This window comes from Limanda limanda, chromosome 14, assembly GCF_963576545.1.
Source record: "Limanda limanda chromosome 14, fLimLim1.1, whole genome shotgun sequence".
NCBI classification, from domain to species: Eukaryota; Metazoa; Chordata; class Actinopteri; order Pleuronectiformes; family Pleuronectidae; genus Limanda; species Limanda limanda.
The window spans coordinates 26,783,722-26,855,810 of NC_083649.1; the positions used below are offsets into that span (position 1 = coordinate 26,783,722).

A 72,089-nucleotide genomic window follows, 5' to 3' on the forward strand; every position below is an offset into this window, starting at 1 on the left:
TATCCCTATCTCATTTAATGTCCTGGGTTTAAATAGACCTTAACATATTCTTAGTAAATATCTATGTCTGAATACTTAATTGTTTTGTAAATAGTTTTTCTTGTTGGGGGACCATACTTTGCACCAATTCGGTAGAATGGCCGATATAGCTTTTTGTCTTTCATTGCTGATACTTATTCCCTTCTTTGTTCATTATATTTATATAGGTTCATTATATTATATTTATATTCATATTATATTTCCAGTTCGGTGCTTGCTAATGTGTATAATTTAATTTTGTGTGACCAATTCTCAGAGAGGTAACGACTTTCTCTCATCTGCTCCTATCACCAGTGCCTACATGTGTGTGTGATTTAAAATCACTGCACCATACTACTCTGCCTTCGAACATTGCACTTGTCAGTCGATTATAATAGTTCTCTATGTCTTTGCTGTCTGTTCCTGTCCGTACTATTGATTCTTGTTCTGTCCTTGTCTTAATAACATAGTACCTCATCCAACACCTCACGAAAGTTGCAACCCCTCAACCGTGTCCAGCTTTCCTATCATACCTGATTGTTGTATATACAGTGCTGTGAAAAAATATTTGTCCCCTTCCTTATTTTTTTGCATATTTGTCACACTTAAATGTTGAAGATCATCAAACAAATTTTTATATTAGACAAAAATAACCCGAGTTAATACAAGATGCAGTTTTTAAATGATGATTTCATTTAGTAAGGGAAAAAAGCTATCGAAACCTATCTGGCCCTATATGAACAAGTAATTGCCCCCCCTTGATAATTCATGAATGAACTGTGATTAACCACATTTTTGGTAAAGCTGAATTCAATTTCACTAGCCACACCCAGGCCTGATTACTGCCAGACCTGTTGAATCAAGCAGTCATTTGAATAGAACCTGTCTGACAAAGTGAAGTAGGCTAAAAGATCTCAAAAAGCAACACATCATTAAATTCTAAAACATGAGAAACAAAGAAATTGACATGTATCAGTCTGGAAAAGGTTACAGCCTTTGGGATTTGGAACTTAAGCAAACCACGGTGAGAGCCATTATCCACAAACTTGGAACCTTCCCAGGAGTGGCCGGCCTACCAAAATTACTCCAAGAGCTCATCAACGACTCATCCAGGAGGTCATAAAAGACCCCAGAACAACATCTGAAGAGCTGCAGGCCTCACTTGCCTCAGGTAAGGTCAGTGTTCATGATTCAACAATAAGAAAGAGACTGGGCAAAAATGGCATCCATGGAAGAGTTCCAAGGCAAAAGCCACTGCTAACCAAAAATAATGCAAATGCTTATCTCACGCAAGTCCACCTCTGAATGGCTCAAAAAAAAAAAATGAAGGTTTTGGAGTGGCCTAGTCAAAGTCCGGACTTAAATCCGATTGAGATGCTGTGGCATGACCTAAAACAAGCTGTTTATGCTCGAAAACCACCCAATGTGACTGAATTAAAACAGTTCTGCAAAGAAGAGTGGGCCAAAGTTCCTCCACAGTGATGTGAAAGACTCATTGCCTGTTATCGCAAATGCTTGATTTCCCTTAATAAATGTAATCATCATTTAAAAACTGTATTTATTTACTTGTTGGAGTCTTCGGGGGAGGCTGAGTATAAAGCTGCATTTCTATTTTTGAATATGTGTAAACTTTCCGTCCGAATTTGTACTCGTAGATACTATCGGCCTTGCACTCGGTCACACCAATACCGTAACCTTTCCTTTCTTATTTATCCCACCCGTTCCACACATACCCAACACCTTGTCACAGGGGGCCTGTGGAACTGCCAGTCCGCTACCCCCGAGGCAGACTTCATCTCTGGCTTTGCTACACAGCAATCGGTTGACTTCCTTGCTCTCACTGAGACCTGGATCACACCGGACAACACCTCCACCCCAGCTGCTCTCTCCTCTGCCTTCTCTTTCACCCACACACCCAGACCCACTGGTAAAGGTGGTGGCACAGGTTTACTCATTTCCCGCAAATGGAGTTTTTCTCTCTACTCGCTTCCACTTTTTACCCCAACGTCTTTTGGATTTCATGCTGTGACAGTTACTCATCCGGTACAATTAACTATTGTTGTTCTCTACCGTCCACCAGGTTCTTTGGGAGACTTCTTGGAGGTATTAGACGTCCTCCTGTCAAACATCCCAGAAAATGGCCCTGCACTTATCCTTCTGGGTGACTTTAACATCCAGACAGACAAGTCATCTGACCTTTTACTTTTACTGTCTTCTTTTGCTCTCTCACTCAGTCCTCCCCTCCTACTCACAAAGCCGGTAAACACCTTGACTATATTTTCACCAGAAAATGCTCAACATCTAACCTCACTGTAACCCCACTTCATGTCTCCGACCACTTCTTTATCTCTTACTCTCTCCCACTATCTCAAAATGACAACCCTACCACATCAACAGAGTCTGTACCTGTCCGTCGCACCTGTCGTTCCCTCTCTCCTGCCTCTCTAGCATCCTGTGTTTTATCTGCCCTACCTTCCACTGACTCTTTCTCACTCATGCATCCTAACTCTGCCACAGACATTATCCTCTCTACTCTGTCCTCCTCTCTTGACTCTCTCTGTCCTCTTACGTCACGACAGCTCCGCCAGTCCTCCCCAGCTCCGTGGTTGTCTGACTCGGTGCGTGCTGACAGAGCCACTATGCGAGCATCAGAAAGGAAATGGCAGAAATCTAAACACCTGGACGACCTGCTCGCTTATCAGTCTCTTCTCTCCTCTTTTTCTGCCTCTATTTCCACAGCCAAAAGCACTTTTTACCAAACTACTATTAAATCCTCATTTTCTATCCCAAAAAACTCTTCTCCATCTTTTCCAACCTCCTCGACCCCCCAGTCCCCTTCCTCCTTCCTCCCTTCTACCACACTTCCATCATCTTCATCCCCTTCGCTCTCCTCTTTCACCCCTGTGTCTCCCAATCAAGTTCTTACCTTGGTAACCTCCGCCCGCCCGACCACCTGCCCCCTTGATCCCATCCCTTCTCACATTCTCCAGTCTATTGCTCCTGACCTTCCTCCTTTTCTTACTCATCTTATCAACACTTCCCTCTCAAATGGCTGTTTCCCTAATTCTCTAAAGAAACCCACCCTCGACCCGTCTGCAGTAAATACTTACAGACCTGTCTCTCTTCTTCCCTTTGTTTCCAAAACTCTCGAGCGAGGGATCTTTAATCCACTCTCCTCCTATCTGAACCACAATAATCTTCTTCACCCTCGCCAGTCTGGTTTCAAGGCAGGTCACTCAAATGAGACTGCCCTCCTTGCTGTCTCTGAGCAACTTATCCTTCTTATCCTTCTAGACCTCTCTGCTGCATTTGACACGGTGAACCACCAGATCCTGATCTCATCCCTTCAGGACCTGGGTATCTCAGGCTCTGCTCTCTCCCTGCTCTCTTCCTACCTCAATGAACGCATTTATCGGGTAACTTGGAGAGGATCTGTTTCTAAACCTTGTCCTCTCACTACTGGGGTCCCTCAAGGTTCTGTCCTGGGTCCTCTCCTCTTTCTTTGTACACCATATCTCTCGGCTCTGTTATTCACTCGCATGGTTTTTCCTACCATAGCTATGCTGATGACACCCAACTTATCCTCTCTTTTCCCCGATCAGAAACACAGGTAGCAGCACGAATCTCTGCCTGTCTGACTGACATCTCTCAGTGGATGACCGCACACCACCTGAAGATTAACCTTGACAAGACTGAACTACTTTTCCTTCCAGGGACAAACTCTCCCACCCACGACCTGATTATTAACTTTGACAACTCCGTGCTGACCCCCACTCACACTGCTAGGAACCTGGGTGTGACCCTCGATAGCCAACTCTCCCTGACTGCCAACTTTACTGCAACATCACGGTCCTTTAGATTCATGCATCAGGAGAATACGTCCCCTTCTCACTCAGAAGGCGATGCAGGTTCTGGTCCAGGCCCTGGTCATCTCACGCCTAGACTACTGTAACTCCCTCCTGGCAGATCTACCTGCTACTGCCATCCGACCTTTGCAGCTCATCTAGAATGCAGCAGCTCGACTGATTTTTAACCAACTTAAATTCACTCACACTACTCCGCTCCTCCGCTCCCTACACTGGCTACCAGTGGCTGCCCGCATCCGGTTCAAAACACTAGTTCCTGCGTACCATGCTGTGAACAGATCAGATCCAGTTTACATCCAGGACATGGTCAAACATTACACACCAGCACGTTCACTCCGCTCTGCTTCGGCTAATCGGCTTGTTGCTCCTTCACTGCGAGCTAAACACTCATCAAAATCACGACTGTTTGCTGTCCTAGCTCCCAAATGGTGGAATGAGCTCCCAATCGACATCTGGACATCTGAAAGTTTACACATCTTCCGCAGAAAACTAAAAACACACCTCTTCCGACTGTACCTTGAATAAAAAAAATAAAATAAAAAAAAAAACACTAACCACTTTTGAAACTAACACTTTGGTAGCACTAAAATGGCACTTACCAATAGCACTTTGTAGTTTTGCTTTATTTCGAAGAAATTGTACTGTCTTGATTCTTGTTGTTCTGGGTTTGTTCCCTCGGGGTTGAATGCACTTATTGTGAGTTGGTTTGGATAAAAGCGTCAGCTAAATGGAATGTAATGTAAAATATGCACAAAAAAAATCAGGAAGGGGGCAAATACTTTTTCACAGCATTGACATGTATAACAAAATCCGTTGTGGCTTCAAACATGTCTCTTGTATGCGTATTATGTGGTTTGTCTAATCATTTTGACTCAAACTTATAAATAAATAAAAAATATTTTAGAGTTTGGCAATTAGGCTTTTAGCATGCCTGAGAGTTTCCCCCACTTAACTTTCTTTCTACTGCTTCCCTAGTTCTTTCTTTTCAAGGTATTTCTCGGCTTCCTTTACAATGATCTTGCTTTTCTCTGTTTTCTTACTTGATAGGTTTATCACCTCTACCATAACAAAGTCACTTTTGCCCACAACGAGCGTGTTTTTTTTAGCAGCAGGAATTTCCCATCTCCCTAAAGGCTCCAGTATGCTACCCCGACTCCGTGACGACCGGAGGGACGCACGGATCCCACGGACTATTTTTGAGTCCCGTCCCATATAATATAATGCAAGCAAACGCACAATAAAATCCCAAGACAAGTACATGTGTGTGTGGGGGGGTCCGTTGCGTTTCGCGGTCCCTTTTATTTTGAATGGCACACCAAACCCGCGGACCACTTTCTGAATCAGTCACGTGGTTAGGCCGGCTCGCGAGGCTTCGAACGTCATCACATACGTCATCAACACAAGCCTCGATACGCGCTTCACAAAAATCATCCTGGATTACTTGACAAACGCTTCGAAGCCTCGACACGGGAGGACACATCACTGGAAGTGCCGTCCGAGCAGAGTCTGCACCGGAAGCGACCTCCACAGGTCTGCAGTCAGACTCTTGGAGACACATTTAGTTAAACGCATCTACAGTCTGTGATTTTGCCAGCTAGGCGCTTCATCTTTGCCACCATCTTAAAATCAGGTTTCCGGTTCCTTCAGTAAACCGACGGCAGCAACGGCGCTCACACGGAACTGTCTCCAGTCCAGGCTGAAAACTACTCATCATGGAGACAACAGTTGATAAGCTTGAGGCGATGGTGAGCGATGTGGAAATAACTCCATGTTCTGTTTTCTGAACTTGATCGTATCCTTGTTAATTGATGAAAGAGGAAACCAGCTGCTTTTTAGTCATCGTAGAGTACAGGACACACATCACGAAAGTCATATGATCTTCTCTGTGTAACGTTATCAACACACACCTCAAACTGCACAGCGCCATTCAGCAGGCCCATGGTGCCTGAAGAGAATACACCAGTTGTTCCAACCTCCTTTATAACGCTTCAGTTGTCAGGACAGTTCACTCCGTTTATAGCGAGCTTCCTACGGTCCTCAGCTTTAAAATTAACTTCATTAAACACGTACATGGCTGTGATTTGCCTGTAATGTAGCATCATATCAATATTAGTTCTGCATGTGGATCAACGACGGTATGAGAGGTCAGAGATTAGTTGCCAGAAAGCTCAAATGTATTTCCTTGCTGTTGTAGCCTTTAAAAAAAAAAGTATCAGTGAACTGTTGTCCAAGACACAGTCTAATCAAATATACCGTAGCTGTACTCCTTGTTGGAACCAGAAGCGAGCTGCTTTAGATACTATTAGCGTAATGTATCTGCTGGTTTGTAGATAGAGGAGCAGGTAGACATTCTTATCCTCAGGTACACTCAAAAGCTTTTTCAACAGTATCCCACTAACTGTCTGAGATGTGTATGGGTGATTCTAAGTAGAGTTTTAGTACTGTGTTGACACTAGAAAAGTTTAAATGTGATCTTTATTTAAGTCTGCTTTTGATGCGCTGTTCTCTGACATGTAATGCACAAAGAAAATGGAGGAGTTACTCAGAGATGTAAATGTAAAGTATATTATTGGTGGTGGTAAAACGGCTACAAACAATACAAGATGTTCATGTCTGTTTGCTGCAGGGGTGGAATTGAATTATGTTTGCGTAAAAAGTGAACAGAATGTGCAGTTCACTTAAATATTCGCTTAGAAATGTAGACTGTAACCTAAACCTAGACAAGGTCAACTGTGTCTCCAATGCCCCACTACATTGTACCACTCTTGGCCCTGCTACAAAACCATTGAAGTGGTCAGAAGTTTAAAGCACAGGAAAAGTTTTCAGCTATTTGCAGGTGCTCTGACTTTGTTGCACTACTGTATCAGACAGCTAGCAGTGCAATAGTATTGTCAAAGCATCTGAAAACAGCAGTGACCAGCTGCACTAACTACATGGTAGGATCTGACAGGATGTGTGACACCGTGCTTGGGCTCAGTAGTTTAATCTAGTAGTTGAAAATGGATAGTGCACAAATGTAGTCACTAATTACAAAGACATGCATCAGTGTGCTGGCTACTTACCTACTCTGTTTTCCTGCGCTTGTATGGTAAGACAATCAGATTTGTTACAAACTTCTTAAAACAATAATTATTCAATAACCATTGTGAAGGACATTCCGGACAGCTTACGAAAGTAGGCCTGGTTTAACCCCCGAAGAAATTATTTAGCATATCATATTGGCTGGGTTAATGCATAGGGCTTGACATTTTCGAAAAGTGTGTATTTTTTCTGAAATTCAAATTTTATGATTTGGCTTTTTTTAACTGAATATTAAAAATACTACATTTTGGCACCTTTTTGGCAAAAAACTGCCCCATTGAAACCCATTCTAACTTGTTATCTTGACCCCACTGCCATTATAGAACATAGAATCATGCATTACTGGTTTGAATGCTTTCATTCTGAGGTCCTGGCTTCAGTTTTATATTTTTTAATATTTACAATCATATTGACCCATTTCCTATATATGTCATATAGGTGAAATACATACTATTGAATACATGCTATTTCCTGGCCTCCTGTGGTGGCACTGTACTTGAACCCCAAATTGCTTCTTCTCATAGAGAAAGTGCTGCACATGAATCTTAAAAGGTTAAATTAATGAAAATGAATACATATTTTGTATTCGGGACAGATGTTGGTAAAAAAATGAAAGCCATTAATGGTGGAAAAAACTATTAACATATATTGTATTACAGTAGTTTTAGAGAGTGGACATTTTCGTCCACGGCGGCGCTGAGAGGGTAGTGTTTTTTGAATGTGACACTACACAAAATATAATAATGCATACAAATCATGTTGTTGCTTACCAATGACATATGCCAGGCTGTATTAACCCTCCAATTTCTTTTGTTTTATAATTTTTTTTGTAAAAAACTGGAATCACAATTTCAAGACTGTCATTTAAAGGATTAAAATACTTAAAATTAATGAATATCTGGTAATTATGATCAGTAGCCCTACGGGTTAACAGCTAAATCTCAATATCACTTTTAACTACCCTCTATAGAGTTTAATCCAAGCCGCCAGTCTCCTAAAACACCACTGTAAACAATGGCAATAGTTGGCACCTTCGCCTGTATTAAAGATTGAGCCATTTTACCCATGGATTCTCTGATAACTTATATTGTGTTTTTAATACTCTGGTTCACAACATAGCACATAGAACAAATAACATCTCCTGTATGTTTCAGGAAGGATGGCATTATTTTCTTTGTGCTATTTACTTTAACAAACAGTATTTTAGGTTTAGATACATTTTGTGTGCATGAGCTGCATTTATGAGTCATACGGGGTATTTATTCCTCTATATTTATTTTGAGCGAAAATAAATGTTTTTAAGACTTTATTAAAAGTATGTATTAGGTTTAAATATGCTTTATGGAATAATTAAACTGTATTTTAAAACATAATTTTAAATCATTTAATTGAGGCTGCATTTACAGTGTTATATACTGATTCTCTAATCGGATAGTTCCTGATTTTTATGACACATATTTAGACAGAGATTGATATAGACACAGAGAGGAGCAGTAAACTACTGACCGAGCCGGTAAAAAACATAAAACATACCTTTCCTGTCCAGGTTTGAATGAAAAGACCCCAAATGACAACTGTAAGCGGACTAGTTGATCACTAGAACCAAATTATTTAAACAGAATTTGTAAAGGAACAATTCTGTCCCAAGCTTTTTGATCGATATATAAGCAGTTCATAACTATTTGTGATTACTAAATCCGGGTTCCACTGTACTAGTAAAAAGTCCAGCACTGCTTTAGCATATTGAATTATGTAAAGCTGAATGTCTTTGCAGTTTCTGAGGTCAGAGGCTGACCTGGAATACATTGAGAAACGGCTGAAGCTGGACTTCATCAACAGAACTGCAGAAAATGGATCTTCTGCTGAGGTAAATATTCAATAACCACTTACATTGATTATTCATGGACAATATTTATTGGCCAGTATTTGACTGCCATTGATATAGTCATGCAAACTAACAGTCACAAGTAATTCCGGCAGGTTTACATGTTAACATTAGTCACTTCCCTTTTCCCTCCCTAATCAAAAGTTTTAATTGAGTTTTTCAAATCATTATTAAACACAATGCAGCACACACGCAAAATATTCCAGTAAATAAATGAAGAACAGGAACTAATAAAAAGACAACATGACAAATTACGGAGGCGCATTGCATTCACTTGAAGAAAAAAAAAGAGCGTATTAAGTTTTTACGGAGGCGTATTAGCGCCATGACGTATAGCGTCGTTTAAAAATATCAGACTCTCCTTCTGTATAAATAACAGTGAACTACAAAAGACTACTGTAGCCGAGCGTTTTGTTCTCTTATACTGTCAGGTCTCAGCCGAAAAAGGACACAAGAGATGGTTATTGAATCGGGACATCACACCCGTTTACTTTCTTTCACACTTCAGAACTTCTCTATTGACAGAACCCTCTTTCGTTAGAACCCCTTTCAAAACAAGAGTCCCAACCAACACCCTGCTTATAACAGGAACTGCACATCAACCTTCCATAATAAAGCCTCTAGATAAAATAGCATACACTAACAAACGAAATATTTGAATTATGGACAAAAATGAAAACTGTCCTTTATCTATCTGTAGCATATCCCCCAAAAGAGGGTCGAGACTTCCAACTGATGTTTTCAGGTTTATTTGAAACTTCCCTAAAAAACACCGTAAGAGCTTTAGCCTCTTCGGACGGTAGCTAAAACATAAAACGTTTCCTTTGTGAAGTTACAGATTCATAACAGTAAGTCTGCGTCTGTACAGGAACTTCACTTTCAAAATAAAAGCATGTAAAAAAACTGAAATTTAACTTTTTTTTTCAAGTGAATGCGATACACTTCCGTAACAAATAATATATATTACAAGGAAAACAAGTCAAAATTCTTGTTCGGATATAGGTGTCTTCATCACTATCAATACTGGTTTTGCCATATTTTCCAACTTCTCTAAATTTCAGCTCAAACACACTTGTTTTTGACCACAATTCTGATATATCAAAGCAGCTGAGGCTGGATGCTATAGCAGTCAGTCTGTACAGGCTATTGATTGATCCTGATCCTGCAGGAGAACCCGGCATTGATGCTGGAGAACCTGAGGGCCCTCAAGGCCAAACACACAGCGTTGTGCTCTGAGGTGAAGGAGATCACAACTGCACAGAAAGAATCTATGGACTCCATCAAAAACAATCTTGGCAATGTCATGAAGCTGATCCAACATTTACAACAGACCACTGATGTGAAGGTACCCACACAAACAGCACATTCAATGTTCAAACAAAAACCTTATGTTCATAGGTGAAACACTGTTCCAGTTAAGAAAATGTGTAAAAATTTAAATGCAAGTCACAATCTTGTCTTTTTTATTTTTTAACTCCGCTTGGGATCTGACAGATTTTAGTTAAACACGCCTCCACAACAGCAACACAGTTTTCAGTTCCGACTTAAACACATCATGGTGGTATGGACCGGCCCGGATGTGTGACGTCATGAGCGCGACCAGGAACGCTGTGTTTATCAGACGTCTTATCGGCTATACTTTCCGTTTTCTGATAAATAAATATTAATAGGAAATTCCCATTATTAATATATATATTTTGCATCCCTAATTATATTTTCTTAAAGATGTGTTTAGGGCAGGATCTTTATCAAACATTAGAAGTTTGAAAGTGATGGATACGTCCACTGATGAAAACTCACAGGTCTCATTGTATGGCATCACCAACTCCTATACACAATTACACATGCATCGGTAAACAGGCTAGCCCAGGATGCCAAAATTTAAAACATGACAGGATAGTTACAGATAGGGATCGCCCTAAAATTATTATCAAATATTATCATATCAATCTGTTCAGGGCAGGACTTAAGTTTGAGGCAGATTGGACAATTTACATGGACGTTATCAGAACTGGCTAAATGTAAAAATGGTCAACTACTCAGCTGACAGCTTTCTCCAAAATGTATTGTTACTATACCATGCTATGAATTTTATTATTCAATATTTTATTTTTATTATTGTCTTGTTCTGCTTACTGTCTGCCTCTCTTCTCATTTTTATGCAAACGCCTGCACCCAGTTCAACCCCCGGCTTTAGAGATGCTGTCATGTTAGAGCAGGTCATAAAGAAACAAATGGTGGCTTCATTGCTGCTCTAAATAACTTGAATTTTTTTCTTTTTACATCATTTGGATATATATATATATATAATAAAGGGCAAACTATTTCAAGAGAGACTTGTAGAATAAAGTGATTTTGATGACATATCACAATTTCCAACTTATAATATACTGGCACAAGCCTATGTCACATATCAGGGACATGCGGATACATTTTGGGGGGCAGGGGCTCAAGTGAGACACTCACACACACATTAGACTGCATCCGGTTACTGTTGACTGTGTCCTTGTTAATGTGCTGCAGGTTGAGCCACTGACGAAGTCAGAGCAGGATGCGGCAGAGAACCTGGCTTCAGCTTTAAGTCAGACCACTACAGAAGTAAGTATGGAAAAGTCTTTATCAGTGCAAAACATCTGTGCACCCTTGACAATGGATTTTGTACTTGTAGAAAGGATTTTGTAGATGTAAAAAATAGTCACACTTGTAAATTCGTATACACAGACAAAAATGCAAAAATACATTGCCCGCAAATACAACACATTGTCAAATTTGTCATTACAGGTTAACAAATCACATATTAAGAAACTCCTTCTCTCACATGTTTTGCTACAGTTGCTGCAGATATGGTGCTAAACATTCACACACATGTGACAAAGATTGTGAAGTCGTGGACAAAATGTACACATCTTCAAATCAGTATGTCAATGAAAGTTGCACACCCGTAGAATATTTTTGACAAGGATTTTTTTTTTTCTCTTTTCCAGCAGAAGTTCACCGTGCCTTCACTTTTTCACCAAGGTTCTCTGTGAAGGTGGAACAAACTGATTTGTTTATCTGTAGAGCCTGGAGGAGGCTTTTTCGATTTGTAGATTACACATTAAATTAAATCTCAATACAAAAGTGTTTTTTTGAGTTTTAAAAGTGGTTGGCAAACCAGCTTCTCCAGAAATGATCCAAAGCCGATGTATGTGAAATTACACATTTTCAGATTTTCTTCTAACAGCCCCCTGGTAAAATGGCCGTGGAATGTCCAAGTAAGCCCATGTGAGAAAACAGCCAGATGGTCAGAAAAATTCACAGCAAGCAAGTGGGCATTACATCCTAAAACACGACAGACGCAAGCCTGAAAAATATAAACCAAAAAGAATACAAATGGAGACCTGTTGAATGTGCTCCAAAAAAACAGGTGAAATATAAAGTAGCAATCAGAAATATTCAATCCCCCAAAGATTTTAAGGATTTATCAATTAAAGTTTTTCAAAGAGCAAGATTCTGCTACGGATGACTTCTTTATAAGATGGGTGATACATAAAATCAACACAGAAAAAGCATGATGTAATATTTGTGGGTAACAGTATATTTTGTTAGTCAGAACAACTAAGAAAACCCCCTGTGTGACTACAAGACCCCTACAGGATGAAGGCTGTTACAAGTGCTTCAGTTGCAACTATAAGGGCGGCTGTGGCTGAGGGGTAGAGTGGTCGTCCTCCAACCTGAAGGTCGGCAGTTCGATCCCCAGTCTGACCCATCTGCATGCCGAAGTGTCCTTGGGCAAGATGCTGAACCCTGAATGCCCCCCCCATAGAATAACAAAGTGCTGCGGATAGATGCACTGTATGAATGTGTGTGAATGGGTGAATGCAAAACTGTACTGTAAAGCGCTTTGAGTGGTCATCAAGACTAGAAAAGCGTTATGTAAATACAAAATCATTTACCATAAGACGTGCATGGCGGGATTTGGATAAGACTACAGAGTTTTGGGTGACAGTTCTATGGACTGATGAAACCAAACTGGAGCTGTTTGAACATATGGCCTAGGGGGTAGAGTGGGCGTTCTCCAACAAGAAGGTTGCTGGTTCTTTCCCCATCTGCATGCCGGAGTGTCCTTGGCAAGATACTGAACCCCTAAATGGCCCCTCATAAATGTTGAGTGTACAAGAAATGACAGTCGCTTTGGATAAAAGCGTTAGCTAAATAACATGTAATGTATTGTAATATGGACCAGTGGTGTATGGCGTGCGAAAGGCCAGGCTTATGACCAGAAGAACACTATCCCCATGGTCAAGCATGGAGGTGGGTCATTGATGATGTTGGACTTTTTTTCTGCGGCAAGAACTGGCAATCTTGATCGTGTACCTGGCATCATGGATTCCCAGAAATACCAGGCCATTTTAAAGAGGAATGTGATGCCTTCTGTTGACAAATTAAACCTTGGTGATCATTGGACTTTCCAGCCAGACAATGATCCCAAGCACACCTCTAAATCAACCAAAGCTTGGTTGAGCAAAAGATACTGGAACGTGCTGGAGAGGTGTAAAAAGCTTGTCAGCACGAAAAACGTTTGTTAGAAATTACAAAAGCTAAAGGATGCACCACAAAGTACTGAGCCTAGGGGTTGAATAATACTGCACATGCACATGTGTTAAAAGAGTTACATGTTTCATTTGAACTTCAAAGTTAAGTCAACTTCTGTTGTCAAAATAACTCATATGTATCAATAAATATCTTTTGTTTAATGAGTTTTTGTCAGTCATTATCTTTCATCCACAACACTATAATGTCTTTTGAGGTGAGAGGGTTGAATATTTCTGATTGCAACTGTACACTCACAGGCCACTTTATTAAACACACCTGTTAAATTTCTTGTTAACACAAACCGCTAATCAGCCAGTCACATGGCAGCAACTCAATGCATTTAGGCATCTAGACGTGGTGAAGGCAACTTGCTGAAGATGAAACCGAGAATCAGAATGGGGAAGAAAGGGGATTTAAGTGACTTTGAAAGTGGCATGTTTGTTGGTGCCAGACGGGCTGGTCTGAGTATTTCAAAAACTGCTGATCTACTGGGATTTTCACACACAACTATCACTAAGAAAATGCCTTGTTGATGTCAGAGGTCAGAGGAGAATGGGCATAGTGGTTAGAGATGATAGAAAGTCAACAGTAACTCAAATAACCACTACAGCAGCAGAAGACCACACCGGTTGCCACTCCTGTCAGCTAAAAACAGGAAACTGAGTCTACAATTCGCACAGGCTCACCGAAATTGGACAACAGAAGATTGGAAGGATGTTGCCTGGTCTGATGAGTCTCGATTTTCATTCCCTTTGAAATGCTGGTGGGCTTCAGGCAAGAACCATTCATACAAACCATTTTGTTCTCAAGTTTCACCTACAAGGTTGCCGCGTATATATCACCTGGTAGAGCTGCCGCCCCATTGAGGATAGGCCTCAACCGTAGCAGCCCGGGGTCAGGTCCGACCCGCGGCCCTGTGCTGCATGTCTTCCCCCATTATCTGTCTGCCCCCCCTTCACAGCTTACTCTCTCTCTTTCCTCTCCCCATGATATAATACAAATACATATATAAATACAAAAAAATGAAAGGAAAAAGAAAATGTGTACATACAAGCAAATTAAAATAACTTGTCACAACCACCAATTTTCTAATTTTTATTTTATTTTATTAAAGGTATGAACAGGAATCAGACATCTGCTCTATATAAATTACATCTCATTATTCTGACATTATTCTGTTCAACTCTGCAAATTTGTATATAATATAATTTGTCATTTATTAATGTAGCCTACTTGCTAAATGTTGCAATGTTCATGTAATTGTTGCCATGTGTATTTTCAAATCATTTACTTCAAATTCACTATTGTGAGTGTTCAGACAAGAAGCATCATATGCAAACACCTACCATGGCACAGTTGGTGTTGTGAAGGTGGATGAGCTTTGACGCAGCTAGTGGCTGTTCTACATGCCAGAGACGGCATGTCGTATTGTTTTAATATGGTGTATATATAACATTACAATTGATAAGGGTGTTTATTTGCCCGATCCAGCACTAGCAGAAAACATGCCAGTGCAAAATCACCTCTGAGCCGGTAACAGACAGTGGCTGGAGGAATTAAGTTTTCGTTGTCTGTCTGTTGTCTGTCTGAATGTGAAATCTCAACAATGCGCTGAGGTAATATTTCCAAATTCTGTACAAAAATTCAGTTGGACTAAAAGATTACCGGAATAGGATTTGGTGGTCTAGGTCGAAGGTCACTGTTGCCCCACAAAGCAAATATTTTGCCTTGTGAATGCAATATCTCCGGTATGCCTTGAGGGAATTCTTTCACATTTGGCACAAACATTCACTTTAACTTGGTTTTCATTATGGTAAAGGGGCAAAGGTCAACATTATGGTGGCCTCGCAAAGTATGTTTTATGTTATTCTTGAACCTATATTATATGAACAAGTATGTACCTGGAAACTGCACTGGTTGGCGGAGGCATCCAACTGCGGTGGGGTAATTATAATTTCATCCACATTATTGACCATTTTTACCATGACCTCCGGCCATCGATCACTGTGGCAAGACACTCTTTTAGACCATCGAACAATTTCTTCTTTATTTCAGCAACAGTGTGACTCACAGGTAACACAGCATTAACATCACTACACATGTGTCGGCATGTACATACTACACTTTCTCAGAAATTGACTTTTACCCACATTTTACTGAATTTGAGCCAAATTTTTAAGCTACAGATCTGAATTATTGATGTTTTTAATAATAACCTTAAACTGGATTTGGAATTTCAGTTGACCAGACTACGATTTTAGCTGCTTTAAAAGCTATCATCGACTTCCATAATGGCAGTGTGTGAGAACTTATCTTGTTCAAGTTGAAAAGCAAAATTTCTAGTCTGGAGGATGAAATCAAACTGAAGGATAATGTGATTCTGGACTTCTCAACTGTTGCTGGTGTTCAGGCCAAACATTTTTATTCCTGGCATGCCCATTTTGCAAGGGACTTGACCAGCTCAGTCCTTCCCCCAACTTCTCAGCTCCAGTACCGGCAGATAATGACACCACCATTCCGTGGTCCTGCTTCGTCACCACTTAAGCTCCGGGGGCCGCCCCTGGTCACCTTATTGTGACATTCATATTTCCCTGGGGAGGAATTGGGATCCTCTGACCTTCATCTAGCTCCAAATTAAGACCAACACTTAAATTTACCTAACATTTTTGTCATCATCAAAACAAATCACATTGTTTTTGTGGTTTAGCAGTTTGCTGTTACCATAGAGGAACAAAGATAGTTTGCAGTTGGTGCACCACCATTGCCCCCCCCGGCCTTTTTTTATATATGTGAAAACTATGAGCATACTTGAATTATAGTCTACACATGCACTCGATTTCTGAAATTGACTCACTCACTGATAATGAATTAAGAATTTCTCCCCAAAGCACTTGGCCATTAGATTGTCTGTGTAGGTGATGTGTTTAGTATTTACTAGTTCTAACAATTATAAAACATAAATGAAATAAACCACACACACAACCAAATGAATAAATAAAATAGACTCTCTGGGTCTGGGATAGTAACCCAGACCCAGAAAGTGGTTGGTCCACTTTGTAGCATCGCACTACTGATAGACAGTTTTCCGTAATGTTCTGCTTCGCCTCGCTGGTTTAATAGTTATACAGACCATCTCCTCCGACCCCTCTTTCTTTCTTTTCTGGGTTGCTTTTCTTTAAGAAAACATTCCATCTTTTTCATGTTGTTTTGACTTCATCTCATTCTGTGTATAAGTGTAAACTCTGCATCGCTCCCAGACACAGAAGATTCTCTCCTTAAGCGGCAACTCGCTTAATGTTGGTGACATTCTAAAGTGAAAAAAAAACAAAAACACAATGGCCAATATATATCGAGGTCAGCAAAATTAATAAAAATATGTGTACGTATCGTACGATACATTGATATTGTAATTATAATGGCCTTAACATTCTATCAATTGATCTGTATGAATACTGCTCATCATTTCAGTTTGTCTAAATTGCTGAGTCACAGTTAATGTTACAGGATCTATTTGCTCTAAATAACCACTTTCCTCAAAGCATAGCTTCTCTTACAAATGTGTGAATACATTTTCATTGGGTTTACACATTTGTACTCCCTCTTTCAAAACAGTTAACTCAGATTTCATAAAAAGACCCACATTTCAATTGATTTAATTGTGTTAAACGAAAGAAAAATATCTTGAGTTGCATATTACATAATACATGGTTCATAGGTATGAACCATAGACTGTAGGTATGAACTGGTGAAGTGGTTAGAGTCAAATGGCTCAACAGTGCCATCTACTGGAAATATGAAGTAGTCATTCTGGTTCAATGGTCATAGGATTAACTGAATTTTTCATGGCCAACTCCAGACCTTGTAGCTTAATCAACACTTAGTCTGTAATGTTTAAATTGTATGGGTGAGAGAATTCAGCTGAGTCCGTGTCTAACCCTAACCCTAACCCTACTATGTGCAAGTTAAGCAATAGTCTGTTTTCCAGAAACATCTATGGCTTATGCTTAGGCCACACTGGTTGCAGTTGCGCCACGGGATGGCTAGTTTTTTCATTTCTAAACACATTTTAATAATTACAATAGAGCTGCTATCCTAGCTGCGGTTCAGCTGCAGCGAGAAGAGCTCACTGCAGAATAGTTAGACAAAATTATCTGCCAGCACAGTTTCAATGCTTCATTGTCCCTTCCTGTATAATACCTGTTTCAATATGAAAGCACTCCAGCGATTCTGTTGACTGAATCCATTCATTTGTTTTTAAAAGGTTTTTAATGTGAAACATTTGCAGGAGCGGAAGATGCACAGCTTCAAACTGTATAGTGTTGGTCCTTACTTGAGTACACAGGACTACTTTATAAAAGTAAAATACAGTAGCCGTACCAGAAACATCAGACAAATAAAATGAAAGGAATTAAATAAATAAAATCAAATGCAAAGATCCCCACTCAGTACATATGAGGTTTCAGAGGTTACTGCTTAATATGATGTGCTTTAGCCCCACAGCTGAATATGGGCCATGGGAAGATTTTTCTTGTAATATCAAATACCCTTTCTAGACAGAAAGTCAGAGCTGAAAAATGAAATAAAGGCCTAAAAGGAAGCAGTCCACCAAGCATTGCCTATCTTATCCACAAAGCTTGACTTGGTCAAGCATCAGACTCTACAGCCTATACAATGCTGAGGAGCAGTTAGTCCAACATTACATGATGACAGGGTGGTTCAATATGCAGTTACTACTTCACCTACTACATCTCCAGACATTACCACAGAATGTCAGAACAACTGATGTTGTGCAATGACAGAATAGTAGTGCCAGAAAAGATGAGGCCTGAAACATTGCAGGGCACAAAGTATGTATTGAGTATTGTGAAGTGCAGAAAACTTGCTAGGTGTAGTATGTGACATGAGATATACTGAGACATTCAACAAATACCCAGTAAATGAACTGAATAAAAAACACCACTTGATCGTTTTTGAAGGTATTAAAGAAATGGCCTACCTCAGAGATGTGTCAGGTGAAACCACTAGAGGTAAACTGAAGAACATCTTTACCAGATGGGGTTTGCTCAAAGGAATACTAATGCCTTTCTTGTACTTTTTGTGTGCTTAAGCAATTTTCACATTTGCCATTCTGTTTTGTCTATCTGATAGAAGGTCATCCCTGGGATCCTTCTTTTCGGTTCAGTCCCTAGCAGTCACCAATTCTTGGGCAGAGCTTTCATCCAAATTTCGCAGGAGTATGATTTCAGACATCACAAACAGCCCTCATGCTCAAGCCCATTGAGAGAGAAAGAGAGCTGTCCAGACAGCCAGAATCGTCAGAGCCGTCCCGATAAGGCTACACGCCTCTGCAGTGACCCAAGTTGGATTCCGCATGTTGTCCCCAACTCTCTTTTCCCCACTTTCACCACTTGCTCTCTCTGTCCTATCAAAATAAAGGTCCAAAGCCCCAAAAATATAATTTAACAAAAAAGAGATGTGGGCATGCCTATAACAGCAGGCATTATATCGGAACCTCTGCCAGAACTGAAGTCTGGAATCAGCGTTGCTGTGATGCTAGCCAACAAACGAGGATGGACAAAAACTGCTACTGTCATTAAAGATTGAGACTCATCAAGGTCATACTTACTGTTGTCCAGAGGGATGGAGGAGAACTATGCAAGAATCATCGCCATCTGAGATCCCTCCTGGATGTTCCAGAGGCCTCTGAGACAAGTGGAGAGGGACACTTTGAGTGTGATGGAGAGTTGAACCCACCTGCTCCTATATCCACTTCCTGTTAAACTTTCAGTTACTGCGCCACAGACTCTGACTCCAGTACATATGACCTCCACAGGCAGGCTTTTAAAGCCACTGGACAAATATGGAGAGGATGCGAAGTAGTTAGGATGGTTGTTTAATAAATGTATGTTTATGGACAAAGCTCTCTCTGATAAATTTACAGCAACTTGCGCATGATGTTTTGCCTAATTATTTCATTGATCGCCTACAGCTTGAAGAAAATTCAGCAGCCAGGGTTTTAACGAGACAGAGCGAAAAAAAACACATTACTCCCGTTTAAGTGTCTTTACACTGGCTTCCAGTATCGCTGAGGATTAATTTAAAAATGATTTTACTTGTTTATAAGTCTCTTAATGGTACACCGCCCTCATACATCGCTGACTGTTTATCGTAATATGTTCCAAACTGTTCCCTCAACTGCGGGCTTGCTCAAAATCCCAAACATTAACATTAAAAGTTTGGGGAAGCAGCTTTCTGTGGCTATGCACCAAAGGTTTGGAACAAACTACCACCACACAGACAAGCTAATTCTGTTGATTGTTTTAAGAAACAACTTAACACCTATTTCTATGATCTTGATTTGAATTAATTTTATCTTATTTTTTCCAACACCATTGTCTTTATTTATTTTTTGTATACATATTTTATACCTTTTTCTAGTTTTATGATATGATTTTATTGTAAGTCTTTGTTTTATTACTAACGTGTTCTCATTGGTCTCTTATTTCATGTCTTTGATTTAGATTTTGTAGTACGCATAGTAATATATACTGTATATATATATATATATATACACATCAAAGGGTTGTCATGATCTTTGCTGCCTCTGGTCCTATCCTCTGTCCTGGTGCTGGTGCTGGTGCTGGCAATTGCGTTAGGGTCGCTGTCACCTAGCTCTCTCCCTGGATCTGACCCTTTCACCATTCTGAACAGTCTGTTTCCTAGAATATAAATTAGGTGTTTTCCATATTGATAACTACACAGTTCAAAACAACAACAATACCAATGTCTTTACTTTTTACATGTTTAAATACGAGAGGGCTTAACATCATAACTCTGAGACAAAAACTAACAATTTTACCTGAGACTGTCCCTGCCTGTCTGCTCAGCTACTCTCTCTGAGTTGCTTTTGTCTGATGACACATTCGTGAAACATTTCCAGAAGCACCTTATTACTTCTTATATCAACGTGCATTGATACTACTGGGGTCCTTATACTTACTTGTTGTTTTGGTGCAATGATGTTTTTGTTTTTTTACAGTAGCAGTATATTGGACTAGCAGTAGAGATGCAGCACCCATTAACTGCGCTAAAGCATATATTATGCCTGATTATATTTTGTTTTCCTGAAAAAGCTGATCTCTGATACTTGGCTGTCAATGTATAAGAGTCCACAACATTATGAAAGCCTTCCAGACACTGAACATATGTCCCTGTCCCCCGTGAAATCCGCCCCTGGCTGCAGAGTTACAAGTGTCTACTGGAACTCATAAAAGACATTTGTTATTTTTCATCTTTTTCTGAGTTGATGGCTGTGACACAAGGGCTCAAAACAACGACCAATTTGTGATGATAATATAACTAATCCAGTGCTCAAACGTATTAATAGTTTGCCGATGTATTGGTAACTTCCATGGGCTAGTTTTGTTCATCATAAGTACGTTTGTGAGTTTAAAAGCGAGGAAGATTAGAGAAGGGATTTCTCCGATGCATTTTTTCCCCTCCAGTTGCGTTAGCTTGAGGAAGAGGAGGGGGGGGGAGGGGGAAGAGCGGTGGGGACATTCTTCTCATACTGCAGACCAGGCAGGGGGAACTTCCTGCCGTTTCTCCCACACCGCTTCCTCTATACAGTGTAGCATGAAACTTGCGGGGAAGGACGAAGTCTTTGTGGCAGCGAGGAGGTTCCCTCTCCGGGACAAAAGGATTCGAACACGCAGCGAAAGCCAAAAGTGAGCAGCAGCAGAGAATTGGGTTGATGTAAAAGGAGGTTCAGTGCAGCCGATGAAGTCGCTTCAGTTCGCGTCTGAGTAAATAAGAGTAAACGATGTTTCCTTGAGCTGACTGACCAAGAAAGTGAACGGAAGGGGCTCTGCAGAAAGGTAAAACTGCGTTTATGGAGTAAAAAAGATAGAAAGTTGATTAAACTGTGTCTTTTCCCCCACTTTTGCTCGTTCAAGTTTTATAGTGAACCAGTTAAAGGATTACAAATGGCTGTCAGATAGAATCCGTTGAAAACCTGGTCATTTTTTCTTTGTTGATCATGAAGGCAGTCAAACGTCTGTTATAGACCCAGAGAGGGTTTCCATCTGTTATTTTATTTCCACTCTCTCACTCTCTGTTTAACTCCCTTCTATGATTCTTGACATTGAAGTATTTCCTGCTAATGGCCTCCCAGTAAGTGAAGCTTGAATATTGTGTAGTGTGTGTGGTTGTATCTTTACCTGCATCCCTGCCTGTGTTACCACAACTCCTTGCGTTAGCTGCCTCTCAGCCTCAGCTTTATATTTTCAAGTGAGGGGCCACACAAGGGGCCCTTGTTGTGGTTCAAGGTGCTCCTCAAGGACATGGAAAAACATAGATGTTGTTCCGTCAATGGTGCTGCATACACAATATTGTACTGAGAGCATTCACGTGCATGCTATAATCTGCTTATCTTGAGATTTGTATCGAAGTTCACGCACTTCCCAGTAATATAATTTTGTCCCAAAGGCGGGTTAACAAAGCTGCGATCTGTAGGCACTGCAGCTTGGCTTATTAATGTGACATGCAGGATACTTCATCTGGTGACCTTTGACCTGTAAAAACATCCATATCGATGGTAGCATAGAGTGTTTATTGATATTATTCAGGGTTATAATAGAACTGTTATATTGCTATACATATTAAGTTTATAACATGTGTAGATTGTATATTGCATTTAACCTTCGGCCATGTGACATTACAGGGATATCTCCAGCGGTCATCTTATCTTATCTTATTTTTTAGGCACTTTCTAGACACAGAAAAATTTAATGCTTATTTTGAAGAACAGGCTTTGGGTATTTCAGGTAACTTTATGAGATTGATTTGTAATACCTGGATATATTTTGACCATTGTGCCATTGCGAGCCTGTGTCATCTTGACCAAGCTCCGTTATGTTCCAGTCCTTAATTAGTCAGATTCAAAAACTGTAAATGCTTATTCCTCATAATTGGTGACATTTGGTAGCCTGACGTTGTCATACTCATAATTCTAGTCAGAATATGAGTCTGAGACCGCTCCATTGGGCTGTGATTATGGGGCGTGTTTCAACCGAACCAGGAAAAAAAAATCCTCTTCGCTCAATTGGATAGACCTACAACCAATCAGAGCAATGTAGTATGTGACGTATGTTAAGCGACATTATGAGTTATTTACCAGGTCAGACGGTCAAGACTTTCTCTTACCAGTTACCAGGGATGTCAAGCTACCAAAAATTCAGTAGTTGGTGCCAATACCAGTAAAATAACACGATGCCAATTTCGATACCACGGTAAAAAAAAAAAAAAAAACACAGCGTGTTTCCTCATTGAGATCTTAATTACAAGATAAACAACTCTTGTGGCAGTTAAACGGAATCCGTTCAATGGTTACACTTGTAAATAAGCGCTGCTGTACTACTAAGCCCCGCTGAGATAGCAGCTAGCCGCTGAGAGCTAGCTCGATTTGACGGCTCTCCACCTCTCAGTCCGGTTGTTGTCACGCCCTCACTCCCGGAACCCCTCACCCAGACACGAAGCAGCTTCTGTTCGGAGATAATTTCTCCCCAACGGAGCGACTCCAGACCGAACTTCCCGACCGAAAATGTTGTGGGCGGGGCTAAGTTCGTCTGGCACCCAGGCTAGACATTTGGTACACTTCACCTTCATCTGCAGATATTATAGCCCTAAAACCTGGCATATCAAAGAAAATACTGTAAACTGATAGCCAGATCACATCATCATTGTTTGATGTTTCTCAAAAATTGTGTTGTAACTACAGACTGTTGTATTTGAGATTCCTACATGCTTTAATTGGTTTACTTTAGTTGTAAATAATTGTGTCCTGATCACCTACCTGAAGTATAAGTCAAGAGAAATTACAGAAGGTTAGCTCAGTGACAACTTCGGCTGTTGCTGTGAGGTCACCAGTGCACCTCAAGAATCTGCCATTTTCATGTAGGAAATATTTGCCTGTGAATGAAAACCTCAAATATAAACACTTCTTGTTCTACTTCTACCACTTTTTTCCAGCCACTGCCCCTTCCCTGTTGTTTTCTGCTCCCTTTCCATTTCTTTAACTTCCTGTTATGTGCACTGCACATTTGACTTTTTTTCTTCAAAGTCCTAGGTTGCTGACGACTAAATCTCACCATGTACTCAAAACTTCTGAAATCCTCTCCCAGTGTGTATGGGGTTGTAGAAATTTAATAATATGGACTTTTAGAGAGTTTCAGGTATTTTATAAAAAGGTAGAAAATACCAAATAACAGGAATTTTTTACCAAAAGATCACCTTGAAGAATTAAACCAGGAAGCACTACTACGGGTGTCTTGTGGTTTTCGTTGTACTTTGATTTCTCCAATTTAAAAGACCATAACGGGGCATAGGGTTGCAACTAACGATTCTTTTGATAATCGATTCATCTGTAAATTACTTTTTGAGGAATCGATTATTAACCGAATAAAAAGGCAAAAGCTACATTTGACCCTTTTAAGCTGTTTATTCAAAAAGCAACTTCATCTTCTCGTACAATGCTGGTTTTATATCTATTACAGATATCTGCAATGTAATTATGATGATAATTGCAAATTAATTTATCTACAAATTAGTTTTGACTATTCATAATTCAAGTTCAGGATATCTACAACACCATTCTCAGAAGTTCAAACTTAATTTAAGGTATCTTAAATTTAGGCTAATTAAAAAGTTGTAGATTGCTATAATGACAAATCACACACACATAAATAACAAAAGTAGTTTGAGTCTTTCAATGTAATTGCAGATGTTGAAAGTATTTAAAAATAAATTAATGATTGTTTTGTCAAGTCAGAAAATGTTATTTATATCCTATACAAAAATGATTTTGTCTATACTATTAAGTTAATTCTGTCAGATCGTCAAACTTGGTTAAGTAAAGTTAAAACGGCTTGTCCTGATAAATGTGTCTGTGTGACTGTTGGTGTGTCGGTCACTTACAGAGTCGCTGTCACTAACAGCACACCAGCTGCACTGGGCAGAATTCATAAACAAATTAGCAATGAAACATCCTCCAGCAGGTTTGTTTTTGTGCTTTGTAACCAAACCGATGTGACACAAATTATAATTTGTATTTTTGGTTCAATGCTTTGTGTTCATTTTCAGTGCTCCCTCTCTTTATTCAGCCCATAAGTCTCTCGACTAGGGTTGGGTATCGTTTGAATTTGATGGCACTTTCTGACAGAAAATACAGTTTTATTATCTATATGAGAAGATCAAGTTGATGGTGTATTTACATAGTACGACATGACATTGATGTTATGTTACTTGCATTTTATTAACAAATTGCCTGTAAAATGTACATGATGCACTAAATAGCTGTATTGTAAAAGGGTCAAATTAAGGAAATGAACTAAGGAATGCTTACTCAGGATTTGTAGCTTCTCCCAGAGCACAGGCTTTGCCATGGATGACCTCTTCATCCAGACAACAATGTCCCTGATCTTGGCTGTCCATTTTGCCACCGAATGCACACTTTATGCCCCAAGATTAAGTGTGTGCAAAACAGCCTATGAAGTGTAGCCTTTTTATCGCCACATCCAAGTTTGTGGCATTGTCAACAGTGACAGCCCCTATTTTATCGATTATGCAAAATGTGTACACTGGTTTTGTTTTGAGTACTTTCTGTCTCATCTTTCCCTCAATTAAATGGTGTGCTGTCACTGTAAGATAATGGTCTTGAGAAATGCTTATCTAACTGGTTAAGGGAACTTTGCTAACATCAGTGAGCTCAGAAATAATGTTTGACTTTTCCACCTTGTACCAGGCAGGAATTAGTTGATTGGTCAAACTATCTCTGGAGGGAGGTGTGTCCTTTGGATTTAGGGCCTTGGTCATCTCCCTACATTTTGAGATTTTATTTTGGGGCTGTGCACCCGTCGTCTCCGCTTCAACTCGTCCACACTGGGCCCGCAGCTTTACTTTCTAACGCACTCATCCTCTCGTTCAGGGAAACAGTGTCCTGTCGACTTCAGCGGGTTTTTTAGACCGAAAACAGAGTCACTCGTCGGACCACGCAAAACACGAGCCGGAAGTTTCATGTCGCCGGGAGACAGACGCTTCATTTTACAAGGTTGTGATTGGACGAGCCCTCTACCGTGTCGACGTTAATGACAGATGTGACGTTTTCAGAGTAAAACTTCGCAAATGTCCTGTTCACTTTTGAAGCAGCGGTTATAACAGTTTTTAAATTGTACTTTTATATAAGATGAGTATGTGAGTATATTATAATATGAGTATATTCCGCGCTGCAAAGTAAGTAGTACAGTATTCAGTTCCCCCCCCAACAATTCGTATGGAAATAAATCAGCATATCACTAACTTTGCCGCCCCCTGTGAGAACTTATCGGAGAACACCCAGTGTGTTGGTGAGGATTGATGTTTGGACTGTATATGAGGAACTTATTCTTTTTAGCCGGTTCTGATTTCCAGCTCCGCTCCAGGTGTGTCTGCTAAAACACGGCTCAGACGACTTCTCTCTCTTAATGCTCTTTAATTTGGCAACAGCACAATACAGCCGTGGCCAAAAGTTTTGAGAAATACAAATATACATTTTCACAAAGTCTGCTGCGTCAGTTTTTATAATGGCAATTTGCATATACTCAAGAATGTTATGAAGAGTGATCAGATGAATTGCAATTAATTGCAAAGTCCCTCTTTGCCACAAAAATGAACTTAATCCCCAAAAAAACCATTTCCACTGCATTTCAGCCCTGCCACAGAAGGACCAGCTGACATCATGTCAGTGATTCTCTTGTTAACACAGGGGAGAGTGTTGATGGGGACAAGTCTGGAGATCACTCTGTCATGCTGATTTAGACAGAACAGCAGACTGGAAGCTTTAAAAGGAGGGTGGTGCTTGAAATCATTGGTCTTCCTCTGTTAACCATGGTTACCTGCAAGGAAACACATGCAGTCATCATTGCTTTGCACAAAAAGGGTTTTCGAGGCCAGGATATTGCTGCCAGTAAGATTGCACCTGAAATTACCATTTATCGGATCATCAAGAACTTCAAGGAGAGAGGTTCAATTATTGTTAAAAAGGCTTCAGGGCGCCAGGACCGTCTCCTAAGGTTGATTCAACTGCAGGATTGGGGCACCACTAGTGCAGAGGTTCGTCAGGAATGGCAGCAGGCAGGTGTGAGTGCATCTGCACGCACAGTGAGGCGAAGACTTTTGGATGATGGCCTGGTGTCTAGAAGGGCAGCAAAGAATCCATTTATCTCCAGGAAAAACATCATGGACAGACTGATATTCTGTCAAAGGTACGGGATTGGACTGCTGAGGACTGGGGTAAAGTCATTTTTTCTGATGAATCCCCTTACCGATTGTTTAGGGAATCTGTAAAAAAGCTTGTCTGGAGAAGAAAAGGTGAGCGCTACCATCAGTTCTGTGTTGTGCCAACAGTAACTATCCTGAGACCATTCATGTGTGGGGTTGCTTCTCATCCAAGGGAGTGGGCTCACTAACAATTTTGCCAAAGAACACAGCCATGAATAAAGAATGGTACCAAAACATCCTCCGAGAGCCACTTCTCCCAACCATCCAAGAACAGTTTGGTGATGAACAATGCCTTTTTCCAGCATGAAGGAGCACCCTGCCATCAAGCGAAAGTGATAACCAAGTGGCTCGGGGAACAAAACATCAAAATTTTGGGTCCATGGCTCGAAAACTCCCCAGATCTTAATCCCATTGAGAATTTGTGGTCAATCTTCAAGAGGCGGGTGGACAAACAAAAACCCACATATTCTGACAAAGTCCAAGCATTGATTATGCAAGAATGAGCTACCATCAGTCAGGATGTGGCCCAGAAGTTAATTGATAGCATACCAGGGTGAATTGCAGAGGTCTTGAAAAAGAAGGGTCAACACTGGAAATATTGACTCTTTGCATAAACTTAATGTAATTGTCAATAAAATCCTTTGACACTTGTTATTATACTTCAGTATACCATAGTAACATCTGATAAAAAGATCTGAAAACACTGAAGCAACACACTTTGTGAAAACCAATACTTGTGTCATTCTCAAAACTTTTGGCCACGGCTGTACATCATATGCCTATGAAAGGCAGGGCAGGACATGGGTGGGAATACCTGGGAATATGGGTGGTTCTATAAAGGGAAAGATACGTGCGTGCAGACTACACACCTCCATATTAACAATATACATCCTTATCTACCCGTATATACATATTAGAAAGGAACCCACCGATAACGCTACACTCGCGCTGACCGTGCAGCCCCAGAAGTGCAAGTTAACTAATAAAGAACTCTGAAACTACTAATAACATACAGTGCCCACTCACGTTTCTTGCGGATGCACATGCACAAAAGGACAGCAGTCTCTGTCCAACGAACAGCTGTCTTCCTCTCTGTCTCATGCTACACGCTTGATTACTACTGCGCCACACTCCGCTTGCGCTACTCTGAGCGCACCCCCGCTGAAGACATGATCCCGCTGCAGGATTGCAGCGCGCGCTACGCTTTCTGTGCTCTGCGCGCACCTCCGTGGATAGGCAGCCTTTATTCACAGTGTCTAGCAATTGAAAACCCGCGGAGCAACCAGCAATCAAGCTAAAAGAGACGGAAATTATACTAGTGTGTCGACGTCTTTTGTAACTTAATGGGGAAGTGCAGGTTAAACAAAACTCAAAGTGGTTGAATAAAAGCACGTTTAGTGCATGGTTTAAACCAGTGGAGGGGAATGTTTTTGAAGGCTACTGTACCTTTAGCAAGAAAATAGTAAAACTAGGAACATCGGGTGTAAAGGCTTTAGAATCGCATGCCATGCACTTTTCTTGTGTCAGAGAAACACAAGAGAAGGGAAAAACCAACAACAAACTCCCGCCATCTCGTCGGTGTTTCGAGAGGCTGAGGGCAAGGCTGGCGGCAAGATGGCCGTGGTCATCTCCAAGTTAAATATTCTGAGTAGGGGCTGCAAGGAGAAGTTGGCTGAACTTGGTTGGATGTCAGACAATATTTTCACGGACCGGCCGTTAAGGTGTGGCTACGGAGCCTCACTATGGAGTCCCTCTGGTACGGCCTCTGGTGACATTGGTAGATTTTTTTTTGTATTTAACGAAATTAACGAATTGTTAATACACGGCCTCAAATTAATTAATGCTTGGTAAGTTACCAGCAAGACAGAGACGAACGGATACCAAAGCTCCATTACGCACACACTGCGCTTCTGTGCGCTTTGGAGAGGTTGTTTTGTTATAAAATAAAACATGAATTTGTTAATTAAAAATAATTCCACCGATGTCACTACAGATATGATGTCGGAAATGGCAACAGAGTTTTTAGTGCTGTTGTGGCGATCTCAGGGTATTCTGCCGTGACTTTAATCCAGGACACCGGCAGAGTCGTTTTCTCAAACATACTTTTAAGGCTGCTGTCATTTGCGATCTCCAGCAGCTGATCTTCTTCTTAAACAGACATGCTGGATTCACCTGGTTTGTTGACAAATGGGTCTGACAAATACCGTGCTGATTTGTGTTCAGCGAAAAAGTGACGTGACCGAGACGAGCGTCTTGACATGCGTAAAGCATGAGTCATAACGGAGAGGATCCGGTAATGGCCGGATAATAGATACAACAAAAATCATGTATATTGTTTATTCTTTCTGTGCGGTAATTAATCTCACATTTTGAAATTCATTAATCTAGATTAATCGCGTGTAAAGTTTGTTTTTCTTCTAAAGACTAAATCTTATAAATTAACGAGTAATCACTTCAGACAGCCTGTATTTTACACAATGTTGTGTTTTCAAGGAGGCTCAGGCCTATAACACCTACCTTTAAAGTGGCAGCCAGGTCGTTAAATAGCATGTATGATAAATTGTGTAATTTTTTTTTTTTTTGAAAAACCACCACCTGAAAATATTCCCAATGTCCTTGGAAACAATAACACTGCTTCTTTCTTCATTGAAACATCCAGATTAGTAAAAGGTAAAAAAAGAGGTGTATTTGAGACACCATTGGTACTGTCATCTTTAACATTGAACAACACACACAACAGCATAACAAGTGGCCTCGTTAAACTGAACTGACATTCAAATCTGTCACGTTAAAGTGCAAACAAACATGAAAATGAAAACAGGAAGATCTCTGCTACTTTAAAGGTCCCACCGTATGCCCATTTTACCACAGTTGACATGGTTCCTTGGGGTCTTAATGAAATGTCTGTAACATTTTTTGGTCAAAATACCACAAGGATCATTTAAAACAGCACCCTTTTTACCCTGTCTAAAACAGCCCTCCTCAGATTGACCTGTTTTGAGTGCTGGAGACGAAGATACAATATTGCAACCATATCGTTTTGAACCAGAGTCAGGTGGGCCGAAGCCTGGCTGCTAGAGCCCCAGCGCAGGCCCGCAGTGGGAGCAGTGGGGGCTAGGGCAGTTAGCTACAGCTCCCACTACCCATAGCCCATAGCTCCGGCTGGCAGCCCGGGTAGCTCCGCGCCACGCAGACGAACATGCGCACACACACACACACACAGTTCGAGGAAGATAAAAAAAATGCACATGAGAGGACGGAAAGAGTGGAGTTGCCTGCATGGTTCAAGTAGCTTCTCCAACTTCTCCAGTTCAGCCAGCTCCGGTGAAATCAACATCGAGATGTTGGTCTTGTGCTGAGCGAGGGCGGCAGCAAGCGGACCCTTGTTTCGCTGGATCCGTTTGAGGGCAGAATTCCACCGGGTGGCAACATCTTGAACTAGCGACTCTTCCTGCTGTCCTTGTTTGCTGTGCTTTCATTCAGACGGGACTTATCTTTTGACGGGCTGTGTTTGAAGTGCGTCGAGGAATTCCTCCGCACAGTTCTCCACTGTATAACGCGACTCTGTTTTTTTTTTACTTCCAACGCAAAATATCTAGTTTTCCATACATTGTCAATAAAATGAGCTGTGACACCCAGGTAATTGTCATTGCTGAGTGCTGACTGACGTCCAGTGGTCACCGGTGAGGGCGACGCTGGCAGCTTGCTCGAGGAGCTGAATTTTCTTTCGCACACCGGAAGTAAACAAAGTTGCTTTAACTGCGTTAAAATATTTTATGGCATTAATCTCGGGCACAATAATCTCATAGATTAACGCGTTAATTTTGACAGCCCTAATTACAACACATATACTGAAATGGAAGTTAATTTAAAGTAGCGTTGAATATTGAATATCCCTGATCAGAGACAGGTTTTCATGTATTTCGTTGTTGAACAGCTTAATGTAGTTTGATATTATCCTTTTACCTGAATGGAACAAGCTCTTGCACAAATTTTTATTTTGGAGAGATTTTTTTATTGGACTGTAAAAACAGATTAGCAGTTCAGATTAGGCAATTTCTTCTTGTGGAATAATGCTTTGCAGTGCAAACTTTGTTTTTTTGCATATTTGTTTGTATTCAAGAGAAAGAGGATTATTAAATTGTTTTCCTCCACTGTCTTTTTTTTTTGTTGACCCATCATACATCAATGGATGTTCCATGGCTTTTTGTGGGAAACAGTGAATGAGTGATGGTCGTGGATGGTCCATGTGCATCTCTGACTTTGATCATTCATGTTCCTCCCCCCTTGTATTTTAGCTGAATTTTCACACTCTCTGCCTGTTTTGTATCACTTGGATTGTTTTTGTTTAATAAAATCCAGATTCTTACCGTTTTCTCTTTTCTCCTCCTCCTCTCAGGGAGTGTAGACCGTGGGCAGGGTTTGTCCTTCCATGAGGTGGGTGATTGATGTGAGGCAGAGATGAGGTCGACAGCTGAGGAATCTTCAAACAGCAACAACAGTGTCGGTGGTGGATTAGGTGGCGGCAGCACCGTCCTGCAGCGCCTCCTGCAGGAGCAAATGAACCGTAATTACGTGCTGCAACAGCAACAACAACAAGGAGGAGTAGCAGGGGGGGTTGGGGGGTACTCAGGACAGGGACAGGTTGGCCCCTCTGATGATCACTCCATGACCCCCCACATAGCTCGACAGGAGCCTCAGGGCCAGGAGCTGCAGACAGACAATGGCCTGGAGAAGTTGGGCTCCACCAGAGTAGGGGGAGGGGGTGGGAGCAATGGAGGAGGTTTCGGGACTGGGAGAGGCAGCAGCATTGGAGGGCAATGCCCAAACCCAGAGGACCTTCCTACCTATGAGGAGGCCAAAGTACAGTCCCAATACTTCCGTGGCCATGGTCCTCTTACTCAGCCACAGCAGCAAAACAACCAGCCCCAGCAGCCTCCTCTCTCAGCCTCAGTGGGTGCTACCTTCTATGTCACTGGGGTAACCAGCACCAAGATGCGTACTGAGGGTCGCCCAACTGTGCAACGAGTGAGTGGTGCAGGAAAAGTGCACCAGGATGATGGGCTGAAGGATCTAAAGCAAGGGCATGTTCGATCTCTCAGTGAAAGACTTATGCAGCTCTCCCTAGCCACCAGTGGCGTGAAGGCACATGCTCCTGTCACCAGTGCCCCTCTCTCCCCCCAGCTACCCCTACCAGGCCCACAGAGTGACTTCTACAAGCCGCAGCATCGTGGCCCCCCTCCAGACTACCCCTTCAAAGGAATCGGCTCACCTTCAAAGCAGCAGGAACTTGGAGGCCATTTTTACCAGGAGCAGAGAGGGAGGGAGCATTCGAGGGAGCTGCTTCCTGTCCGATACCAGCCACCACCTGAGTATGGATCCTTCAGGTAACAAACCTACACTCGCAATATGGTATTAATTAACGTATTTACAGTATACACACTTAAAGCTGCAATTGTTAAATATCAGCCATCTACTTGATATGTGAAAGGGATGACGTCACAGCCCAGAGTGTGTGTAAGTGTTTGTGTATGCCATTAATGCAATAATAACAATGATTATCATGAATTAAATTAATTTGAACTTGCTTGTGGTCACTCAGTGTCAGTCAAGGCCACATAGTGCAGTATAAGTTATTTAATACTGTTTTGGTAGCTAGCAAAGTCCCCTATTGCAGGGGCAACCTCGGCTAAATTAACTTTAACGAGCCACCATATGTTTACACCATTGCCCATGTTGCTATAGGTAATCATATTGTCTTATCATATCACTTTTAGGATTCCCTTGATAAAGATGCATTAAAAAGCAGTGTAATAGACATACACAACACTACTATGCTAAATGTATGCCTTATTATGTGTAAGCCTGCAGGGGAAAACATTTTTCAAATTGTTTGGTGCTATATCAGCTGTTACGCACAACTGTATGGAAATGTCAAATTCGCAATCAAACAAATACTTCACATGCAAAGATACAACTATTAATCCACTCTGGACATTTATATAAAACAACTGAAATCTTTAGGAAGTGGATAGTTAGTATCCTGAAATACTGAGATTGAACTGGTGAGCCCAAATGTGAGACTTACAGAGGGAAAAGTTAGAGGGTATTCCTAATAATACATTTTATATTACCAAATAGAAGCCAGGTGTGCAGAGTAGGGTCCAGGAGACACGCTCAGAGTCAAACCATTGCAGAGGGACAGAAGGGAGGGGAAAAGGGAGAGAGAGACACAAGGAAAAAATACAAGCTGCAGTGACCGAAACCACCACATGCAATACTTGTTCAACAAACAATTATTTGCTTATAACCACTGTTATTGTTAAACCTGAAGAGCTTTTTGCAAGTTTTTGTCTGAAAATGAATAACAATTAGTCAAAATCCTCTCTCTGTATCTTGTCAAGGCAGCATGACGAAGTAGCAGAGGAGAAGAGAGACAAGGAGGAACTTGTTTTAACATACTTGTTTGTTAAATTTGTATTAGATGATATTTTGAATTCTAGCAGAGCTTGTCTTTGAGAATTTCTTACACTTCGATCACCAGGGAGTTAGTCAAGTAAGAGTGAGCAAGTTCAATACCACTGCTTAGTCTATAACACTTACTACTTATTTGTAGTTGTTTTGGGGCATAGTATGATATTGAGCATATTTAAGTTGTGGTTTAAACTGTGGTGGTTTAACAATGGGTGATGCTCAACCAATTTTCGTGCGCCGCCTGGACCAAAAATGTCGGAGGTCGATTCTTTTGAAATTGGTAGTTCTGGGTCAATTAGTCTTATTGTGTACTTTGTACACTTACAAGTGAACGTATCTGTGCTTAATGCAGGATTACACACTGTACATGTGTACACATACCTGGATGGTTACTTATCGTCAGTGCAACTGTCAAATAGTTTTTTATTGGCATGAAGCCACTAAAATTTACAAAATAACCAGCACAAGGGAGAATGAAATATGCTAGAGCAAGACTTGTCCTTGCCAGAGGAACTAACCTGACCTGTGACATTCATACATGGCGATTTTACAATAGAGATAGTTAATAAATCTGCAGTTTTCGAAACTGTTTTTAATTCCAATTAATAATGTCAGAAGCCATAATGATTGTTTTGGAAATTGTGTCTCACCATAGTCATGTGTGTGGTTTCCATAGCGATGACACCAAGTACAGAACCACAAAACATTTCTTTCAAATTAAGTGGAAAAATTATGAAAATGCTGAGTTTGCCATTATCCACAAGGACACACATTCATTATCTCCGTCCCGTGATTATCAAACAACTCTTTTTTGGCTTCTCAATTTTCTTAACTAAAATAATCAATTATCAATCAAACTGGTTGCCCTTTCACCAGTAAATGTCCTAAGACCAGTTGGCCTTTTCCACATACAGAATATCATATACAGTTTAACATTGATTGAAAGCACACACACACAGATTCATGTTGAGTCTAATACTTCAATGATTATGTTGATCCTGCGTGGGTTTCGTTCCAAAACAAAAAGCACACAATTATGCAATAAACAACTGAATACTCAAAGTTTTCATGACATGGACTTTGGAAAATGATAAAAATAAACATTGAAAAAGATGATATTTGAGAACTTTTCATGGTCTCCCAACAGTGTTCTTGAAACAGGGAGAACAGATCCTGTTTGGCCTGTTTCCCATGCGCTTATTAACCTCAGAGTTAACCAAATTCAAACAGCCATGAATACTGCATCAGGCTAGGACGAGTCTAGACATGATCTGTGTGGCTTTGATGATGTACCATTGTGGGGTAGAAGCAGGAATATTTGCTCCACACAAAGTCAGCTGAGAGCTGGTGTTTTGTCACCTCCCTCAAAAAGTAGTTCTACTAAATTAGTTTAGACTTGTACATTTAACAATTTGTCAACAACAGTATCCAGAGTTGCAAGTGATTAATAAGCTTGGCCTTTGCTGTTTTAGACACTCTATGTTGATATTTTTGATTTTAAAAAACATAATAACAAAATCTTGTATCCTGGGTGTTTGCTAAGAGTCTGGCAACATTACACATGTCTCGCTCAACGAGAAGTGGCACTCAACTGTACAGCAGCTAGTTGTCCCTCCTCAGCTAGCCACTGTAGCCGTGTCGTGGCTGCCAGTGAAGTTTTTGTAAGAACCATTAATTTATACACCACATTTATAAACATAGGTTGAAAAATACTGTAATTCTTCTTGAAATCTGAACTGCAGTTTCTGGTTATCAGCTTACATATACAGCAATATGTCTATGATAGTCAAAAAAGGCCACATGTTATTGTGCAATTAAAAATTAAAAATTTCCTGATGATTCACTAGAAATCCAACATATTTTCCCATTTTCATGCCAGGTGAAAGAAGTGAATAGATTTCAGTTGTCAAAGGTAAAGGTCACTGTGACCTTATATTATACCTTAAATGTAGACAGAAACTGCCCTGGCTGGCGGAGGCATACCAACGCATAAGGGAAATTCAAGTTTTTATTGTAAATTAATTGATTTTACTAATTTTTGTGGTTATTGTTCAAGGTTATTTCTGTGCCATTGTTTTTTTATGTAAATACATGGTCATGATCTTAAATTGATTTTAAAATATTTTCAGCCCCCATGCATCTTTTATTGATTTTTTTCATCTGCTATCTCCTTTCCTGAAAGGTACTGTATGGATAAAGATTATTATTACTATGCAGCAAAAGAACAAAGATCTCACACACCCTGCAAATTGTCTCTATTAGGAATCCATAGTCTATTTCAACATCTTATTCTCACTGAGAACAATTTTATAAACATGTAACTAATAAAAATAAACAGTCACAATGTTTGTTAAAAATAAGGATATGTTCTAAACATCAACCTAAGAGACTAGCTTAGGTAGAGGACCATGTAATCACACAGCTGATCTCTTCTCAGGTCCAGTAAGGATGGTTCGCTTCACTCCCAGAGGCCCCTTCACCAGCACAGTCCCACCTCCTCTGTCACCTCGGTGGGCTCCTTGTCCCGTGCTCAGTCTTCCACCCTCAGCAGCATGCTTGGTGCCTCCCAGTCCTCCCATATTTCCTTTCACCACCAGCATCCGCAGAACCATGGGGAGCCTTTCCATTGCATTGGGCCCCGCAGTCCACAGAGTCCTAGTATGCAACATGCAAGTGAGCCCTTGACCTTAGGGCCGATTCATCCACCCCTACAGAGAGGTCATGGTTTCCCACATGACCCCTATGGCTCTACCCCAAGGATGCACCATCAGCAACAGCACCATCAGTATCATCATCATCAGCAGCAGCAGCAGCAGCAGCAGCAGCAGCAGCAGCAGCAGCAGCAGCAGCTACAAGGACACTTCCAGCTGCCGGTCCAGGCTGGAAATTTCCCCCATCCGCACTCCTACTCCCACCTGCAGGGAGAGCCCTTTGCCATGATGGCACGTACCCACCAGATGGTGGATGTGTTGACAGAGGAGAACAGGATGTTGAGGCAGGAGATGGAGACGTGTCGTGAGAAAGTCACCAAGTTGCATAAGGTAGCATCTTCTGCAGAAGACATTTACAGGATATTGTTCACATTTTCAATACTGATTTCTACTGTCCATGCTGACCCCTTCTAAAAGCAATATCAATGTAAGAGAAGGTGGACTCAATCCACAGTTATTTTTCTGTTTATAAATTAATCGTTTAGTTCAGTTTTTCAATTATATGTTTTTATCCAAGTTTATAATTGGAAAAAAATCTGGATTCTGTCTTCAGTGTCAAAGTGTACAATTAGCATTTATTTGATCTACTGTTTACGCACCTTGTTTTAGGAACATTTGTGACACTTGATTAAAAAATGCAGCAAAGCAAACTTTTATCTGAGATAGACAACATTCGAAATACCCCGAACTTTGCACAACTTTTGATGGGAGGTGGGTGTTACCACAGCCTTACTTAGATAAAGGAAGTATGAGATTCCGATGTTCACAGACAGTGTTTATTCTTGCGGAGATGTGGCAGAGGGATAGTAACTTTGCAGGCATTTTATATATAAAAAACTAACCTCTTTTTAAGTCAAAGGACTTGAGTTAATTTATTTAAAAAAATGCATCTGTTCATTCATTCAATTGTAGGTATTTCAGGTTTGTTAACACTGGGCAGGGTCAAATCTCATTCCCTATGAAGAGTGAAAACCTCACTTTTTGTGAGACTGTAAAAAGGGAAGTCCCCAAGATGTACCGTTTGATAAGAAGCAGACCCAGCAATCAAAATACAGTGTTGTTTGTCAAATGGCTCTCTCTGAGGTCCTGTGTCTGTGGGCAGTTGGAATCAGAGATCCAGCTGGTGTCTGAGGCCTATGAAAATCTTGCCAAGTCCTCCTCCAAGAGGGAGGCCCTGGAGAAAACTATGAGGAATAAGCTGGAGCTGGAGGTGCGCCGACTGCATGACTTCAACAGGGACCTCCGAGGTGAGAGTGCACAGCGATGCAGTAACCATATAATAATATGTTTAAACAGGTTTTACACAGAGGAGAGGAGGAGTGATATTTTAATGTGTTAATCATAGCACTGTTTATTATTACTAAGTTTATTTACCGTCTATTGAAAGGTTTGTTGGCACATCATTGTGCATAAAGTTCAAATGGGAAAAAAAGTCATGTTCCTGGCTGTAAATGTACATACACAGGGGATATTTTTACATTTTATGTTAAAAGAAAGAAATTTAATTTAATTTAGCCAATTTGTGGTAAATCTAAAGGGTTAGTTTTTTCAAGGAAAAGACTTACAACCACATAAATGTCTCTTTTCTTTGTCAGTGTTTTATAGTCATCAGTAGTAAATCTTCTGGTTATGATGAGCTGTTGTAACTGCTTACACACGTTTGAAGGCTTCCCCCGTTTTTGCCGCGTGTTAACTCGCCGCTTACCTTGAGCCGACTACACCGCAGGGTGTTGTTGCTACATTTTCTGACCTAAGTCTCAACTGCTCCCAGTGAGCTGCCCTCGCGTTGATTTCGATCTAAGTTGCTACAAGCTAGTGTTAGCTCGCTGCTGACCCATCAGACATCGAAGTGGCCGCATAAACATGCGGATCGTCGAGGCGGAGACCCCCGGGACACCTCTAAACGCTTTCTGCAGGACCCGAGCTTCACCCTACTGCACCGTGTCGGCTGTACAGTACAGATGTGCGGATCTGTGCAGCCGACCTCAGCGCATCTTGAGTGCTTAATTTGCTTCATGCTACTAGCTAGCTATTCCAGGCGTATCCGAGGTTTGCAAAAACAAAGTGAAGTGCTTTGGCAATTATCGTGTCTATATACGATTTGATGAAGGCCCAGTTTGAGTAGCCACAGGTTTTTTAGTATTTCCCTGATGTGCTATTGTTCCTTGAGCCAACTCAAACTGGGCTTTTTTCCAAAGCTAAAAAATGAAACAAAACAAACAGAGAAGAGAACAATAAACAACATTGTTCTTCCTTTCCTAGGGATTTATATGTTAATATACAGGGAAACAAATGTGTCTGTGTGTGTGTGGGTCTTCAGTCTGGACTGAATGTGGTCTGCCTCTCTTCAGTGAGTCTCCCAGCAACACTAAAGCCATTTTCAGACATGAACCCTGGAGGATGTCTGGAGAATTTGGTCCGGACTTTCTGCAGAGGTTGCCTATCGCACATGCAGAATGCATAAAGAGGTTCTTCGCTCAGACGCGTTCACATCAACATTGCAATTTCCTCAGCAACAGAGGCAGGACAAAATGTTTTAATTCTGCTTCCGAGATCACATGTTTTTATTTACAGCACATTGACATATTGAGCGAATGCTCTTATTACCACAAACTCTCTTGACATCTTTGTCACTGTCGCCCCTTTTTCCCCCCGTTTTCGTTTTGTTATTGTTAGTTTTGCATCTGTCGCATGTTAGAAACATGATAATTATCCAAATTTACTCCTTAATCCTGCAGGATCTTCTACTATGTTCGCTCATCAGCTCGTCAAGACTTTATGTGGACTTAATACAAAGGAAAAAGTCTGTAGAAAGACTTTCACTTGGACAATTGCATTCATCCCCCACCCCTTCGGAGAAAGTCCTGAGGATCTCTGGAGTTCATTTCATGTCTGAAAGTAGCTTAAGGCTACATACACACTAGTACATTTTCTTTTGAAAATCCATCAACTCAAATACCTGGGTGTTTTAGAGATGCTCAAACAGAGAAGTTTGCTGCTGGCCATTTATTAGTTTGAAAACTCCAGGGCTGCGTTTTTGGCTGGACGGGCAGAAACAGAGATGTTTCAAAACGATGATTATGTAGACACTCAACCACTTACTTGGGTCTTTTCGATGACAATGTAGCCTTCGCTGATTCATCAGGCTCCTATCACATGATCCATTACCAGGAGAACACAACTGGCATTAGCCTCGGCTATCAGTGTAGAATGCAACATGTATAATCAATTACAAGCATTGCATACACTGTTGTCTTTGCCATAAACTGTTATGCATTTCACAACTGATAACGTGTAAAGCGAATGCTTTCCTGTTAACACCGGCACATGCATGACCAGTGTATGTGAATGGCCAGGTGATATATGTTTGTAGGTCTGTGAGTATGAAAAAAGGAGAAAACTTATATGGAGCCAAAATGATGGTTTGGACTGAGATAGTCTAAATGTATGGATATAGCCTAAATGTGGGTTGAGCACTTTAAATTAAGAGAGTAAACGGCAATGAGACGACGCTATCACTATCAGAGACTTTTTATAAACTACTCATAGACTTACGCAGTTATCATTGTCCCGTTAAGAGACCACATTGTGTGTGTAGCAACTGCACTTGTGCACATGTGAGCACCCATGGGTGTGTTGGTCTTAAACACTCACTTCATGTATGAATCACATTGTGCTGATATACCCTCTTTAAGCAAAGTTGGAATTGGTGAGTTTTTTTAAGTAAAAGTTATGATCAGAGCAAGTAACGGAAAAAAGTTAGACTTAATGCAACATTCGTACTGATCTACTTTGATAGATTTTTTTTATAAGAGCACCTCCAGTATGTTTAGTCCCATTCACCTCCTCTTGTTGCCTGTATTGTACCAGTTATTAACTGTGAGCATTTGTGTTGTGTGTGTTTAAGAACGCATGGAGACGGCCAACAAACAACTTGCTGCTAAAGAGTTTGATGGCTCAGAGGACAGTCGCAAAACCATCTCCCAGCTGGTCACACAGAGTGAATAACATGCACCCACACACCTACTCTAACCTTCTGTGAAGATTCAGGGCACCCATCCTTCAGAGGCTGCATTTAAAGACTAAATTCATCAGCGCAGGGCGAATAGACTGTCTCAATTCGGAGACTCACCCAAATAAGGGGTGGGCGGATCGATTCCAAGTATCGAATACAAAAGGAACAGTCTCAGTTTCTTTCTTTTAAGTTATTCCCATGCATTGAGAATAGAAGCTGTCTATCTACCTGGTCAGGAACACGCGCAACCCTACTCTTTCCTCCTCGCCACTACTGTGTCTGTGTGTGTTGCTGCAGTGCACACCCTGACCAGTTGTTTAACCAGACATGTGGTGATGGCTGAATGAAAGGGGAGCACTGTTTGGAACCTTTTTACAGCTGTAAATGAAAATATTGCCAACTGTGATGTGTACAGGAAGGCTTTTCGCTGTTAGAGCAACACCACAAATTTGTTGAAACACACAAAAAGAGTAACTGAACTCGGATCTGCAGCAATAAATGAGGGAGGAGGTGGGCACAGATGCCTCAGCAGCACTCAGACCTCTGACACAAAGACAGAGTTCACTGGCAGAATCTTTTTAGAAAGGAAGAGAATATATAGTCAAACTGTAATTGTTCCTCATTGACTGTTACTTCATCAGACTTATTAAATATAGCAGACTATATTCAGACATTGAAATGACATAAACCTAACATTAATATTCTTATTCAAGATTCAGAACCCTGCTTCAATGAATGAAATAAAAATGGTTGGCAGCAGTTAAGTACTTTTGTTTTATTATTGCAACATTGATTATAATTTTAAAAGGCTTGAAAAAATTACTTGTTTGCACTTTATTAAAATACATATTTTTTTATAGGTATTTCCTTCAATTTACAATGATAAAATAATTATTTTGCCAATAAAAAGTGCCCTGTTTAAATAATAAAATCTATCACTATCAGCAATATTAGCCATAAATGATGCAATAAGAAGACCGGACTCAATTTATTTTGCGCAATGTGGTCTACCAGGTCCCCTGAAGGATGAAGCCCCTGAATTGAGACACAGCCATTAAGTCAGATGTGCCATAACAAACATTCTGAGTACATAACTATCACCTTGAAAATATGCTGGAAAGCCTTTTTCAACAAGATTTCATGTTTTTGTGTGTTCAGACAAAGAAACACTTCGTGAGAAGGAGAAGCTGGAGATGGAGGTGAACTCGCTGCGCTCCACCACTGAAGATCAAAGGCGACACATTGAGATCAGAGACCAGGCACTCAACAATGCTCAGGCCAAGGTAGTCAAGTTGGAGGAGGAGGTAAGAGCATCATCAGCAAAATAAATAGAAAATATAGTCAAGACATTGACAAGGTTAGAAATAACGATTTTTATTTGAAATATTAATTTTGTTCTTCAAGCTTTGCTTTCGTCAAAGAATGGTCCATTTGCAGCAATAACAGCATTGCAGACCTTTGGCATTCTAGCTGTTAATTTGTTGAGGTAATCTGTAGAAATTTCACCCCACGCTTCCTGAAGCACCTCCCACAAGTTGGATTGTCTTGATGGGCACTTCTTGCGTACTATACGGTCAAGCTGCTCCCACAACAGCTCAATGGGGTGGAGATCTGGTGACTGCGCTGGCCACTCCATTACAGACAGCATAACAGCTGCCTGCTTCTTCCCTAAATAGTTCTTGCATAATTTGGGGGTGTGCTTTGGGTCATTGTCCTCTTGTAGGAGGAAATTGGCTCCAATCAAGCGCTGTCCACAGGGTATGGCATGGTCTTGCAAAATGGAGTGATAGCCTTCCTTTTAAAATCCCTTTTACCAAATCTCCCACTTTACCAGCACCAAAGCAGCCCCAGACCATCACCTTACCTCCACCATGTTGACAGATGGCGTCAGGCACTCTTCCAGCATCTTTTCACCTGTTCTGCGTCTCACAAATGTTCTTCTGTGTGATTCAAACACCTCAAACTTTGATTCGTCTGTCCAAAACACTTTTTTCAAATCTTCCTCTGTCGAATGTCTGTGTTCTTTTGCCCATATCAATCTTTTCTTTTTATTGGCCAATCTCAGATATGGCTTTTTCTTTGCCACTCTCCCTAGAAGGTCAGCATCCCGGAGTCGCCTCTTCACTGTAGACATAGACACTGGCATTTTGCGGGTACCATTTAAAGAAGCTGCCATTTGAGGACCTGTGAGGCGTCTATTTTAGGGCTGCAACTAACGACTATTCTGATAGTCGATAAGTCATCGATTATAGAAACGATTAATCGACTAATCGGATTATAAATGACACAAATTCTCAATTGCTCTTATCTAGCCAACAGCTAACAGCTAGGGAAAGTATCAGCAATAAAAAACATCAACAAACGAAACTACAGTCTTCTTCGGACTGCATAATAGTCCATGTTTTGTCGCTATTGCACATGGGCGACTTTCAGAGATAGGAAGGAAGCGAGATGGCTCACTCCTCAGCTACTTCCATCAGCACCTCCGGTAAAACGCATTGAGTTCAGCTGCACGGCATGAAAAACACGCGCTATGACGTAACCAACGAATAATCGGCAAGTAAATTCTTCGTTGACTATTTTTGTCATCAATTTTTGTCAACAACGTCGATTAATCGTTGCACCCCTAGTCTATTTCTCAAACTAGAAACTCTAATATACTTGTCTTCTGGCTGAGTTGTGCACCGGGGCCTCCCACTTCTCTTTCTACTCTGGTTTGTGCTGTTGTCTGAAGGGAGTATTACACACCGTTGTAGGAAATTTTCAGTTTCTTTGCAAATTTCGCATGGAATAGCCTTCATTTCTAAGAACAAGAATAGACTGCCGAGTTTGACATGAAGGTTTTTCCTTTTCTGGCCATTTTGAGAGTATAATCAAACCCACAAATGTGATGCTCCAGATACTCAACTAGCTCAAAGGAAGGCCAGTTTTATAGCTTCTCTCACCAATTAAACAGGTTTCAGCTGTGCTAACATGATTGCACAAGGGTTTTTAAGGGTTTTCTAATCATCCATTAGTCTTCTAAGGTGATTAGCAAACACAATATACCATTTGAACGCTGGAGTGATAGTTGCTTGAAATGGGCCTCTATACACCTATGTAGATATTTCATTAAAAAACAGACGTTTCCACCTAGAATAGTCATTTACCACATTAACAATGTATAGAGTGTATTTCTGATTAATTTAATGCTGTCTTCATTGAAAAAAACAGTGCTTTTCTTTGAAAAATAAGGATATTTCTAAGTGACCCCAAACTTTTGAACGGTAGTGTAGGTGAACTGAAGATGTCATCTCCCTAACCCTACACACTGCCCTCTCCCACCTGGACCAGAGGGACACATATGTGAGAATGCTGTTCATTGACTACAGCGTTCAATACTGTCGTGCCCCTGAAGCTAGTCACCAATCTCAGAGACCTTGGGCTCAACACCGCCTTCTGTTATTGGATCCTGAACTTCCTGACGGGGAGCCCTCACGCTGTGCCAATAGGAAGCAACACATCCTCCACCCTGATTTTCAACACCGGCGAGCCCCAGGGCTGCGTGCTCAGTCCTCTCCTGTACTCCCTGTTCACGCATGACTGCTTGGCCACCCACAGCTCCAACACCATCATCAAATTTGCTGATGACATCTCCGTCATAGGCCTGATCACCGGCAACAATGAGATGGCCTTGATCAGAGCCCTGATATCTTGGGGCCAGGACAACAACCTTAATCTCAACGTTAACAAAACAAAGGAGCTAATTGTGAACTACAGAAAGAGACATCAACGGGACTGTGGTGCAGAGAATCAGCTTCAGTTTCCTCAGGGTTCATATCAGTGGTGACCTGACCTGGACTTACCACACATATTCCATCAGGAAGACAGCCAGACAACGGCTCTTCCTCCTCCGCAGGCTGACGAGGCTCAACATGGATTCCAGGATTCTACGCAACTTGTACAAGAGCACCATAGAGAGTGTCCTGACTGGCTGCATCACCGCCTGGTAAGGCAGCTGTACCGCCCTGAACCATAAGGAAATACAGAGGGTGGTGAAGTCTGCCGAGCACATCGCCAGGACAGAGCTGCCATCTATGGAGGACCGTAGCCAGCGGTGTAGGGAGAAAGCCAACCGGATCATTAAAGACCCCTATCACCTTACCCATAAACTGTTCTGCCTGCTGCTATTGGGCCGACGGTACTGCAGCATCCGGGCCCACATCACCAGGCTCAGAGACAGTCTCATCCCCAGGCCATAAGACTTTTAAACTCATCCAATCTGCAATAACTCCTCTAAATCAGCAACTTACAACATTTGCACTACTTTTTTTAGTGTTTATTTTATTATATCCTATATTAATACTATTTTATGTTATTTTGTATGTATTTATTTAAGTTTGTATGCAGTATTTTGTATTTTTTGCTTGTATCTTTTGCTTGTAATATTTTGAGTATGGCTAGAAGGGAGCCTGTGACCCACGCATTTTATTACGAGCGACTACTGAATGTAATTGTGTGCAGATGAGAATAAAGTCTTGAATCTTGATGAGAAAGAACTTGACTGTGGAGAGAAAAAACTTCCTCTTAACTGGAAGAAACTTTTAGTACAGCCAGACTCAATATAGGCAGCCATCAGCCTTGGGTGGTTCGGTTAGAGCGGAGAAAATGGGGAAGAGAGAAGAATCTGTTGAAGATAAGAGAGGGGCGAGGAACAGTTTTTATCTCTTGCATTATTGAACTCCAGAAGGCAGTTTTTCAAGTGTGTGTGTGTGTGTGTCTGTAGCTGAAAAAGAAGCAGATTTACGTGGAGAAAGTGGAGAGGATGCAACAAGCCTTGGCTCAGCTTCAGGCAGCTTGTGAGAAGAGGGAGCAACTCGAGCATCGTCTCCGTACGAGACTGGAAAAAGAGCTGGAGTCATTGCGCATGCAGCAGGTAACATGACTATGGTAACAGCTTATCATACAGAATATTGCTTCTTGAAAAGGACAAGTTTGTCATATTGTATATATCAGCTGTAAACAAAAAATACTGTTAGATTTTTACACATTTTATAACAATTTGTCTGTCTTTAATGAGATCAAAGTGTTGACAGCTGTGGTTCAGTAGGTAGAGTGGGTTGTCTACTAAGCGGAAAGTCAGTTTGTGCACCTCAAGTGTGGAAAAAATGTACGCAATCGTGACTTAAAATTTAAGTATAAGGTATAAAAACTAACCTGTTATTTTTAAGAAAGCTTGCAGTCATGCTTAACTGTTTGTTTGTCCCTTCTCTTTCCCATCTTATCTTTTCATTTTCCCTCTGCTAACTACATACTCTTTATGCAAGCCTTTACCTTCATTTAAAAAAGTACAACTTTCATCATCCCATTTGATTTAACTGTTTATCCGTTAATTGGGATTACACCAGCAACATATTTTGTCAGGAACTCACAGATGACAGATTTGTCTTTTTTTGTCTCACTCATTCTTTCATTCACCCTTCTTCATGCCTTTGTCCCTCCCAGCGTCAGGGAGCCTCTCAAAGCAGTGGTGGGGTCCCATCTGAGTACAATGCCACAGTGCTGATGGAACACCTAAGGGAGAAGGAGGAGCGGATCCTGGCTCTGGAGGCCGACATGACCAAGTGGGAGCAGAAATACTTGGAGGAGTGCGTGATGAGGCAGTTTGCATTGGATGCCGCCGCCTCTGTTGCCACGCAGAGGTACATTTGAATTAGAGTTACTGACCTTTCATTTTGTGTGACAGTGGCCCTCGTTGAAACGGCAGTTGTATGAACATATTTGCTCCTAAGGGGCATGTACAAGCAGAAATTGACGATACCACAGATTATTCTTTCTTGACCATTCCAAGGGGCTCTAACCACAGCAGCCAGAGACAAAACACCCAGGCTTTAACATCTTTATTGGAAACCAGGTGCAAACACATACTTAACATAAATCTGGCACTTTCTGCTGGCATATAGCTTTACAGCTTGGTTTCTGTCCTTGTGTCTCTCCCGTAACTGTCTCCGTGTCTGTGAGTCTCTGTCAGGCATCTCAGTCGTTGCCTTTTAAACGTGAGGATCAAGCAACCAACAGCTATCATCTGTGCTGATTGATCCTCTGTGGTGAAGGTGCTCTCCCAGTCCCCTCACCTCAACAATCCTATTAATAGAAAATAGAAAGAATTCTCAAAAAAAAAGGCAATAAAAAGTTGTCCTCTCGATCAAGTAACCGGCATTGTGTCTGATGAGCCGTTGGCTTCCTCGGCTCATTCAAAGTTTGGGGCTGTTATGGCTATTTCTTTTTCGGCCATTCTCTGCTTTGACTTGAGTAGCTCTGTGTGATGCGATGCTATAGCCTGAAGCACTTCATTATTATCTGTTATTGGGGAGGTATCTGTCGTTGAGCCCGATGCTTTGTTTGGGCCTGCTTCGTCCACCTTTATATAGCCTTTTTTCTGCATTTGTGTCTTCACAAAGTGTCTTTTTAGTGACTTTACCACCTCAAGTCGCAGACGCGGCTGGTGGTTTTGAGAAGGAACAGAGTTTATTATAATGAAGTTCAGATGCAGGCTGGGGCGGCAGGGTGCCGACTGGCTCGGGGATCCAAGATGAGACGAGGGAGCAGGCAGAGGGGCGAGGCACACGGAAGGGCTAGGTAGACGAATGAAGATGCATGGGTTGGTAGAATATCCAGGAAAGACAAGAGGGTCGAGAATAGCAGAAGCACATGACCTACCGGACAAGACGGAATAATCTGGCCCTGTAGTATGAGCAGACCAAGCTTTTATTGAGGGTATGATGAGATGAATTGAGAGCAGGTGTGCCTCGTCCGCTGCAGCCAGGAACCAAACACACCCCCTACCACACACACAACCTGCATAGGGAGAACAGAAAATGTGAGGGGGCGAGAAACAACAACAGTACCTAACAGAATCATCACAATCGTATCGTATTTGTGGTATTGTATCGTATTTGTGGTATCGTATCAAAAGTATCGGGTATCGTGATATATGAATACACGGAAATGGCCTCGCTAATTCACCTGAGGAAGATCCAGATTTTTTGGTCACACAATGACACAGCTGAAATGCTTTATGTGAAGCACAGTGTTTTGGTGTCAGCAGAGATACAGTACCAGTCAAAAGTTTGGGCACACCTTCTCATTCAATGTTTTTTCTTGATTTTTCTTTCTTTTTACATTGCAGATTAATATTGAAGACATTCAAACTATGAAGGAACACATATGGAATTATGTGCTAAACAAACAAAATGCTCAACAAACCAGAATATGTTTTATATTTTAGATTCTTCAAAGTAGCCACCTTTTGCTTCGATGACAGCTTTGCACACTCTTGGCATTCTTTCAACCAACTTCATGAGGTAGTCACCAGGAATGGTTTTCCAACAGTCTTGAAGTGTTCCCAGAGGTGCTGAGCACTTGTTGGCTGCTTTGCCTTCACTCTGTGGTCCATTTCATCCCAGACCATCTCATTTGCGTTTAGGTCGGGTGGTTGTGGGGGCCAGGTCATCTGACGCAGCCCTCCATCACTCTGCTTCTTGGTCAAATAGCCCTTACATAGCCTGGAGGTGTGTTTGGGGTCATTGTTCTATTGAAATACAAATGCTGGTCCCACTAAGCGCAAACCAGATGGGATGGCTTGTCGCTGTAGAATGCTTTGGTAGCCATGCTGGTTAAGTATGCCTTGAATTTTGAATAAATCACCAACAGTTTCACCAGCAAAGCACCCCCACACATCACACCTCCCCCTCCATGCTTCACGGTGGGAACCACACATGTAGAGACCATCTGCTCACCTTTTGTGTGTCCTACAAAGACATGGCATTTGGAACCAAAAATCTCAAATTTGGAGTCATCTGACCAAAGTACAGATTTCTACTGGTTTAATGTCTATTCCTTGTGTTTCTTGGCCCAAGCAAGTTTCTTCTTGTTGTTGTTTTTCCTCAGTAGTGGCTTCTTTGCAGAAATTCGACTATGAAGGCCTGATTCAAGCAGTCTCCCCTGGACAGCTGATGTTGAGATGTGTCTGCTACTTGAACTCTGCGAAGCATTTAGGTGGCCTCTAATCTGAGGTGCTGTTAATTTGTGGTTTCTGAGGCTGGTAACTCTGATGAACTTCTCCTCGGCAGCAGAGGTAACTCTTGGTCTTCCTGTCCTGGGGCGGTCCTCATGAGAGCCATTTACTGACCTTCCTGCATTAAAGTAATGATGGACTGTCTTTTCTCTTTACTAAATTGAGTGGTTCTTGCCATAATATGGATTAGAACTGTAGGTGAATAAGCCTATTCACTGTATAGAGCTCTGCACCAACCCTGCCTCTGCACACCACAACTGATGATCTCAAACACATTAAGAAGGCAAGAAATTCCACAATTTAACTCTTGACAAGGCAAACCTGTTAATTGAAAACCATTTACAGTCACGAGAGTTTGGTAAATCTAACTTGGAACACGTGGTAAACAGTGTTGTGCATGAACAAGTTCAAAAGAACGCGTTCATTTTTATGAGAACAATGAACTGAACGCAACTTAATGACAAATAATAAATCTGAATGGTGAACACGTTCATATTGTAGCGTCCTCGCTTATAGACGACAGGAAACTTCTCTCTTTATGTGTAACTTTATTAAAGTCCAACGAACACGACACGCTTCTTGTTCGTAACTCCGACACTCCTAACATCCACCACTGTATTTTTCACTCCCCTTCCTCATTCACCGTTGACCCGCCAACTCATCAGCCAATGAGAGCCTGCCATCCCAAACAACATCATAGCCATTGGTCTAGAACTGTCACGTGTCCCACCCCGACCTGTTCACTGACCCTCAGGAAATCTCAATACTTATTTAACACAGTGTTCTTAGCTGAACATAAGTCATAACAAACACATAGCAGTCAAACAGAACGTAAACCTAACTACCAGTCCGTTACAATATTATCTGAAGTCTAGCTAAAACGTTACGGAATGTTTTCCTTCTCCTGAGGAGAGACGCTGTCTAAATCGAATGCCTGCACCATGTTGTTGTTCAGTGCCGGTAAAATGTCCGCGCTGTAGTAGGCTACATCGCCAAACCAAACTAACTCGACTTCGCACTACGTTACCCATGATTCATCGCATACAAATGTAGACCAAACAAAAAACGTATTCCAAGTGTTTTCTTCTCTGGCCAGTGTCTCGGCTCCGAACCGTAGTTGGGAGCTCAGCTAACTGGTTATTTTGGCTCGCTGTCTGGCCGGTAACCAGCCGTCCGGACCACTCCGTAAATAAGGAGGAGGAGACGTTTCTTTACTTGGAATGCGGACACTTTATTTCTCAGATATACAGTAGGAGCAACACTCGCATCACCTCTAAGTGGTCGTTCACTTCTCATTATACACACACTTTTAGCGCCTTTTCCCACAATACGTAGGTGCACTACATCACACAGTACAAACTTTCCTTAAAGGGGCAGGCCCTACCTGCAACACAAGACAACAGCTCTCAGTCTCATATAAAAATGGCAAGTGGAAAGCAGAGACGCAGACTCAGCGATTACATCCGATGCACCTTATTATCTGAGGGATTTTTACACACTGTCTGATAAAGATTCCGACAGTAAAGGCAAGGGGTAGTGATGGCTAAAGTTTTCTTTAAAAAACAAGTTAAGTCTTTCATTCTCACTTTCCACCTTAAAACTATGAAATGAACTGAACAATGAACTATTTCAGAATGTAAATGAACTATGAACGTGAACATATCATGTTAACTTGTATAAACTGAACTTTGAACTTGTTCATGAGAGGTGTGAACTTGCACAACACTGGTGGTAAATAACCTTACTGAAAAACGACACTTCGGCGGTATGAAAGCAGAGATATCAAGCTGTGGCTGAGATAGTTAGTCGTTGGGCTCTGTTAACGCATTCCCCTCACTTGCATCGTTGACGTATGTTAGATGGGTACCAATGGTGTTTTGGGGTGGTTTTAATCACCTACTGCAGCGATTTTGTTTCTGACCTGACAAACTGACCTTTTAACCTGGTTACCAAATCAGGCAATTAATGGATTTCACCTATCCTAGGGTAAAAAAGAAACATCAATAACTGGTCAACAGTTTATTCTAAAGTTCTCTGGATGTTCTGTACAGTACTATAGAATAATGGAGACTCCTGTTTTGCAGGGATACATCTGCATCAATTATAAGCCACTCTTCCAACAGCAGCTATGATACATCAGTAGAGGCTCGAATCCAGAAGGAAGAAGAAGAGATTCTCATGGCCAATCGGCGCTGTCTGGACATGGAAAGCAGGTAAAACAATCTTCACGTGCAGCCTTCTTCAGATTTACTCATGTCAACATAAATACATCCTTTAAGTTGGGAAGATTATGTCATGCAGTTTGCCAATGATTAGTTTCTGTGTTAGGAGGTGGCTTTTAGCTATTCAATGTGTCTTGAGGGAAAGTATATTTTTCTTAATTAACTCTTAATTAATCAAACAGAACAAAGCTGATAGCTGGTATAAAGGTTAATTTGCCTTGAGCAATTAGGTGGGCATTAAATGGACAGCAAGACACCTGCCTCTACACCAGTTCTGATAAACTGCCTATTATGTTTGGTTTGTCTGAGCTGTTGAAAAACCTTCGTCAAACTCTTAAGACATTCAACTATGAGGAGCAATTTCAAACGTTAGGAGTTAAACAGTGATGTGTGGTATGTTTTAGTGTTTTTTCAGTAAAACGTCAAACTTATTGATCAAACAGTAATGTTACAGCACAAGGTCTACTGTTGTTAACGACTTACGAGGTCAGTTGAAATGTACAATGTATAAAGAGATTGAGGTGACTCATTCCTGGTACTCTCTTTTTTTTACCTAATCCAGGATAAAGAATCTGCATGCCCAGATCATAGAAAAGGATGCCATGATCAAGGTGCTCCACCAGCGCTCAAGGAAGGAGCCCATCAAGTCAGACCTACCGTCTGCAATGAGGCCCTCCAAGTCCCTGATGTCCATCTCCAACAGTGGCTCTAGTGGATCAGGACTGCTCTCTCACAGCTTGGGACTGAGTAGTTCGCCCATCACTGAAGAACGCAAGGACACCTGCTGGAAAGGCAGTCTGGGTAAGAACCAGTAGTCTTGACACAGAATGTGTGACACATGGGAGAACAACAGCTGAGTTGGTACTAAGGGTGTGAAATGGTTATAGACAGTTACTTGTAGCTATTGTGTAACTGTCTTTATCTTGATTAATGGGTGCTCTGTTCATTCATCAGGGCTTTTGCTGGGTCCTGAGTTTCGTACAGAGTCTCTCAGGACAGAATCAATCTCATCATCCCCCTCCCCAGTGCTTCACTCCACCCTGATGACCGCAGGCCATTCAAAGACGGGCAGCAGGGACAGTTGCACCCAGACCGACAAGGGTCAAGGTCAGGATACCAGCAAGCCCGGCACTCCAGCGGTTCAGAGCATGACACTGCCTGCCCGCCTGTCCAGCCCCGGCCCCATCTACATCCCTGACCGCATAGCAGGTCAGATGATAATAAGAGCAACTGAACTTCTAAGGTTCACAATGGTATCTTAGGGCACTACATTAGGGCAATACATTTCAAGCTCAGTGTCTTCTTCAAAGTGTGGTTTCAAAAGTGTTTGACCAAATTTAGGTTAAGGAACGGATGTCACACTCAGTAAATTATAAATTATTATAGAAATTATTTCAGATACAGCCCTTTTTCCAACACTGAAGAGTCAGCACAGTCAGCAGTGAATATTCACACTGAGCTCTTCCGTCCAACTTAAAGTTCAGGATCATTAATTAGATGATTTACCCACAGACTTAGTGCCAAAGTGTTTATCTGGTCATTAATCAGAAAAATAAATTTGAATGGAGCACACACACTAGAATGTCGTTGGTGTTAAGTGAGTAAATATTATGTAGATCTTATTTAGAAGACTAAGGGCCTGATCTTCTAAGATCCCAAATAAAGAGTGCTAAATTGCGAGTTCATTATAACAGATTGAAGTAGGTGATCCACTAAAAGTAAGTAAAAGCATGAGCACTCAGGCGTGACATTTGCGCCATTGTAGCGCACACCAGGCAGCTGGTCAGCTTTGTATCTGGTCTGACGATGGCCATCAGTGCCCTGGCAAGAGGGATCCAAGATGGGGTACAGGCAGTGGTGAGGTCTCTCAATACAAGTGGTCCCACAAAAGAGCAACCAGGGAATGGAGAGGGAGGAGGGCTCACGCTCAAGCGCAACTTGCGAAAAAGAAAAACCCCAGTAAAAAATGTATTTTTGGCAAAAAAAGGGAAATAGAAAGAAATAATGAATGTCAATGTAAATATTTCTTTAGGCTTGATGTAAATTTGCTGTTGTTTTGTGGCTGTGATGCTCAGTTTTGTTTGGCTGCAGCCATCTATCTGCAACGCTGTGCAGATAAGCACCTACCTTTCAAACGTATTAAATATAGACGCAGTCACAATCCCCGCAATTATTTTCAGGCTTTGTAAATCACAATGAGTGAGCTAAATTAAAGTATTTGCATTTACTCCTCCCAAAATACGTAGAAACACCCAACATTACATATTCATTAAGACAACGTACTAAATTGTGCGCACCATTAGTAGATCAGCTTGCATGTTTTTTTGGAGGGGGGGTGAAATCAAGTTTGTACACGTTTTAACTAGTGCTGTTAATTGATTATAAAAAATAATCAAGTTAATCACTTCAACAGGCTGTGATTAATCATGATTAATCACACATTTAAAATACTACTATTTACAAGTACAGTGTTTGAATAAAGAAATGTATAACAAACTTGTCAGGGCTTTTTTAAACTTTGTTTTACATCTCAGCCAATTAGAATATCTTAATTCACTGAGCAACAACACCCACAAAATGCTAACTTAATTAGCAGACAACCACATCAAGTACAAAAATAACTGCTTGCCTGTAAATAATTTGTAAAATTACATTTTACCCACATGAATTTAACATTGAGTAGGCTTAAGGTTTTAAAAAAAAAATGAATGCCATGGTGTCTTTGTAGAGACAAAGTAAATAGTCCCTTTTCAAACTCTACAATGAATAACATTACTTGATACTTGAGAACTTGTGTCAAATGACTCCAGTCATGAAGTCTTCCTTTTCTTTTAACCTGCTCATCAGGGGCACCTGTGTGCAACTGTAGTAAACACGCCTCTGAAATTGGGCTCTACTCTATTACTGCACAGAGGTTTAAGTGCCTCATCATTAGACTAACTAAAAAAAGATATCATGGAGTGCTTGGGATTACTCAGGCAAACTAGCTTGTTGACATTTTCAGATGACAAAGCTGACCTCGTCTTCTGTACAATGTGGCCTGCCAAAGTAAATAGTCTCTCAAATGGCACTGGTGAGGAAGATGTGGCCAGGTACTTTTGTGCAAGATGTGCTAGCCTACCATGGGCACCAGTGTGTGGACATGTGTCTATGCTTATACTGGGCTCTGTCCAGAGTTTTGTCATTGGAAAGTGCCTCCTCATCAGACTCTGACTCTGACCCCAACAGTAGGAGAGCCACATTCTTCTTTGATGGCTCTGGTTCCATTTCCTCGCTGCAGGGCTGTGATTCAGTTTCTCTGTCCTTCAGCATCTGACTCAGCTTATGCCACACCTCTTCCCTCTCTGATTTGGAAGGCCACCTGAGGTCCTTGAATCTGGGATCTAGAGCTGTTGCTACCTTTACCATGAAAGGGTTGTGTTCTCCTTTCGTGTGTTGAGGTCCCCTTTGAATGCAGCCTTGAAGCGCACTATGTAGGCAGGGATAAACATCTGAAATCTCCATTGTACGCAGAAGGTGGCAGAGTGCAGGCAGGACCACAAAGCAGGACACATATTTGTCACCACCAAAGAGCTCAGTAACATACCTTCAAACACAGAAACAAGACAGAATTATAGACTACATTTTTCATTCATAACACCCATATAGTGGACAGGCCTAAAATTATTTCTAAACAAAAATATAATGGAGAAAATAAATGAGTTGAGACAAGGAAAATCACTTTACCTGCATGGCTCCAGCAGTGTTTCCAAATTTGCTAGTCTGTCATATTCAGCTGAGGTTAGCGTGGCCAACTTGTGCATCCATCTACTGGGCCGGCTTTGCCGTCAGTGGCTCTTTGTTGTGCTGGATACGCTTTATCATCTCCAGTGTTAAATTCCAGCCTGTGGCTACATCCTGGATGTGTGACTCCTCTGTCTGTCAATGGGAAGATTGCTGAACTTTCAGCTCTTCTGTGTTTGCAGGACTGTGTTTGAAATGTCTGACTATTTTACGGCACTTGGCTAATGCACCATCAAACCCGCTGTCACGGAGAGACACTGTGATCGTCTGCTTTATAATGTTCGCTGCACAAGGCATGTGCTCGAATGGTAGACTCCTTGCCGCCGCTACCATATTATGAGCACTAACTGTTCCAATAGTGATGACCCTGTCCGTTATCCCCCACTCTTAGCAACGTAAAGTAACTGGCGAGAGCATGCTTCGGCGAATGCCTTTCCTCTGTTTTCACTACACCTAACGCAAACGAATGCAGCTGCCAATTATCTATTAGATGTGCTGTTATGCCGAGGTAGTTATAGTTGCTTACTGATGTCCAGTGGTCTCCTGTCAGTGCAATAAATGAAGCTCGTGCCAGCTGCTCCACTTTTGTTGCCTTTTCACTTCCATAGAGTTCATGGATTCTTGTGACAATAGTTCCCCTCGAAGGCATTTTGTAGGATGGGTCCCCTGAGGTGATCTAGATAATGTCTCGAAGCCCCTTGTCTTCAACTATGTTGATGGGTCTGCAGTCTATTGCGACCCATTAAGCGATAGCATTAGTTAGCTTAGTTGTTGTCGTTTTGTTGACAGTGCATTCCGCCAGTGTAGCTTGACGAGCACGGCTTGATCTTGTCTCGGTGTTAGCGTCTGTGTTAGCAAAGATTGTACTTCAGACTCGTTGTACTACGGTTAAAGACAGTTCATCACTGCAGTATGTACACACAACTTTGGTTTTATCTAAACTCCCATTCTGAAGCTTTTTAAATCAAAATTTTCCGTTAAGCACACAGGGGTCCGTCTCCTCGCTAATCACTTCACTACTTCTTCACCCACAGGCAGGTAAACATCCGCGCTGGAGGACTATGGCAGGAAATTGTGGTCAGACTTGGTGATATGATTAATTTGCGTCCCAAAAAAAAGTGAAGGTTTCCAGATTAATCGCAAGCGTCAACGCGTTAACGTTAACAGCCTTAGTTTTAATACACGCAAACCTTTAGTAGATCAGGCCCTATATGTTATAAACAAGCTGAACTTAAATTCTACCTCCTCTGACTTTCTGATGTTCCTTGTCCTCCTTCTGTAGATGTGGTGGCGTTTCACAGCAGCACCCTGGAGCGGAGGCAACCTGTCCAGTCCCACCTACAGCAACAGCTCCACCCATCAAATCCATCCATCCAACAAGAACTGGACAATGACATGGTGGAGATCCTCATCTGATACATGACCTCTGGAAGAAAACATATAAATGAAGATGGCAGTTCAATTAGAACAAACACAACAACATGTAAATCATCCTGGCTCATTCCTCACATCAGCTGACCCTCAAGAGACACATTTTGTAATGTTTACACATGCATGCATTCAAACACATTCTCTTTATCCTTTCACCGAATCACTGTTTGTTATAGTAATTTGAAAAAGCTATTAAAAGCAAAAAGCAGAAGTGTGATAACCTCTGCTTTTCCTAAACTTGAGAGGAAGTTTATGGCCTTATATTTATCTTTATAACTGTGATGGTGATAATGAACTTAGGGACTTATGTTTGAAGTTTAATGAAAGTCATTGAGTGTTTTCATTCCTTTTGTATCCTGGAAGAAGTTGACAGGAATAATGAGATGGAATTTAAACTGGGTATTTCCTGGCTGAAAATTAGGCAGAGGTAGTACCGTCATACCTTGCAGGGGTGGGGGAGCCATGCAAAGCTCCACTTCCCAGGTACAGTGCACTAAGCAGTGGCAAAGACCCAGGGACCTCGGACCCCTTCACTGCCCAGGCTAGAGTGAGCACATCCCTGCCACAGCGCCACCGAGCCTTGGGCAGACACCCAGGGAGCGATTAACAGCTCAACTAAGTTCCCTTACAGTGTTCATTTTGGGTCTTTTCATACATGTGTGGACCGTAAAAAAGTTATGTTTTACAGTTGTCTGTCAGTAATTTACTGCCACTCTCTGTGGCTCTATCATTTGCACTGTGCACTGCCAACCGAATCAAGCCAAACTGAGCAGTCCTGCCATCTCTTACGGCTCTCCATACATTGCCGAAGTTCACAGATTCTGTTGTTTTTACCCAGTCTGAGTTTACACATGTGTCTGATGACACAGTTTGTGTGAGTGTATCTGGCTGTCTTACCCTTGGGCGAACTATCCCGTTTAAGGTCACATATTTCTTTCTTTGTTAGTATTGTTTGAGTCCCAGTGGTTGGTGACAAAGGTTTTGTTTGAATGCAATATTGTTTGACCTGGGGGGTTGTCACAAACCATAATACTTTCAGCAGATTTTAAGAACTTTTTAGAGGCTTACCATGTAGCATTTTTCTTTCGTAACATGAAAACGATGCCTAGAAATTGGACCAAACAAAGCAGCTTGTTATTTGGACATGTGACGGATCTGTAAACTCTCTCATGCAGTGTTGCTGGAGGCTGGTTAGCTCCTTTGGACCAATTGTCTTGGCTACCTTTTTGTTGCATTTAATTGCACTAATTATCTTTGAAGTGTTTATTTTTTGCTATTTTAATTCTTTATTACTTCTGACATTAGGTATTGTATTTATGTGTAATGTATTACTGTAGTTAGACACAGCACTTGCATAATCAGAAATGATGTCAAATATAAAACATTAATTGTATATATAGTTTTACATAATGTATGTACTATATAGGTCTCTGTAACTGTGTGACATGGTGGAATCTGAGAGTTGAACCTTACAGTTGTGTTACATTCCAAGAACTGTTAGTGAGATGTGAAGTTGCCTTTATGATAGAATACCTATTTTTGGTGAAAAATAACCTCAAGATAAAGTGCTGCATGGATCAGTGTGCATAGTCCTCACGGTTCCTACTGAAACAGCCCCCGACTAATAGATGTAGTTGGTCGGTCACTTGTCACAGGTTGTCTCAAACAGGCAAATGCTGATGCAGATGTGACCATTTCAAGGAGGGAAGTTTTGGCGTTTTGGAAAGGTGACCATTGGTACTCTCCGAAACAAGGTTGCTGCCTGCATGGCCCCACTGGTTTGGGTCACTGTCAAGTGGCAGAGACTCTGTATGTAATGAATTCAGTATTTCACTTACCATTGTTAAACAACAGTATGGAGGAGATTAAGTATGATGCACTTAATGGCACAAAACTGACAAATGTACACTTTATTATTAATACCCACTTATGTAACCGTACCTACTACCCACATGACTTGTTAGTATTTCATTTTTTATTCATTCAAATAAACACCAGCCTTGGCACTGTTACGCAGTGTTACACTATTTCTGCTCCTCCATCAGAATATTAAATATGATTTCTGTTGTGATATCAGACAAAGACAATTTACTTACTACACTATGCATTATATAATGCTTTGTTGACCAAAGGTCACAGAATGGATTCATATCTGCAGATAAAATTATTCTGTAAGCTCAAGAAGAGCTCAATCCTCAAAATGTGTCACATGTTCATACTTCAGTCAGATGAAATAATGTTCAAGTCCCTCTAAAAACTCCAAGATATTAGCAGGAAATTAAAGCTTTTTAAGTGGTGACAGGTGACCTGGTTGACCTGTTCCAGGCTACAATGTAGCAATATATTTTTAATGTGTGTGGTTAAATATTTCGAATGAGGTTAATATATTCTAATTAAATATGTCCACTGAAAACCAAACATTTTGGACCAAAGAAGCTATGAATGGTCAGCCAATGAATGTTTCAAATTTAGATGGTCAGTAGTAGCATTTCATTGCTAAAAAACACTGATATGTTGTAAGGTACCTGATGAAATAAGGACTCAGACCACTACTTAACCTCGTCATCGAAAATGATCTGTGTTATTTTTTTTCTCAAAAAAAATCCACATTCCTCAAGTGAGATCATGTGAAAATCAAGTTGCTTTCCCTTTCTCGCACAGAATATGCAGCAACCTGTATTTTGACTGAAAAATCTTTATTGCTGCCAACACATTTTAGCTCACTGTTGTATCCATCGCCATTTTAGTGTTGGTTAATAAATATGTTGACAAATTTTGCCATCACTAGCACATGAAGTTTCCTTCATACTGATATTTTTAAATCTCTATCAATGTGTTGCCATGTGTCCTGTTGGGCTTAGCAAAAAGTTTAAAGACATCTGACCGTCTGGGAATCACAAAGCGTCAACTGGAATCAGTGCAGCTGGCTAATGTTAGAGTGCAATCTTCAAAAAGTTCTCAATTGAGAAGCTCTTTTATCTTCACAGTGAACGTAGAGAGTTTGGTTTCAGAGTTAATTTGGTTTCCTCAGCCCAGACCCATATGAACTGGTCCCTTTGAGCAAAACAAACTCAGTATATGTGCAAAACTGAATTGACCCTTCAGTTAGTGGGATTCTCAGGCTTAGACCAAACACATTTCACTGCATGGTTGTGTGTGACTTATTTTGAGTAGCAGCTTTTATTGATCAGACAGAAACATGTAATGCAGTTCTTTGTCATTAAAGCATGGAGTAGTCTAATCCTGGGAGTTAAATATTTGGTGTTATGACTCCAAGAAAGTTCAGGGAACGACCTGAGAATAAGGATGTCAGCAGATATCACATTTGAGAAGTTGGAAACAGTCAACATTTATTTGTGACAAATCAATTATTAACACCAAAAAAAAAAAAAAAGTCATTGTTGACTTATTTTTGTCAATCAATTAATAGTTTCAGCTCCTCACAAGGCACTTCTCTGAAATGTTTTTCTATGGGCACTTAACATGAAAACAACTGATTTAGTGTCATCAGTGCCAATACACCCCCCTACAATTTTTTTGAATCCCACACATTTGTGTTTTAACTTGAAACTTGGATATGTAACTTAATAATAACACCTGTGGGCTCAGCATAGGCCTATGTCCTGCTTCATTCAGTCCACCATGCATACACTCACTGGAGTATCTGCTTTATGTGTAAGTTAATACAGCCTATGCAGTTACTGCTTTTAAAACTGTTTGTCTTTTCCAGGCACTTGTCTTGAATGTCTCTAAACAGGCTCTCAAGTCATTAATTTTTTTTTACTGTGCTTCCTGAATGTACACACAGTTTTTCATAATGTGAGAAATGCCTGGCAAAGAAGAAGCTTATTTCAAAAAGTTGTGAAGTCTCTTGGGGAGGACTGATGAAGATCTAGATGTTTACTGGCTGTAGACAAATAATAAATATGTAATTGTCTGTATTGTAGTGATTCTTGCTTAAGCCAATATGTTTCCAGTACAGTTTATGTACATGCTGCTTCATTTTGTCATTGCTGTACAATCACAGATTACATAAACGTAATTTTTATGAATCATCTTTTTTTTTACAACATTAATCCCATAGTTTATTTTTTTACGGTATGAATTAATTTAGTTTTCTTTCTGTAAACTTTTTGTAACTTTGTCCAAAATAATCAAATGTTTGTTGTTAAGTATGAATGAGTTAAGTTAGTATGAACTGAATTATTTTGTTCAAAAGTTTAATGCAGTAAGTGGTTGTTCCTGGTGTTTATGTGATTTTGTGTTTACGTGAGCTCACTTACTGCTCAGTTATTGGTCACCACAGAAAAACACTGTCAGTACTTTTGGCAGCTGGAGCAAGAAAGGGTCACATTTCTTATTCAAAGTTATTTCACATGCATAGAAACAATCAAAGTGGGCCACACATTTAACTATCAAGCTCCCTGTGCACCCACACGGCTTCTTTAAGTCACCTTCACTCTTTTTATCCAGTAGGACAGAACCAGCACATCACAACCCTTTAGGTGAACTCATATTTCTGAGAGGGAACATCTCAATTTCTAGGGGGTCAATACATCTAGTGCTGATACCACTTATATTTTGAGGGCCTCCTGGGAGAAAGATCAATGTAGCCAAGCTGAGTCTCTGCTCTACAGAACGACCTTTACTTATACAATAGTGATGTGACGACCCCTTCCACCCTCACCTGGACACTAGGTGTCCCTGTTCTTCCTTCCCCACAGCTTTAGGTGGAGTGGGTGTCAGCGTCAATCAGAGCACACCTCGGCCAGGTGTGCTCTACCCTTTAAAAGGCCTGGCCAGATTCGTCTCCGATCTCTCTTTTGCGCTACCTATGGGACGAGGTTGGCTCTCCCGGACTCCAGCATCCTTCTCTGTTTTGTTTTTGGAGACTTTGGTTGTTGATTTTAATTTATTCTGTTAATAAATATTCTAAAAGAGCAACAGTTCACTCGTGTCGTCTCCCTCCTTGCCACAATCGTGAGCCGGGCTGTGACAGTGACAATAGAGAGGTACAATTAATCACACAAATAGAACATACCATACCACAGATCAGAAACCTTATAACCAACTGTAGCACCAGATTTATCTTTAGACCAATTTTCTTCAAAAGATCTGTCCGAGTTGACTTCACTGGTCTCTTCATCCAAACCATCAACCTGTCTATTAGATCATATTCCAACTAGCCTTTTTTAAGGAAGTTTCCATTGTTTTGCAGATGACACCCACATTTACTATCTATGAAACTGAAAAGACAAAGGCCTGGATGACCCATAACTTTTTAGTTCTATATTCAGACTTAAGTTTTTAAGTCATTGTATTTTGCCCTAAACAGGATGGATTGGGCCAATAATTCAGGCTGGGAATTTGACTCATTTCCAGGCCACCTTTTTCACGCAAAACCACACTTCTAAATATGTAGGCTAACCCTATTTGTTGATGTAACGGTTACCAGACAAGTGAACAAGTAGGCTGTGCAGTAACTCACTGCCCTCTGCTATCTTTTCAATTACATCATCTTTGTCAAGTGCCATAAGAATCTACTTCTCTTGCCACAACTAAAACAGTGAAAATATGAAATTTCAAAGGGCTTTTACTTTAAAATTCTACATCAGAATTTCCTAATAATGTTAGAGTGAAACTCTGTGGGGTGAACTAGATTGGGAAAAGAAATTAGTCTGTGGAAAGATTCCAGGCATATAGCAGCATAAATAAGAGCTGGTCCAAGAAAGCCCTGAATAGGCACTAACTATAAGCTTTATCAAAAAGGAAGGTTTTAAGCCTAATCTCAAATGTGGAGAGGGTCCCTGCCTCCCGAACTGAAACTGGTACATGATTCCACAAGAGCTTGATAGAGTAGAGAAGGAGCTCAGGCTCCTACATTACCTTTGGTATTTCGGGACGACAATTTGTTTAACGTTGAATCACAGGATAAGTCACAAGAAGCAATGGCAAAGCCATCCAGAGTAACTATATCATTAGATAATGGATTTCTGAGCTGTTTAGGGCCAAGTGATATAACTTCTGTTTATTCTAACGTTAAGACGAGAGAATAGCGATCAGGAAGACTTTCCCCCATTCAATCAATCTCAATTCTCTCGCTCTCTCTATGCTTATGGATCAGCTGTTTGCGGGCAAAACGGCCAAGCAGATACTGCTGATTGGTCTTGAAGGCCAAAAGTCTTGTAAAAAATAAAACATTCACATCACTTTCTCTGTACATATGTCAATAAATGTTTGTTAAACCGTTGAATCGAAGTCTCTCCTGATTAAAATGTCTTTAAACCATAGTTGGGAGTTCAGCAAGCTGATTACTTTCTATGAGAGGCCCATTGAGAGATAATTTATACCTGGTCTCACACATTCCAGTATACTCTCTCACATGTACCATTTCTTTGATGAGTAATGTCCGATCTTTAAGGGGGAAGGTGTTACGACCTTGAGGTTGTTTGAGATGTACATTGGTGTAGATAGTTTAATCTGCTGTGTCTGTGTTCTGGATTTCTCTCCCTTTCTCTCTGCTGTGGTGCTTGTGTGTGATGTTTTGATGTGTTGCAGGTGTGTTTGGCTCAATGACTGACTGAGTGGATGATTGACTGTGAGTTTGAAGGCTCATATCCAGGGAGCTGATTGGTTCCAGCCACCACGGAGCTGATTGGTTCCAGCCACCACGTTTGCAGGTTAAGAGGAAGGCTGACAGCCAGACTTGTGACTTGTAAAGCGTCTTAAGTGCTGTTGTTTGATGTACCAGCCCGGTTTGCTAGGGGTGGGTAGCATTTTGGTTTGACCCTTGTTTTCTCCTGTTTTCGGATTAGGAGTCAGGTTAGTAACATGTGTTTTTGTTTCTTTAATTTGAGTGGGTAAGTTTTGGTTGCTTGCCTTTAGGTTGTTTTTGTTTGTTGTTTTGCTGTTAACCCACCCTGAAACAAAAAGGGTTTTAATAAACCTTTAATCGGGCAGTAATAATTTGTTGCTGGTTGTTCTTGGGAGCTGAGAAGAGGGGCGACACGTTCATCATATTGCGACTGGGTTTTCTCCTGAACTGGGTCGTAAAGTCTGCGACTCTATCACTCACCTCTGCAACTGCCTGACATCACACAGCACAGCACAACAATGTTGTGAAACACACAGCAGGCATTAAAAGTGCAGTGCATACTTTTTGTTTTTAGATAATGGAACAATTAGCAGTACATTGGCAACCTCGAACCTACCTCTCCAACATTTTGCTCCAAAAGGGAAACTCCTGAATGCAGTAAGGCCAGCCACAAAAATAACTGGCAATTCCATTCATTGCTAAATTGTCTCTGCGCATCTTTCCTGACCATCTCTGACATTAATAATGCTATGTGAATGTTCACCATATCTTTTTTTAACTTAAGCCAGTACACCACCATGTCTGCTGTTCAAATGCTTTATGAAGTTTCATGAACTTGTAAAAGTGACATAACACAAATGGCAGTGGTATAGCTTCTGATACATGCGCAAAAAAGATCCACAAATGTATTTGGGGATTTATATATTTATGTGACTCAAAACACAAATACATTTTCAATGCACACACAAATATGTTTCATTCCATATATAAGTAAATAAAATTCACATATAAAACATAAGATTCATAAACGTATTTCCAATGCAAACACAAATAGAAACTAGGGCTACGTTGTAGCACTAACGGGCCCGAGCACACGCGTGTTTCAAGTCTGTTGCGGTTGGGGAAGAGATAGCGTTCAATGACCAAGCGCTCGTCTCCGCGTTGCATGGGTTTTTTTGCACTGCGGCTAGGATAAACGCTTCACTTCCTGTAGCCAGTATGTGGCGCTGTGATTTTTAGTCATGGTGTCTCTGTAGATGTCATCAGGTCGCGACTCTTGTCTTACATGCCTAGTTTGGACTTGATTGAACCAAACATGCCTGAGATACAGAAGCTTGTGTTTCGATGGCGTGTAATCAAACTTTGACGCCAGGCCAGGTAACTTTAGATCTCCATCTTGTTGTGAAGACACTCATCTAAATTTTAAGTTGATCTGATGAAAGCCCTACGACAAGTATGTCAAAGTAAATATGCTGAATATGGCCAAAATGGCCACCAAATCCAAAATGGCGGGCTTCCTGTTTACTCTAGCATATCTATCCAAGAGACTAATTTCTTTGTCATGAAAAGGCACATGTCCCCGTCGATTTTCATAGCTGTAGGCCAATCATAGTGCCGGGGCTGCCCTTTAGGGGGCGCTAGTCAGTTATTTTGCCACGCCAATTCCTTAAACCCATCTGACAGCTTTCAGGGGGGGGGGGGGGGCTGTTGACACACACATGTAGTTTGAGGGAGATTGAACCTTGAACACCGAAGTTATAGCAATTTCGTGTGTCATGGCGAGTTGATGAACTTTGATGCCACGCCATTAATATGGCGTTTGACGAAAAGTCACAGTAATCTTATATCTTCATTATCAATGCCTTGACACCCATTCGCCACAGTTTGACATGGTTGCGCAAAGTGGATGAGGAGAAATACTTCCAAGTGTAAGACGTACAAAAAACAAGATTTCCTGCTGCCACCAGGGGGCGCTGTGATTTTAAGTCACAATTTCTGTGTTGATGTCTTCACGTCACGACTCTTGTCTTATGTGTCTAGTTTGGACTTGATTAGACCAAAAATGTCCGAGATACAGACGCCCGTGTTTTGATGGCGTTTAATCAAACTTTGACGCAACGCCACGGTCACACGCTCTGACGAAAAGTTGATTTTTTTGATAACTTTGGATCTCTATATTGTTGTGATGAGACTCGTCTAAATTTTAAGTTGATCCAATGAAAGCTCTACGACAAGTACATCAATGTAAAAATATGGAATATGGCCAAAATGGCCACTAAATCCAAAATGGCTGGCTTCCTGTTGCGTTATTCATAATGCACTGACAGACTTTTTTGTACGTCTGGTCATGATACACAACCATCTTTTTTTTCGTGAGGATCGGTGAATGCTAAATGAGGGGCTTATCCGTAGGTGGCGCTGTTGAGCTATTTTGCCACGCCTATTTCCAAATACTCCAGAATACGTAAATTTTCACACATTTCTAATTTACTGCAAAGTTTAAAACATTTTTGAGCATGGGAAAGCCCTCAAAAAGCCCATTCACTACGCTGAGAATAATCCTTACAATTTCAATAGGGCCTCCCACCGGAGGTGCTCGGGCCCTAAAAAAATTCACAAATATATGCATGTAAAAGTATTTGCAATCTTCATCAAATACATGTTTGGAGCTTGTTACATTCATATATAAACTGTCGGACCTGCATTTATCATTTATATTTTCTAAGAGGGGATCGTCTGTAGCCAATCAGATGTCTCACTCCTTTACAGCCAATCACGTGAGTGCCTCCACACGACGTCATTAAAACGCGGACAGGCAGCCTGGAGGTTTTAGCCCGCCCGCCCATAGATATATTTATAAAGACTAGATGAAAATAACATAATTATTCATAAGTATGCAGTGTCATATCTACATCTCTGACGTTTATAACAAACCAATCCGTTTAAAAATCGGTTGAAAATTGAGCAAGTTATGGTTATTTACCACTACCAACACAATGTTATGGGTGAGCGAGCAACCTCTGGCAAGATGGCCGCCATGTGGTGACGTCCGGCTCCGTTGGCCGGCAACGCAGACGAGACATCTAGTCTTTATATATATCTATGGGCATATCACTCCTCTGGGAGCATCAGAGGGCAATCCACCAGGGGAATTCCATTCTCCATGGCTTTGCATGGAGGAATGACAGTGGAAGACATCTACATTGCAGCTTCCAGGTCTCTTCCTGGTCTCTTCCTCAGGTTAACCACTCCATCATACGCACCTCGAGGGGATTCCTCCTTGATGCCGCCATGCACTGCCCACTGGCTTTAAAATCCAGTATTCCCCAGTTCTAGCTAGCTCCTTCTCTAACTTTGACAGCTACCAATGAAACACCTTGTCTTCAAATGTAAACTCGATGGTGTGGTTGTTAACGGGTATTGAGTTACTCTTTAGAATTTGGTGAATGTTAACTGGTAAGGCACTCGTTCTGTTACCCCATGAGTTTTTATTGGGATATAATTTAGCTTGTTATTTTCTTTATTTCATTGTGCACCTCACCCAAACTTTCAATTATCTTATAAATCGGGACCCGTTTCCCCCCTAACCCATTGTCCCTCATCTTGTTCAATGCTGTTTAAAATTGCTTTTGTTAATGTTTTTTGACTACTACACAGCCCTAAATAACAGTTACAAAAATTATGATACAACCAAGGGTTCCCAAACCTTAGTAAGACATTGTATTTTTCTCTAACATGGACACCACCCAATAAGGATGGAGTAGATGCATCATATATGTCTTGGTGCCTGTATGAAGGAGGCGTATTATTGTACAGGTACAAAAATAAAGTGCCTTATGTAATATTGGTTTATGTCATTGGTTAATCCACCAATAAACATGCATAGCTATTAACAACCATTGAATACAAAAATATGTTTGCAACTTGAGCATTTCCTAATCTACACAAAGACTAACAAACTATATTAGACTGTATTAATACAAGCTTATGAAGTGTCTTACAACACCATGCCACTAGAAGGAAACTGAACATCGATAACCTGTATTCATTTCCTTAGGGCTGAAAAAAATGTCTATCTATGATAGATAGTAATATAAAATTAATTTCAATCACGTGATTTTGAAACAGGCTGAATCATTTTTCTCTCCACCTAAATTTTTCACATTATTACATTATTTGAAAATGTTCGTTTGTATCTTCTTTAAAAAAAAACGCCTTTCGTAACTCCTCACGGCTTCTCCTTCACATTTTCGCTTGACATCGTGACGTTTTCCCAAGGAATATTGGTTAAGAAACTTATTTGGACTTTCCAAAGGCCCCTCAGGTCTGCAGCAACTGATACAGAGGAAGTGGCGGAACCATAGAGCGAGCGTTTCCATAACGACCGGACGTTTTTCTCGGGCGGACCAAGTAACCTCCATGACATGGATGTATGAAACAATTGACAGCAATACCGAGGTAAACTGCCTTATTTCTATATACCTATGTTGCAGCACACAGTTGTGCAGTCTTCAGTTTTCTCCTAACATTAACGACTGTGTTTAATGTTATGATGTGCAGTGAAGCGGAGCAGTGACTGTGCATCAGCGGTACGATCCGGGGACACAGTAAAGTTTGATGCACATGAAATCGTTCATACACATCACTTTTCTTCGTGCACAAGTGGAAATACATTTCCAGTCGCTTCTAATGGTTAAATGGTTGCATTAGTACAACGATATACGCATGGGTTATGGTTAACCAGCAGCCAAGCTATACATTTTATATTTGCTGGATTAAAGGTCACTAAGTAGCTAAAGTTTTGCAATTTTCTAAATGTAATAAAAATAGAACCCACCCTCAGTGATCTTTAGTAATTGTGATGTGAGGTTGACCAGTGCACCTGAGAGCAGTGTTGCTGACGGGTGTCTCACAAAAGTGAGACGGGTTGAAACATAGCGGTAGTGCGTTAATGAGTTGATCATACTGAAACTGGTCCTTCTGTTGTCATAGTTCAATTTGACAGCAGTTGTTTATTGTTGACAAGAGTATGTGAGAGTATTGACAATACTGGGTTTTGAGGTGTAACATTTATCAACTGACAAAACAGCCTGAACTGCAAATTTCACTGCTAGTTCACAGCTAAATTGCTAACTTCTAAAGCTGTGTCTCAATTCAGGACCACATTCTTCAGAAGACCCAGTCTATGCGGGCGGCATCCTTCAGCGGCCGCATAGATTGCATCTGCCCAACAAAAAACGGTCTGGTCTTCTAATGGGATCACCAGCTTGTCCTGCCCTTAAAGCTATTGCCTATCAAAAGAGCTACAGAGAAAAAATGTTGATTATAATCATTGAAAATAGATTTTTTAAAAACATATATACTGTTTAGTTAAGTTCTTATTAAAAAATTATATTTAGTTTTCGCCTTGCTTTCTACTGCCATTTCCTTTTCAAATACAGTTCGTGAAAGAAGTGGAATCTGCTCCGGTCACTATTCTCATGTCATGCGTCCTCTCCCTCCCTCATTACCCAGTACCCACACAAACTATCTACAAAACTTCTGTAACATATTTCAGGCTAACCTTAAACCCATTCTCTAATATTATGCGCAAGATACCTGAGGCCTCATTTTCAAACAGTCTGTAAAATTAATATGAAAGCTGTATATGCATTATTTTGCACAAGGAGTATTAACACTGCTGGTTTATGAAAAACCAGCAGATGGGAAAAATTGTGATGCAGACATGAGGTAGTGAATTGAAGGCAGATTATTGATCCACTGCATCAAAAATGTGTGTGTGAATGTAAAACTATTCTGTAAAGCACTCTGCATGGTCCTTAAGACTAGAAAAGCGCTATATAAATACAGACTATTTACCATTTAATAAGACACATGGTGTTCTGGGATCAGATGTATATGGAGCGATATCGGTTCCACTAACGCATATCTATTTGAAAAAATGAAACAGGTAAAGCTCTGCTCAACTTGCCTTCACTGAAAGCACACTATTGATGGTAAAACTGTCAATTTGTAGATGATTAAAATGTCCAGTGAAAGTTTCACTGGACATGAGGGTGATGGTCCTTCAGCATTTAAACTGATATATTAATGAGCAGTCAACTATCTAGTGTTCACTAGTTAGTGTATCGTAAGTTGCTGTTAATTCAACATAATAAAATTTTATTTGTATATAGCCAAATCATATTATACATTATCTCAAGGAACTTTACATAGAAGGTCGAGACCTTGAAAATTATAGAGAAACCCAACAGTTCCCATAAAGAGAGGCACTTTGGCAACTGTGGAGAGAAAATACTCAGAAATATCTAAGAGAACCAGACTCAATGTGGGAGGCCATCTGCCTTGACCTGTTGGGGTGAGCAGGGAAAAATGAGGGAAAGGTGGGCGAAAAGAGGAGAGAGAAGACAGACAGATAGGGGGAAGGAGTGGGTGAGAGAGAGGAGATAGAGACCAGGAACACTTGTGCACCATCAGGTTTTAGCTCTGACTAGTTGTAATGAAAACAATAAGAGTGTAAAGATGTTACTGATGATAGCAGTAGGAGGGAGGAAATATAAAACACATAGTTAATGAGACAGAGAGAAGGGGAGAAGTGCTCATTGCATGATAGGAATTCCCCCAGCAGTCTAGACATATAACATAACTAAGGGATGGTTCAGGACTCACCTGATCCAGCTCGAACTTGAGGTTTTATCAAAGATGAACGTTTTAAGTCTAACCTTATATGTAGAGATGGTGTCTGCCTCCTGAACCCAGAGTGGGAGCTGGTTCCACAGGAGAGGAGCCTGGTAGCTGAAGACTCTACCTCCCATTCTACTCTTACAGATTTGGCACCACAAAAGAGCCTGTATTTTGGGAGAAAAGTGATGTTTTTGGAAATGTGGTGTTATAAGCTCTTTGATATATGAAATATATATATTAGTGTGTTAATGTAAGCTGCTTTATCTTTTATGTATTTCTTTGTGTTCATTTCGTACCGCCTATCTTGTTGATTATTAAATGTACTTAGTATGACACTGTAATTAGACTGCTTTGTGGCCATTCACTGACTCTTTGCAGGTCCAGAGCTGCTCCAAACCCCCAACACAGCCTGTAGTGCTCCAAAATCAACTCAGCCCAGTCCGCTCAGTCTTTCCTTCCAACAGTCAATGCAGACACTGCTCAAAAATATCAAGGGAACACTTAATGGTCAGTATAACACCAAGTCAGTTAAACTTCAGGGTTATAAATCTGAAATGAAAGTGACAACAGGTACAATGGAAAGGCAAAAGCAACCCCCCTTTTTAAGGGTTGTGGTGGCCAAATACAATTGCTATCTCTTTATCCTTCCTGACGGACTCTTCTCTAGTTGTGTGTTCTGCTAGTGTCCTTGTTACTACTGGTAACAGAAGTTTGATTAGCCTGTGATTTCAAATTACCACATTTTAATTTCGGTGTGAGAGATGAAAGATCATCAACATGAATATTTAGCTTATTGAGATCCTATGTGTGATTCAAGTCTTCCCTTAATTGTTTCGAGCAGTGTATATGTTAAACATATATTTGCAAGAAGGAATGAGAAATGAGCAGAACAGCATGACATTCATTAATACGAGTTTGTAATGCAGCACAAATTCAAAAACTGACAAACAAAACATAAATCAAGCCTGACTATGAATATTAAATCTGATTATGCGCTTTGTCAGTCCAGTCTGTTTGAAAAATTTGCTCTCTCTTGTAGTCAATGCTGGCCACTCTGTCTACGATGATGTCTCATGGTTTCAAGAGCAGTAAGCAGAACTTTACCTTTGGACATTGGAAGGTGACTGCTGCCAAAAATCACATTATGAAATCCAAAGACATCGAAAGGTAAGAGGTTCCCCATGCTTTATTAGTATTATTTTAGATTGTAGTATTTATTCAGTATTTGTAAATTTTTTCGAAATTTTACTTGATAAGCTCTGCTGGGTTTCTGCTTTGTTCTGCCTTGTCTTGAGTTATGCTGCCTAAGTACAGTGGCTTAAGACATTTCCAAGCACTTTTACCTTTTGCTCACTTTTTTATTTTTTATTTATTTTTAAATTGATCAACTGTAATTTTTACACATCCATATACTCTCAATATCCCATAATGACAAAGTACAAACAACTGTTTTAGAGTTTCTTTTAGAGTTACGATCATAGTGATTTGTACTAAGTGGAATTCGAATGAGAGATTAACAGTGCTGAATACCCCCCACATTTTTTATTAAAGCGCATCTTTTTTCAGTTATATGATTGCATAGGCTGTGTGGCTCAAGAGAAAGAGCCTGTTGTCCACTAACCACAAGATCGGCAGCTCGATTCCTGTCTCCCCTATTTTGCATTCGGCAAGATGCTAAACCCCAAATTACCACTGATGGTTCTTCAGGCAGTGTATGAGTGATTTGTGATAGAGAAAGTGCTCCGCATAGAAACACTGTACGAATGGGTGGCTTTGAGTGGTCATCAAAACAAGAATAGGGCTATATAAATAAAAACAGTTTTAAACCATTAACAGGCTAGGAGTATAACACAGTAATTGACCTCATTCACCAGCCATTCTTAAGAAGAATTTGGCAACAGTGGATGTTCGCAATTGTCAGCTATGGCCAGAGATTACTAAGAGTTCTCCCTTGCGTGTCTTTGTGACAACTGCTTCTTGGACTCTGCGGGGGTCAAGTGAGTGATGGGTCATCAAGTGTGTAACAACCTGCCCCAGCATTTCGCTTATCACCCACAATGTCTAAAGAGGGTTCAACAAAGAGAACTTGCTTACAAGGCTCCCCCCTCTGTGCCATGTACTCATTTGAGGCCCAGGTGGAGTTCTTTCTCTTCATCAACTGCTACTGACTGCCCATCTCAGCAGATCTAGAGAGGTCTTTAACCGCTTGCCGGTGGGCCTTTCCTTGCACTTCCATCTCCAGGAGTAGACTTGATGTTGATATGGCTACAGACCCTCTGCAGCCAACATAGACTAGTGAGACTTTTGCATTCCAGCCACGTCGACCGCAAGTTCAGTTCACCATAGATTTTTGCACTCGCAGTCCTCTCCACTGCATCCTCAAAGGGTACAGTAAGTTTGATGATATAAATGAGCTGGAGTGAGGCCGACCATAGCACAAGGTCTGATCGGCCTAAATGATGAAGCTCTGTCTGAATGTCTCCGTCTCCCACAGCTCTTTCCAATAGATCTTTCCCATCTCCACTCCCTCCCCATCTCATCCGTCGTGTTTTGAAAGGAAGTCCCCATTCTTTGTGTATGTGCTGTATCAGGCTGTCAGCATAAAGTCAGTAGGGTGTTGGTTCTTATATGTAATGCCATTATCATCACTTAGTGTCATATCCAATTAATGAATATTCCTTATTACTTGAATAAAAACTTGTATGATTCAACACTGAACTGAAGTACGGGTGTAATTGTTGATAAGTGGTTGTAGTAGCGAGAACAGCTGTTTTCTGTTTGTCTTCCCAGGTTAGCAGAAGAGATGAACATGCCTTCCCTTCCAGAGATGCTGTTTGGAGACAACTTCTTACGTATCCAACACATAGATGGCTACGGCATTGGATTCAATGCCATTGATGCCCTTAGGAGAGTAAACAACATGGAGGATGCTGTCAAGGTGGCCTGTGCTCAAGAATGGCAGGAAAGCAGGCAAGATGAGCATGGCAATGTGATACAAAAGAATGTAGCTTAATATTTGCCATGTGAAAATGTGGCCAACCATTCAAACATTGAGAACCAAAAAAAAACCATACTTCTTTAAAATGTCATATGATAGAAAATGGAAAAAATGATTGGCTCAAATTAGGCAGTGTAACAGAGTTTCAGTTCAGACGGTTTGATATTAGGATATTTTTTGTTGGCACAATTAAGCAAAATTCGAAGCACCCCTCCCTCTGAATGAATGTAAGTCTCTCCACAAACAATTATATTTGAGGTTCTGCCATATCTGCCACTAATGGACCTTCAGAGACATGTATTGTTAGCAATCAGAGAGTTTAAGAGGAACATACAATAAATCCAAATAGTTGAAGGTTTTCTACCCTGTAGTGGCAAAACA

At 40.9% G+C, this 72,089-nt stretch overlaps 3 protein-coding genes across 6 annotated transcripts in view; all 3 read left to right on the top strand.

Moving 5' to 3' along the window:
* Window positions 1-5,288: 5,288 nt before the first annotated feature.
* ska2 (spindle and kinetochore associated complex subunit 2) lies at window positions 5,289-13,589 on the top strand. 3 transcript variants are annotated; one of them, XM_061086343.1, is made up of 6 exons: window positions 5,289-5,414; window positions 5,515-5,629; window positions 8,740-8,832; window positions 10,019-10,195; window positions 11,374-11,448; window positions 11,835-13,589. In XM_061086343.1, exons 2-6 carry the CDS (start codon window positions 5,597-5,599, stop codon window positions 11,877-11,879), a joined length of 423 nt encoding a protein of 140 aa, XP_060942326.1. In that variant the 5' UTR covers window positions 5,289-5,414; window positions 5,515-5,596; the 3' UTR covers window positions 11,880-13,589. The 3 variants fall into 3 exon arrangements, with proteins under 3 accessions (XP_060942326.1, XP_060942327.1, XP_060942328.1); XM_061086344.1 differs by having other exon boundaries at window positions 5,532-5,629; XM_061086345.1 differs by having other exon boundaries at window positions 5,289-5,629; window positions 11,838-13,589.
* Window positions 13,590-28,353: 14,764 nt separating this feature from the next.
* Window positions 28,354-55,721, top strand: amot (angiomotin). Its single transcript, XM_061085368.1, is given in 12 exon segments — window positions 28,354-28,495; window positions 31,139-32,126; window positions 35,651-36,254; window positions 37,027-37,171; window positions 39,832-39,924; window positions 41,098-41,243; window positions 44,705-44,854; window positions 45,424-45,620; window positions 50,080-50,208; window positions 50,780-51,018; window positions 51,172-51,426; window positions 55,283-55,721. Coding segments are annotated over 12 exon segments (3,222 nt in total). The 3' UTR covers window positions 55,417-55,721.
* Window positions 55,722-66,428: 10,707 nt separating this feature from the next.
* The window catches only part of tiprl (TIP41, TOR signaling pathway regulator-like (S. cerevisiae)), an 11,800-nt gene continuing 6,139 nt past the window's right edge, over window positions 66,429-72,089 (top strand). The window contains exons 1-4 of one of the 2 annotated variants that reach the window (XM_061085773.1): window positions 66,429-66,484; window positions 69,089-69,217; window positions 69,750-69,877; window positions 71,501-71,680. In XM_061085773.1, the coding sequence (XP_060941756.1) occupies window positions 66,446-66,484; window positions 69,089-69,217; window positions 69,750-69,877; window positions 71,501-71,680 (476 nt within the window). In that variant the 5' untranslated portion in view covers window positions 66,429-66,445. The remainder of the gene's footprint in view (window positions 66,485-69,088; window positions 69,218-69,749; window positions 69,878-71,500; window positions 71,681-72,089) is intronic. The other variant, XM_061085774.1, reaches the window with a different exon arrangement.

Excerpts from the sequence above, each read along its gene's own strand:
- ska2 (XM_061086343.1), top strand. The coding sequence starts at position 5,597 with ATGGAGACAACAGTTGATAAGCTTGAGGCGATG. Across the intron at positions 10,196-11,373 it reads AACAGACCACTGATGTGAAG|GTTGAGCCACTGACGAAGTC; the intron begins GTACCCACACAA and ends AATGTGCTGCAG. Across the intron at positions 11,449-11,834 it reads TAAGTCAGACCACTACAGAA|CAGAAGTTCACCGTGCCTTC; the intron begins GTAAGTATGGAA and ends TCTCTTTTCCAG.